The sequence below is a fragment of the Lithobates pipiens genome, unplaced genomic scaffold (genome assembly GCF_037356315.1).
Source record: "Lithobates pipiens isolate NorthernLeopardFrog02 unplaced genomic scaffold, aLitPip1_a1.2 Scaffold_16, whole genome shotgun sequence".
NCBI lineage: Eukaryota > Metazoa > Chordata > Amphibia > Anura > Ranidae > Lithobates > Lithobates pipiens.
This window is the reverse complement of record NW_027507748.1, coordinates 317,682,981-317,755,069: the sequence shown is the minus strand read 5'-3', so window position 1 is coordinate 317,755,069 and position 72,089 is coordinate 317,682,981. Positions and strand designations below refer to the sequence as shown.

At 45.4% G+C, this 72,089-nt stretch overlaps 1 protein-coding gene across 4 annotated transcripts; it reads right to left on the bottom strand.

Annotated features, from left to right (window-relative positions):
* Positions 1-13,725: 13,725 nt before the first annotated feature.
* Positions 13,726-58,518, bottom strand: TMEM183A (transmembrane protein 183A). Of its 4 annotated transcripts, none has more exons than XM_077481665.1 (9): positions 58,253-58,518; positions 55,693-55,782; positions 53,487-53,645; positions 39,262-39,424; positions 34,537-34,717; positions 30,651-30,731; positions 23,194-23,310; positions 20,368-20,452; positions 19,547-19,717 (listed from the first exon to the last, which is right to left on the bottom strand). In XM_077481665.1, the coding sequence occupies exons 1-9, from the start codon at positions 58,329-58,331 to the stop codon at positions 19,695-19,697; spliced, it is 978 nt and encodes a 325-aa protein (XP_077337791.1). In that variant the 5' UTR covers positions 58,332-58,518; the 3' UTR covers positions 19,547-19,694. The 4 variants fall into 4 exon arrangements, with proteins under 4 accessions (XP_077337788.1, XP_077337787.1, XP_077337791.1 ...); XM_077481663.1 differs by having other exon boundaries at positions 23,194-23,349; positions 58,253-58,516; XM_077481662.1 differs by lacking the exon at positions 20,368-20,452 and having other exon boundaries at positions 13,726-19,717; positions 58,253-58,516.
* Positions 58,519-72,089: the final 13,571 nt, after the last annotated feature.

Genomic DNA, 72,089 nt, shown 5'->3' with positions numbered 1-72,089 from the left:
GAGCCTCGCTCTGTCACATATCCCCCCCCTTTGTTTCGATCCGGAGGGAGGAACACCAGCACCCATCATGATGGTTGGGACACCTCTGTGCTGGCTGTCAGCCACGTAGGCCCAACCCTTTTTCCAGGTGCGCTTCCAGGAACATCCCCCCCTGGATCTTAACAGGTTCCTATATTGTCCTATACTCAGCCTTCCTCTTCTTTTGGGGTCCCTGGGCTTATTCACTTTTCTTGGGGGAACTCTGCCTTCCTTGAGCCCTCCTTTCAACTTACAAATACCCATTTTACCCTTCACCATCGGTATTTCAGGTTCAAAACAGTTTTTCTTGGTACCCACTGCAACCAAATCATTGTTTACAGAACGAACTTTAACAGATCCCAGCTTTCCATATCATCAGTGCTTTCCAATTCAGTGTTTGTTAGAAGAAGACCTGAGGAGGGACTACGTCCGACGGGACCATAGCACAGCTCCACCTCACCCGTTGTCAAACACTCCATGGGTACCTGTTCTAACAAACTACCCTGACCCAAGCATAAACCATTTTTTCCAGGTGTACACATTACATTGTTACGGCAACCAACATTAACACTTTCTCCCATAGTGTCTCCGGGCACCTTAACTTGTACCCCTGGGCCAGTGACAGAAAGCATCTCTGCTACTGCTGAGTCCATTCTGGGCCCTTCCTTCTCATGAGGCCTAGCAGGTAAGGCAGTATCTGCGCCCTCTACTGACCACTGCTCCGCCGCACCTCGGACCACACCAGCAGAGATTTTTCTAGTCACCGCCCCAGACGGAGAGACCTCTGATATCTCAAGCAGTTCTCTCGCGTGCCTTCCATACCAATCAATAACTAGAAGTACGCTCACAGAGAATCTGGAGATCCTGTGCCAAATGGTTAACCATTGGTCCCACCAATTCCACTGTTGGTCATGGTTTCCCAGCACTGCCTGTACCACCTGGCTCCACCCATTGGTGCTACGCAGCACCACCTGGTCCAACTGCGGCGGAGATACCCCAGTATACAGCAAGTTCATTTTTACCAACTCTAGCATTTCCAGTAAGGTTTCGGTCATCTCTAAACATCCCATGTCTAAACACCAGAACTTTCTAGGGTCTTTTACCCTGTCCAAGACATGGAGGGGCTCAGCGACTGCAGGTTGAGAGGGTGAGACATTTGAAGAGACCTCATCCTCCTTGGAGGTACTCATCATCACGGCCTGTTGCTCCCCTGGAGAGCTGTCAGACACATGTCTCACACTTATCCCTTCTGCACCAGTGTTGGTGAGCCTCTGCGGGTAATTACAAGTCACACTATCACTTTGATACTCAATATCATTTAGCTGTGGAGCTGTGGACAACACATCTGCGATGCCAGTGCCCTGAACTGTTTCTTCAGAGTGGAGGGCAGCAACCTTTGCAGGGACCAAGACGCCCTCAACCACCGGCGGCTCTGCGATCCCCCTGTCTGGCATAGCAGTTGTGTCCACACCCTTGTTACTTAAGCTAGCCTTACCCAGCATGGCTAGCAATTGTTTGGCCCAGCTGTCCCAGTCCATTGTGGTTCCACCATGGGTGTTCCACAGCGTTGCATCACCTGCTGTAGAAAGCCGCACAGAAACTTGGGATTCATTAGCTTTAACTGCACATTCCTCACTTCTATATACATCATTTTGTAACACCACACTTTTATCAACGTTGCATTGGGGTGATGCTTCACCTAAAGCTTGGTGAAGCACACCATTTTGAACACCTTTTTCTGGTGGCACTACAGACACATTCAGCTTTGTACCCTCAACTTTTGCAGGCTGAATTAACCCCTTGCCCACTGGGCTACACGTAGGGTTGTGGGGCTGCGCCCACACTCTCTCACTGTGTGGCTCAGTCATAACATTACAGGAAACACATTTTTCAGCATCATAATCACCAATCACATCACATTGGCCAACACTATTGTCAGCAAGACCATCAACATTCTCATTATGTGTAGACATAACTACTGCTTTTGTGGGTTGTCTATGAGTCACCATAACCTCTGAGCAACTCTTCACAGCACCCGCTCTCTGTAAAGGGGCACTTTTGCCTATTTGGGCAGCTCCATAGCTGACCTGGGAAACTCTCTGCTCCAACACTACAGGCTCCTTGGAAGTTTCCCTGGGCAACCCTGCAGCAGCTGTCACTAGGGAACATGGTACCAGCACTGTTTTGGTCACCCCTAGCTCAATTTTCCCAGCCATCTGCTGGATCATAGCAGGCATATGCAGAGTCCCCATGTCCTTTTCAGTCTTTAGCCCTGCGTCTAGTTGGGCTTTACGCTGCGCCTCCCCACTGCTCTGGGTAGCACAATGCAGAAAGTCTATGTCCATTTGTACTGCGGATCTCACCACTGGACATACTCCCACTTCACTGGGTTCAGCATCATAAACTGAAACAGTCTTACCAGTTCCTGCAGCTGATGTCATAGCCTTCACTTGAGTGCGTTGTCTCACTGGTGTGGTGTCTCCATAGGCTGATTCCCCCATGTGGCCATGGAGCAAAACTGCAGCCTTTCTGGACCCACTGACGCCCCCTGTAGGTAACACAAGATCCTTGTTGATAGGGGTAACTGCAGACTTGCGCTCCAAAGCTGGTTGGCTATAACTCATGCAGGATTCAGGCTGATGTACTCTCCTTTCGGGACTGACCCCTTTGCCTAAGCGGCCATGACAGAAAACTTTACGTTTCTCTGGATTTCCAAATCCTAGGTCTTCCGGCGACACTTCTCCCGTCCTGGAGCATTGCTGGCGGCCCGTGATACGATGGAACTCTCCTCTAAGAAGGATTTCCTCTTTAAACTTGCTGTAGTCATCCTGGTCCCCATCCATCAAATGGTAAACCGACCGGAACTCTATCCGCAATAAGGTTTGCAGCAGTTTTGGCCACCGGTCCCTAGGCCATTTTCTCTTTACAGCAACTTTTTCAAATCTTACAAGGAAGTCTCCCACCTCCTCTGTAGGCAGCATGGGTTGCACATAGTCAGAGGCCAAGATCTCAGCCCCTTGCAGTGCGCCCCACTCTTTGCGATTCCGCTTGAACCATTCATTCGCCGTCTCACATGTCACTGGCCCCTTTTTACTGGTCCTACAAGGTGGAGACATCTTCTCAGGCCATGCTGAGCTCACTTCTTGGCATCTCCTCCATGACTGGCTCTCACTCGTTGCCATTGGATACCACTTCTGAGGACAGAGCTGATCACAATCATTAGTAGATGAGCTCCAGAATTCATCAACCTCCCATCCAGCTTGGTTATTCCACAAACATTCCTGTGACAAGGGGCAATGGGCAACAGCATGTCCCCACTCACTACAACTAATGCAGCGCAGAGGCCTCCTTGCGTCATGCTGTGGCACCTTTGGGCTCAGGCTGCCAGGAACAACATCCTCTTTCACTTCTCCTTTAACTCGGGGTGACATGATCAATTTACCCCAGATCACAGCGATGTCAGACTCAGACAAATTCTCTGGTGTGGCTGGGGCATGTGGTGAAATACCCTCTAGCCACAATAGCCGTTCCCTGGCTTTAGCAAGGATTGCTTCCTTTTTTTGCTTTGACCGTCCCATCCTTGCAATCGCATGCACACAGCAGCTTGTAACAGTTCTCAGCAGGGAAAGAAAAAAAAAATCTGATGTTTGATTCTTCCTTCACAGGTACACAACCCGCATGCAACACAGTCCATCAAATAAACGTATACGCAATGCTGTTCGCCTGGCTGCCACACACAGCTAGCAGTAGTTCCTGATGCGACTCACCATGGAGCAAGGACCCGGATTCCACCGTCTACATGCCCGCATTCGAGCACCACTTGTGACATTGGGGTGTTTAGCTCAATTGGTAGATGCATTTTTTAGTCCACATCAGTCAGGCGTGTAAGGTTAAGGGCCTGGTAGCCCACGTTTATTAGAAGAAAACAAAATATTAGTCCATCCAGTAATCCCACGCAGGGGTCCAAGCTTAAATTAAATACAACAGAATCCAAACGAAAATGCTAGCCCACCTGGCTACTCTTCAACAGTAGTGCTGCTATAGGTACTTGCCCCTTCCAACAAACTGCTTGGACGCACACAGCTTCAAACCCTTCGACACACAGCACACGGCTCCTTGGACGCACACAGCTTCAAGTCCTTCACACAGCTTTGGACATGCACAGCTTCAAGCAGCAAGCTGCTCACACACACCACCATCCTACACAAATCCCCTCGTTATATGGGCTGTGTGCAGCTGGGCACACACCCTGCTCGCTAGCCTCAAGACCCGGACACAGGGTTGGAGATCCCGTCCCACCCATAACTCTCAGGGATCTCCAAACTACAGAATCCCATCTGGAGCTAGCAAAACCTGGAGAAAACTGACAGAGCAGTTTTCTCCATTTAAACTCTACACTCTGTAGTCCTGCAGTCCGCAGATATGCAAACTCTGTGTCTCCTTTACCTCTAATTTCATAGGGACAGAGCCTCGCTCTGTCACACTGTTTACCAGTGTCGGTGATGAGCAGTGTTCCCGGGAACACGCCACCACCGACAGGCGCGCGTGCGCGCCGTGTACATTGGGGGTGTAACCATCTGTGATTGCCCGTGACTTCATCACGGCTGATCACGTGGTAAACAGCCATACCCAATGGCTGTTCACCCCCCTCGGTGGCGAGCGGTGTCTCCGTGACACGCCGCCACCGAAGGAACAGGAATGTGCGTGCATTCCCTGTTTAAATAGGAGGACGTCATATGAAGCCCTCTCGCCACAAGAGCTACGCTGCCTGGCCGTCAAATGACGGCCAGCAAGTAGTTAATAAGTGTACCCCTAATTACGCATTTATGAGTTTCCCACTGGGTTAGGTGGGATGTGTCAGGGGTATTGTTGGTTTAATAACAATCTTTAATGTTCTTCTCAATTTGGGCTATATGTGGGGGATCTGTGATTAAGGATGCGTCTTGTCTCCAGGTTTTTGTGTGTTGGACGTAGTTTGAGAGTGTTATTGTAGCTGTGATGGGGTTGTGGTCAGATAGGAACATTGATTCGATGGTTGCTTCAGATAAAAGTGGGAAGTCCCTTTGCGTAATTAAGAGATAGTCAATTCTAGAGTGGCGGTCGTGAGGTGGGGAGTAGTAGTTGTAGTCTCTATCTCTGGGATGTAAAGTAATTGGGTCTTTATTTGTTTAAGATCTTTAAAGCGGGAGTCCACCGGGACTCCGCGTTTTTTGTTTTTTTTTAAAAGCCAGCAGCTACAAATACTGCAGCTGCTGACTTTTAAATAGTGACACTTACCTGTCCAGCGCGCCCGCGATGTCGGCACCCGAAGCCGATCGCTCGCTCGTGCCGCCGCCATCTTGGGTATGGGAATCAGGAAATGGAGCCTTTCGGCTTCATTTCCCAGGTCCCTACTGCGCATGCGCGAGCCGCGCGGCGCAATCCGGACGGTCCCCGCTGCCTCTGGGAGCTGTGTGTTTCCCAGCAGGCAGCGGGGCACTTGCTGAAGGGGGCGGGCGCTTGCGGAAAGGGGCGTAACGTACGCCCCTTTCCGCAGAGGGCTAGCCCGGAAGTGGGTGCAGTTACCTGGATTATCCAGGTAACTGCACCCCCCTCCCCCCTGAAAGGTGCCGATTGTGGCGCCGGAGGGGGGGGGGGATTCCGATGAGCGGAGGTCCATTTTAGGGTGGACCTCCGCTTTAAAGGGAAGGAAAGATGCTCCGGTGGATGTGTCTTCAAGGGGGTTTAAGGCTACATTAAAGTCTCCTCCAAGTAAGAGAATGCCTGAATGGAAGGAGCTAAGGGGCATTGTTATGTCGTGGAAGAAACTCACTTGTCCTGTATTGGGGCTATATATGTTAGCGATTGTAATGGGTTTTTTGAGCCTTTAACCACTTACAGACCGGACCATTTTTCTGGCTTAAGACCAGACCACTTTCTGCGATTTGGCACTGCGTCGTTTTAACTGACAATTGCGCGGTCGTGCGACGTGGCTCCCAAACAAAATTGACATCCTTTTTTTCCCCACAAATAGAGCTTTCTTTTGGTGGTATTTAATCACCCCTGCTGTTTTTATTTATTACGCTATAAACAAAAATAGAGCGACAATTTTGAAAAAAACACATTATTTTTTACATTTTGTTATAATAAATATCCCCCAAAAATATATATACATTTTGTTCCCTCAGTTTAGGCCGATACGTATTCTTTCATAAAAGAAAAATCGCAATAAGCGATTATTGATTGGTTTGCGCAAAAGCGTATTACAAAATAGGGGATAGTTTTATGGCATTTTTATTAATAATTTTTTTTACAAGTAATGGTGGCGATCAGCGATTTTTATTGTGACTGCGACATTATGGCGGACACATCGGACATTTTTGGGACCACTGTCATTTATACAGCAATCACTGCTATACAAATGCAGTGATTCCTGTGTAAAGGACTCTGGCAGTGAAGGGGTTAACCAGTGGGTGGCAGTGTAGGAGTTAAGTGTTCCTAGGGGTGTGTTAATAACTGTTGGGGGCTGGGCTTTCTTTTAGTGAACACTGATATCTGCTCCAATCACATGGAGCAGAGATCAGCGTCACTTGTTGCTAGGCAGAACGGGGAGATGCTGTTTACGGCATCTCCCAGTTCAGCCACCCCGTGAGGCGATCGCGGGTATGCCCGCGGCGATTGAGTCTGCGGGACACGCGACCTGACTCACAGGGGTCACGGTGGCAGGGCGGCATTTAAGATTAGACGTACCTGTACGCCAATATGCCTGCCCGTGCCATTCTGCCGACGTACATCGGCGTGCACCGATCGGGAAGTGGTTAATAAACGCATATCGGCCAATGTCATCCAATTGTGACTCTGGTATTTCTAAGGGGATGTGCTTGGATATTAAAATAGATACCCCTTTTGTCTTAGCTAAGGGATTGGTAGCGTGGAAGTTTGTTGGGAAATCTTTGTTTAGTAGTTCAGGTAAGGGAGAAAGGGGGGGGGGATTAATTAAGGGGAAGATATATGTGGGTGGAAGATGTTCCGACGGCTAGGGTAGGCCCGCTATCCTGCCTTGTAGAGTTGGATTGTTTGGAAACGTTCAGCACAAGTCTGTGTCCTGTGCTGTTGTAGGGTGAGGTTGGGCTGGTGAAGATTGTTTTTAGTAATTTATATTAAGTATGGATGTTTTTCCCCGTGGCTACTTATAGGGCCTCTGAGATCAGAAGCGTATGTGGGAGTTTTATCAATAGAAGGATTAGGGCATTTGTTTGTGTTTTGGTGCGGGTGTGTGGAGGTATTGTGTGGGTGTTTGTGCTTCTAGGCCTTGGGGTATGATTGATGTGTAGTATTTTCTGTGCTAGCCTCAGGGTCGGGTACGGCGAGTGTCTTAGCCTATATCGTTTCAGTTGACGATAGTGCTTTAGGGATATTTCGATGTGTTTTGTGATAGGGTTGTTTATTGCTCCTATCAGTGACATAGTTTGAAAACCTTTTAACATGTAAACATTTGTAAATAGTAAACGTTATTGAAACTTGGTTTAAGCTTGTCCACCTGGTAGGGTTGGATGGTGATTTGCAAGGTACGTCCTATCCACCCTTTATTTGCTCTGAGAGTAGTGGATTATTGTCGGTTGAAAAGAGGCTTATGGTGGTCTGTCCTGCTCATTTATTTAGCGAAATTGAATTGGGCTCACCGTTTGGTGGGGGGACAGGACGTACGTCTTGCAGCACACAAAAATCTAGTTACCATAAACACATATATTAAGCATAATACGATTTTCTGAGCTTGTCTGTCTAGCCACATTGGGTTTTAAACATTGTTCTGGCACCGTTTATACGACTGCTGGTTTCAGGAATTGTATTTTATGGAGGCTTTCTCTGCCTCTGGTGATGCAGTTGTTTATGTTAGAATCTCTACAGTTCTATTACCATGTTATAGGAGAGTCGTTCATGGAAGCAGGTCTTGTGTGCTATAGATTTCACTGGTTGGTTTTGTGGGATATCTGTTTTAAGCGTTTTCTATGTTCATGTCCATTTACTTACAGCATTTGTCTTTGGTAGGGATATCTGAACGATTTCCAAATAAACCTTGTCGGCAGTCTGACAACAAAGCATTTTCTATCAGGTTCATATATTGTTTGACTGTATATGGATTATCTAACCTTGGTTTGGATTTGTTCTTCTAACCGCAGACAATGATATACAGGGTACATCCTATCAGTCTTTTGGCTTGTTTTAAAGGTGGCATGTAGTTGCGGGCTGAGTGATTGTTTAGATAGGCGTTTTTAATATTTTCGATAATTAGAGGGGGAGATATAGTTGGGAGTTGACAGACAGATAGGATGTATGCCCTGTTATAAACAGTAGAGCATGCGTGATATGTCTGCCTATTACTTATAAACAGCTTAGCTGTGTCTGTCTAAGCGAGTATGGCGATATCTCATTGCTGAGCTTATAGTTCTTCTTTTGCTACTGGCTCAAGACACAGCAAGAGGATTTGCATGAGCATGGTGGATTATACGTAGAGATTTGGGTCCTTAACTATTGCGTACATAGTTTGAGGAGTTCGCTTTTAGGATCGTTCTTCAGGTTCCTGTGTAGTGATCGTGTCAGCGCAAAAAAGTACATATCATTTCGGGGGTTGTATGTGGTTGAAGAGGTGCCCATCTCCTAAGGGAGCTACATGTAGTGTTCTTACCTCTGCTCAAAGGGCTGTGTATCAGTTCTGTACCAGGTGGTTATGATCACATAAATTATTTACTCACTGACATCATGGTGGGTGGGTGTCGTGGTAGGCTGTTGTGCAGAGCCTAGTGGCATCTGGAGAAGCTGGTTGCATTGTTCAATCTTTTCTAACTTTCCTATGTGCTGGTGATGCTGGTACACTTCCTTCTCCTGGGGCCCGGTGGTTTACCGGTGGAGGTGAGATGCGGGGGGAAAGTCGGCGTCTTCTGGTTGCAGGTAGGTTTTCCCTATCAGAAGCTTCTGTTGGTTCCTCTTGTTGTCTGGCTTCACTTCATGGGTTGCGATTCCAGTCCTGGATTGCTACTGTTGGGATCCCCAGATTTTCGCGAAATGCGTTGGCTTCCTCTGGGTGACACAGAAGAGAAACTCTGCCGCCTGAGCCCGCTTGTAGGCAGAAGGGGAATTTCCACCTGTATGGGAAGTTCCTGTCTCTTTGTGCGTCCAAGAGCGGGCGCAAGGCTCTGCGCTTTTGTAAGGTGATTTGGGACAGGTCGTTGCATAGTTTGATTTCTGTGCCCCTGTATAGGATGCGTCTCCTGAGTCTTGCTTGTCTCATTATTTCTTCCTTTATTCTGAAGTTAGTTACACATCCAATAATGTCTGTTGGGGGGTCTGTGTATATGCCCCTGGGACGTAGCGCTCGGTGTAGTCGTTCCATGTCCACTGGTGTGTCAGGCGGGCAGCCTAACAGATCATTGAAGAAGTTTGTCACAGCTTGAGGAAAATGGTCAGAATTTATCGATTCAGGGAGTCCCTTGATTCTAATGTTGTGGCAGCGGCCCCTGTTGTCTAAGTCTTCAAAGTGTCTCTGTATATCTCGGATTTGCGTGGAGTGGGTGCTTATAGAGTGATGTGCTGCGTTTATTGCATCCTCATGGCATTCTGTGGTTTCCTCCACCTCTTCTAGGCGCCCTGCTACAGCTTGCATGTCTAATCTCAGTTCGGATATTGCAGCTGACAGGGTGTTTTTTTTATATCTGCAGCCACAGCTCTGAGGTCTTCTATGCTCAGGCTGTGTGTGGCTGGATGCTGGGGCTTACATGGTTGTGTTCCCGGCTGCCTCATGGGGCTGTGACTCACCTCCCTGGCGGCCTGCATGGCCGAGGCTGTCTCCCGCAATCTGGACCTGAATATATACTGCCGGAGAGTTGTGCGCCGGGGTCCCATGGTGAGCGGGATTGGGTGGCAGAGGAGTCCCGGTCCGTTTTGCCCATATCTTCAGTGTTTTCCTCTCCCTCTGTGCGGATGTAGAGGCTGTGGAGTAGTGGAGCTAAGGGCTTAGGCTGCCATCTTCCGCCACGTCCAGGCCACGCCCCCTTCTAATCTTAATAAGGGGCCATTGTTAAACTACCTTCCACAAAAAAGTTTTATCCCAATTGTGGGGTCACCAGTACGGTATTTATAAATTAAAATCATATCCCCTCTCAAGCATCTTTTCTCCAGAGAGAATAAGTTCAGTACTCGCAACATTTCCTCATAATATCCTCCAGGCCCTTTATTAGCTTTGTTGCCCTTCTTTGTACTCGCTCCATTTCCAGTACATCCTTCCTGAGGACTGGTATCCAGAACTGGACAACATACTCTAGGTGCGGCTGCACCAGAGTCTTGTAGAGCGGGAGAACTATTGTTTTATCTCTGGAATTAATCCCCCTTTTAATCCATGCCAATATTATGTTCGCTTTGTTAGCAGCAGCTTGTCATTGCTGAGCCTATCATCTACTAGGATATACTGTAGTCAATGTTATTTAGTCAACTGGTCAGTGGTGATAAAGTTATGGTTGATCAGTGTGCAATTGCCTACACTTTACAGTATATCTGGCAGCAATTTTATTTTTATTTTTATTTTTTAGGCTCAAATACATATGGCATTAGTTAACCCCCTGTCACAATATGTAGCGTACCATGCATATGTGCATTTTCACGCATTGTGATTGTTTCAATGGGCTGCCCTACATGTGACAAAAGCTAAAGCATCTTTTTAAAGGATAATTTCACCTTTCGCTGCAGCCTCCCCTCCCACCCAGAGAGCAAGAAGGCTTCTCTTCTCCAGGCGACCGCTGTCACTGTTTGGGGGAAAAAAAGAATGTGGCCCTGCATGGTAGCCACAATCTGTTGATCGCTGGTGCAATAGTTTCCAGCCTCCAAGTAAAAATAAATGCATTTTTTTTACCTGTAAAAAATATGTGCATTAATAAAACATTTTTGTGAAGTTCTCCTTTAAGCATACTGGGATACGCATCTTGCTACATGTTTTTCATGTGCAAAACTGCGAGTTTGCTTGCCATGAATGGCACCTCAAGCGTGACATTTTTTGACCATTTCACAAGTTTGAATGTAGCACAAATCTTATCTTGTAAATGGTAGTCTGACAAGCTTCACATTCTGCTGACATTTACAAAGTATTTCACAAAGCTTCAAACAGTTTTGAGCATCCTTTGTTTCAAAAGATGAAATATAGATCTCACAGTAGACCTAAATCCTGTCAGTAAAGTCAGATTTTTTTAACATGCTGTACTTTGAAAAGTTGTTTTCAATCTCCATAAACAGAAGCTTTCAGTAAAGGGTCCTGGTTTTATGTTATCGGGTGACACCTCTCCCAAATTGTGCTCCTGTATTTTCATCCCATCACATATGCCTCTTAGGACATACATTGAGTAGATATGGTTCAATATTGTCCCCATCTGGAAACCAATCTAGAAGCTCTGTAACAAACTATGGCTGTTTGGTACTTTTTTTGTGGGCCTCATGGCCTCTGCAGATAGTCTGCGTTTTCCTGATGCCCTGTAATAATAGTAATTTCTAGCAGGCTCATGTAATGTGTCAGTCTAGGTCAGCGTTTCTCAATTCCAGTCCTCATGGCCCACTAACAGGTCATGTTTTCAGGATTTCCCTCAGATGAAACAGCTGGGGTAATTACTAAGGCAGTGAAACTGATCAAATCACCTGTGCAAAATAATGGAAAGCCTGAAAACATGACCTGTTAGTGGGCCATGAGGACTGGAATTGAGAAACACTGGTCTAGGTCTTCCTAAAGCATGTTCCGCATTAGTGACTGAGTCACTGACCATCTTTTGTAGCAAAGCCTGTAGTCCTATAGAAGCCGATTGCTTATCAGAATCCTACCCTACAGCAGGTGCGCATGGTAAATTCCCCTCACATTTTGTGGGCTAACATTTACAAAAAATTGTGTCAGCCCTGCTCAGCTGTCTTTTGGTAAACTAATGAACGCCTCCCCTCATCTACAACATGGAGAGTAAAGACCGGTGTTCTGGCAGATAGTGTCCTGCCATCATATAGTGTCCACCCCGTACTGTGCATGCGCAGTACGGAGCAGACGAAGCTTCGGAAAATCTACGAAGATAAACGGCGCATGCGCCGTGAGTGGAGGGGGTAGTCCCACCATGCAAGCGGACATAGGGTTGGGAAAATTAGAGGGCCGCTCACCTCGCTGCGCTCGGCTCTTTTATATTCCAACTCTATGTCCACTTGGATGGTGGGGATAGAACCTGGACTCACGGCGCAGGCGCCGTTCATCCTCGGCTATTTTCGGAATCTGTGTACTGCGCATGCGCAGTACACAGCAGACACTATCCGATGGGGGACACAATATGATAGGACACCGGTTCACACTGGGACTTGTCAGACGACTTAGCCGCCTGACAAGTTGCGCCCCGTTCTGTACAATGAAATCGTTCTAATCAGAGCAACTCAAGTCGCTCTGACTTAGAAAAAGGTTCCTGTACGATTTTGGGGGAGACTTGCATTGACTTCTATAGAGAAGTCGTTTTGCAAGTCACCGCTGTTGTCGTGTCCAAGTCACCTGAGGCAGTTGCGCTGCAAGTCATGCTGTCTCAGTGTGAACCAGCACTTACTGCCCTGTAGTCAAAGATAAGAAGTGGATAGGCTAAATAGGCTCTTAAAATGCCACACAGTGAACAAGACACAGGATAGCTCTAAACTATTGAAAACTTAAGTTATTGTGTGCATTTTTTGAACACTTATTATAAATGTGTTTAGTACTATATTTACCCCTGCAAAATAAGAAGTTCATGGTTTTTAACCTCCCTGGCGGTATGATTCAGTCTGGAATTAGGTGCTGAAAGCGGTACAATTATTTTGCATGGAATTTTGGAGTCTTATATTGTAGTCCTGTAATTCTTAGGAATAACTCTCTTAAATATGTTCACACCAGAGTCTAGCAGACATCCCGGGTATGATAAAGTTTATAATATAATAAAGAATAATAAAAAATATTCAATAATGTAATCAAATCCCAAAACACTGAAAAAAGGGACACTTTTTGGTTGCTATGGACAATCTCCAAATTCCAGGCAGAAAAAAAAAAAAAAAAAAAAAACAGTATTTATAATATAAAAGTGCATGCAGGGCACTGCACAGACCACTAGGGACAAAGGGGTGTGTAATTTTGTAATACAGTACTGTAATCTGTAAGATTACAGTGCTGTGTATGTTTTGTGTACTTTTACTTTTTTTAATTTGCCGCCGTTCTCCGCTCCCGTGCGCCGTAACGTTGCAGGGAACGGAGCTCGGCGGCATTCGGCACTGTGAGTCGAATGGAGGACAGCTCGATCACACAGCGCGGAGGACATCGCTGGATCCAGGGAACAAGGTAAGCAAGTCTCACTGTGTCCTCCCCTGCATCCAGCGAAGCGATCCCGAGTCTGGCTCGGGGTTACCGCTCCTGCTAGTAAATTCCCAACCTGAGCCAGACTCGGGATTACCGCTAGGGGGGTTAACTGAACCTGTTAAAAGTCTGAGACACTGATGAAAAAAGGATCATGTGAAGGTCAATTAAAAAAAAAAAAAGAAGCAAAACATTCAGAGCAAACCTTCCCTTTTCCCTTAGATCCAGTATATTACATGTGGTTAGAATATTAATTTAAAATCTGCACTTGCTGACAATCCGGTATAGTTTTGAAAGGAAATAACCAGCCAAGATGTTTTTTTTTCAAAAAATGACAGCTCAGTCAAGAATAAAAAAACTATTTTTTATTCTGCATTTATTAGCACACCTTATCCAGCTTTCAAAATGAAACAGTGAATGGAAGTGTTTCTTCTCATGTACATCTATGAAATATTTGATTACTACATTGTTGGTACAAAGATATATACTTCTGAATAAAATAAAAGTTTATATTATATATTTTTAATATTTTTTGGGGGGGAAATCAATACATGACAAAATTATAAATAGGGAATTTTTTATTTTTCTGCATATAAGTTCAAAAAAAAAGAAGAAAAAAAAATGTCCAGTGCCAATTACTACATTCAATACAGAAACACTATAGCCACTGAAGCAATAATGGTATGAAATATGGTGTGTTAGCAGCATATAGAACAGTGTAGCCTAAAAGACCCTAAAAACCACAGAAATAAAAGGGGTATTCTCAAATGCTTAATAAAGCAGTGCAGTAACCAACAGCAACCAAGTTTAATATGTTTTATTCTGTGCATTAACCAATTGATTAAAGCAGGCCATATATATATGATTTTCTTTCCGGCAACTACGTGTTGGTGGAAAGAGAATGGTTTATTCCCCCATCAACACAGTCAGGAATCCCCCCATGGAGCTATTGTGTTCTCCCGGCATACTGGTTGTACCCAAGCCGATCAGCTGAGATTCAAACCATCTTTGTCCAGCTTAAGACAGGTTATGTCAATATTTGTGGAGATTCATTTTAGTTAATAAATTTGTAAATACAAGTGCCAAGCTTGCAGAAACAGGTCTGGAACTTTTGGACAAATCAGAAAAACACACAAACTGCTGCATTTTTTTCTGCACTGAACTGTACTGAAGACAAAATGCATCAAAAACACATATGTCCCTATTTTAAAGTGGATGTAAACCCATTCTCATCCTTTCTAAACTACTGCAACATTGGTTATCTAGAAGGATATACAAGTCTCCTGCATGTATACTTATCTGTCAAATGTCTCCCCTCTGTCTGCTATGAGACCCGAAAAACTGCAGATTTTGTGGGTGGGTCCGTTTTCCAGGGCTCAGTGGGTGGAGTCGTGATGTCGGTAGGCTCCCCACCCACCTCTACACTTCCCTTAACGAGCATTTTCTCCTGTGTATTTCTTACACTGAACTTCTGCTATGATCTCTAACATCCAGTGAAAAGACAGGGAAGTAACCACATGACTTCAGCATGCCCAATTATGCTGAGGTGTGGAACAGCCAATTATGTAAGAGCAGCAGAAGAAAGGAGTGGGAGGGAATTAAAAAATAATGCAGGTCTCTTAGGCTAGTGCACAAGAGTAAATCACCTGTCAATCACAGCAAGGGGGAGGATTTGACAAAGTTTTTCTCTGTTTGTCAAGATTTATCTCACAGAACAATAAAAGAGGATTGCTCAGAGCTGGATTAACTTTTTGTGGAAAGACTGGGCTCAAATGATAGGAAATCTTATACTCTACATTATGACATAAAAAAACAAAAACAAAAAAGGGTTTACATCCACTTTAAAAAAAAAAAAAAAAAAAAAATTTAGAATCCCTTAATCTTAATGCATTCTATGCCATAAGATGATAAACCTTCTGTGTGCAGCAGCCCCCCTAATACTTACCTGAGACCCATCTCGATCCAGCGATGTTACATTTCCTTATTGGCTGAGACAGCAGTGGGGTCCCATTGGCTCCTGCTGCTGTCAAAGTCAGTGAGCCAATCAGAAGAGAGGGAAGGGCCAAACCGTGGCTCCTTGTCAAAATGGAGACACAGAGCAGCGGCACAGGTGCCCCCATAGCAAGCTGCTTGCTATGGGGACATTCGGCAGGAGGGAGGGGCTAGGAGTGCTGGCGAGGGACCCGAGCTTAGGAGGATCTGGGCTGTTCTGTGCAAAACCATTGCACAAAGCAGGCAAGTATAACATCTTTTTTTAAATGACAAACAAGACCCTAAAGTAAATGTAAAGTATCTTTTTAAAATATCAACCAGGTTATACTCACCTCCTATATGCAGTTTTGCAAAGGGCAGCCTGGAGCCTCCTCTTCTCAGGTGCCTCTTTGCTGCTCCTGGCCCCTCCCTCCTGTCAAGTGCCCCCACAGCAAACAGCTTGCCGTGGGGGCACCCGAGCCGAGCTGCAGCTCAGTCTGTCCATTCAGACACGGAGCTGCCATTCAGCATGCCCCCTCTCCCGACTGGCTAACCGACTTTGATTGACAGCTGTGGGAGCCAATGGCGCTGCTGCTGTGTCTCAGCCAATCCCAGAAGGGAGAGAGTCGAGGGACACTTAGACATTGGCAGACAGGGAGGGGACTCAGGAAATTATTAAGGGGCGCTGGGTGGGGCTGCTACACACAGAAGGCTTTTTATCTTAATGCATTAAAGGTAAAAAAACTGCTGCCTTTACAACTCCTTTAATATCACTTTAGGATGGAGGGGGAAAAAAAAACGCACCAGAACGCATCAAAAACACACATGCAGACACATCTGGAATGCATACAGACTGTGTTTTTATGATGTGAACCGGCCGTTAAAATGTAGCTGTAAAGGCATGTATGCTAGTGTAACTAAACCTACTTCTTTTGTTTTCGCTTCTCAGACAAGGAAGACCTCAGGGTGTTAAAGTGGTAGTAAAACCCTTGTAATGATTTATACCTATAGGCAAGCCTATAATAAGGCTTACCTGTGGGATACAGTAAATATCTCCTAAACGTGATGTTACTGGCACTGCACTCTTAGAGGAAGTAAAGGCAAAACAAAAAAACAAAAAAAAACAAGGCAAAGGCATAATGAGTTAGTATGCATAGCATACTAGCTCATTATGAATAACTTACCTGAGAACAAAGCCCCCGAAGCAGTCCTCTGTCTTCATGTCCACCGCTGCCATGGATCCCGGAGTGACTTCCGGGTCTCGCTGCTCGGGCACTGTGATTCGCCGGAGCAGCGATGACGTCACCCACGTGGCATATCGCCGCGATCTGCGGCCTGCCCAGTGCGCCGCTGTCTACGTTGTCTTCGGGTAAATATCTCCTAAACCGTAGAGGTTTAGGAGATATTTCTTGGACATACAGGTAAGCCTTAATCTAGGCTTACCTGTAGGTCAAAGTTGGTTGTAAGGGTTTACAACCACTTTAATGGACAGCGTGCTGTCCCTAGAGAGCCATGCTGGATGCTGTACGCCATACGTGGTAGTGACGTCATCTCGGGTGATCCAGTCAAATGGCCACAGCCTGCAAACCTGGAGGGAAGAGCGGGTGATGATGGAAGCCCCCTGGGGGAGCCATACTAGCACATTATGGTCCTAACTTGCAGGGAGGAGGATTTTATTTTTTTGCGATTTACTATCGGCTTTAAAATAATACACCACTTTCTGTCAGAGACTAAAAAAACAAAAAAACAAAAAAAAAACTTAGTGATGATTTGAAAAGTTATTTAAAGCGGTTCTTCACCCTAAAGGGGAAGTTCCGCTAATCTGATCCCTCCCCCCCTCCGGTGCCACAATCGGCACCTTTCAGGGGGGAGGGGGGTGCAGTTACCTGGATAATCCAGGTAACTGCACCCACTTCCGGCCAGACCGCCGCAGACCCCCCGCCCCCTCGTTGTGTTCTGGGAAACACACAGTTCCCTGAGACACAGCGGAGGACCATAAGAGATGCGCAGCGCGACTCGCGCATGCGCAGTAGGGAACCGGGCAGTGAAGCTGTAATGCTTCACTTCCCGATTCCCTGACAGAGGATGGCGGTGGGGGCAGCAGCGAGACGAGCGATCGCTCGTCACCTGCCGCTGACATCGCTGGACCCTGGGACAGGTAAGTGTGATTTTATTAAAAGTCAGCAGCTGCAATATTAGTAGCTGCTGGCTTTTAATATTTTTATTTTAGGTGCAGAACCGCTTTAAGAGAAATTTTACATCTCACCAAAATAATTCAAAGATGACCTCTATGATGCAGATTTTTCATTATTCAGTGCATTCAAAAAAACTTTTCTAACCCATAAAATGCTAAATTCCAGAGTAACCTGCAACAACTGGGTTTTATTTTGCAGCTTCCTTGCCGACATTGTTCTTTTAAATTCAGACAGAAGTCTATGAAAGTTTGCTAATCTACTGTAATACTGCAGCTTCCTATTTACAAGAAACACAAGTGTGAAGACATTCTTACTGCCAAGACAAAAAATAAAAAAATACCCTGCCGAGGTTAAGACGTCACAGGTTAACAGAAAGATTTTAATCTTTCTTCATTTGCTCAATTTCCTAACAATGAAAGTGTTATTGAACTTAAAATGTATCTAAACTCAAGAACACAAATTGGAAATACTGCAGTGTAACAGTCCTATGATATAGCAGCTACATACATTTTTTCAAAGCCATTTTACTTTATTTTCACATGGTGATCATGTCAGTTATACACTTCTTGTCCACAGGTGAGAATTACCCACTTATCAGCATTGTTAACCTTGGGTCAGGAAGTGCATTAGGACTACAGATCATCATCCTCTTCCCTCATCTACACAACACAGGGGAGTGGTGTTCTGCAGTCAGGTGATCTAGGCAGGGCTGATAACACTGCTTAAAGTGTAAGTAAACTCCCCTATCGTTTTCAGCCAAGGAAGCTGCCATCTTTGCCTCTGTTTAATCTTCAACTGCTATGGTGCTGCACATGTGATTTGTTAGGACACCAGCCATTGGAAGGTTTGATAGTTTGGCTGAGAGCACAGCCAATGTAGTTAGCATTCCCGGCATGCCTTTTTTTTTTTTTTTAACTGTTTAAATCCATGGGTTTACTTCCACTTTAAGATTTCGCTGCAGCAGAGGTAGAGAGCACAGAATGTCACACGCTTGCTGGATTTCTGGCAGGATCAAGGGGTATATTTTTTCATTTACCAAAATGGATAAGAAAAAAAAAAAAAAAAAATGTAATAAGTTGTAAAAAAAAAAATTAACCATCAACATCATAAGTTCACTATTAGGGTTTACATATACTTAAAATGAATGAGCCTAATATTTATAGTAGGCATAATAAAAATATATTTGCTTTAGAAATGACCAGGCTCAGGGGATGAACACATTCATTTCACGAACAATGCTATATCAGCAATAAACTGATATTTTTTTTACAAACAAAATTAGATTTTGCTTAAAAAAAAACAAAAAAAACACAACTTTCAAGTTTACACTTAAACATAACGTTTGTCGTGCTTTGGCACTGAACTGTAAAAATGCCTGTTGCATCACAACCCAAAACTTTTTTTCTTTTATTTTGGATAGAGCAGTGAAGAATTAGCACCTCCAATTATTAACCCTCGTGTTTCTGCTAGGCCAGGAATATGATGGGAAATGTTTTAAAAATACAAAAAACAAAAAAACTCAGTGGTCAAAGTTTACAACTTCTGACATAGTGTTTATTGCTGTCAGTGTCTTCTTGGTCCAAAGACAACGGCTCCCCCCTTTTCTTGCACGGACATTAAGATATGGACAGGAAGTAGGGTTAAATATTCCCAACAGGAGAAGAAAAAAAAAGAAAAGAAAATTGGCTTCAGTTAGGCGTTAAGTAATAAGGAAATTCTGTACTGAAAGTAATATGGGGGCTTCGATTGCTGGCACCTACTAAGAAGATTAGCTGCTTGTCTTCTACTGGCCTCAACACTTCCTGGGTCATTGACCAGAAATCAGCATAACAGTCAAGCATTTTCAAAAGGAGAATTTAGCAATGGCAGCTTGTATAATTTTTTAGTACAGGTTTATTTAACAACCCTGTAATTCACAACATTTTAGTGTTGGTTATTTTCTTTGGTTCTTAGAGTGGCTGCTACCAGAAAGGAGGTCTCAGTTGAGATACTAAGCCTTGGTTGAGAAAGGATATTTAGGATGCCACCAGTCGAGAAGATGGACGCTATGGACAGGATCCAGAACGATTTGTACTCCTTGTTCTCCACGAGGCTTCTTGCCATTCAACAATGGACAGTCTTGGAAGATCAGTCGCACACGATGATGCCTCATGTCAGTACTGACGTTTATTGTGAGCTAAAACAAAAATTTAAATTAGCTTCCAGATCAACACAGGAAAAACTGAGTCATATTTCACGATAATGATAGGTTCATGTGTGCTTTGGAGCTGTAAAAAAAAAAAAAAAAAGAAAAAAAAAAGTGTACATCCTCACACAATCTCTCAAGATTTTTCGGACAGGTAAAGCCTTGGTTCTTATTGAAGTTTGCCTGCCTCTCTCTCTGCCACGTAATCATACTGGTGAGAGAGGCTGCCCCTTATAATGATCAACCAATAAGAATGTGTGTGTTTGGGTGGGTGGAAGGACAAAAGGGGCTTAGCGACAAGCTCCAATACTACCAGAAGCATTGGAGCTTTGCATGTCATGATGGCCTGGCATTTGGCTGTGACAAAGTATTGGAAAGCTGCTGCACATATGCACAGGCACCGTACTGTAGAGTAGATGCCTACACTTTATGTCTGCAACAGTTTGCTCCTCTATCCCTCAGTGGAATAAACACACAAAATATAATATACACCTCAAACCCAAATTTTTTTTTTTTTATAATTTGTTAAAAAGAGAAGTATTGATGGGTTTTACTTCCCCTCTTGCTCGCTGCAAAGCCTGCAAATGAAAAGCATAATGGGCTAGTATGCATCGCATACTAGCCCATTATGTGCCACTTACCTGCAAAAGAGTCCAGCGATGTCCCCTGTGTAGACAGCGTCCATCTTCTGGCCCCTCTTCCTTCCATGACGATTAATGGCACAGGCTAGGGAAGAAATGGCACTTAGTTTTGTTTCTTCCCCATGCATTCACCGTTGGAATTATCGGTGGACTACAAGTGAAATATCTCCTAAACGGTGCACATTTAGGAGATATTTCCACTACCTATAGCTAAGCCGTATTCTAGGCTTACCTACAGGTAGAAGTCCAAAAAGTGGGTTTACAATCACTTTAAAAAGGGACAGTGTAAAAATGAAAAAAATAAAAATGAAAAAAATAAAAATGAAAAAAATAAAAATAAAAAAAATTTAAAGCACCCCCATCCCTCTGTGCTTGTGTGCAGAAGCGAACACATAGGTAAGTTGCGCATGCATATGTAAACTGGATTGGAACCACACATGTGAGGTATTGCCGCAAACGTTAGAGCAAGAGCAATAATTCTAGTGCTTGACCTACTCTAACTCTAAACAGGTAACCTGTAAAAGCATTTAAAGCCTTGCCTATGGAGATTAAGTGTCGTAGTTTGTTGCAATTCCTCAGCCATGCACAATTTTAAAGCATGACATGTTGGTTATTTACTCGACATAACATTTCTCACATTATAGATAAAAAAAACACAATAGTAACCCATTTTTTTTTTTTATTCATTAAAGTGTATTTTTTTCCATGCAAAAAATTGCATTTGCAAATCCACTGCGACATAAAAAATTACAGAGATTGCCATTTTATTCCCTAGGTTCTCTGCTTAAAAAATAAAAATAAAAAAATAAAAACACACACATGTACAATGTTTGGGGGGTTATAAGTAATTTTCAAGAAAAAAAATACAGATTTAAACGTGTAAACAAAAAGTGCCAGAAAAAGCTTGGTTGGCAAGTGTGTAAATTATTGTCTGCAGTCTTGACTCAAATTAACAAAACATACTTGCCTACCTGCTGCAGCATTTCTCCGATGCTGTAGCTGACCCCTGCTGCCTCTAAGCCCAGGAAATGAGTGACCACATGACTGCTCATTGCTCAGTTCTTGGGTCTGCTCTGAGCAGAAAGCAATGATCGTCAGTAACTGCTCCTCTGCTCTGCATCTCCAGCACATACTGGAGCACTGGGCAGAGTAGGTGGCAAGAGTGGTTGGGTCAGGCTCCCAGCGACACACACTGACAGGCTGAGCCAGCCTCCTGTAAGGCATCTAGGTGGATCCAGACACTAAAATTTGGATGGTTCTGTGATGTCAGCCGACAGCAAACTTTAGCCTGATGTCAGCTGATCCTGGGTCACAGAAGTGCACAAGAGCACTCTGGTAACCCACAAGAGAAGTATGGCCAAAAGAGAAATAAGAATGACAGGTTCTCTTTATGAAGAGATCTGGGGTCAAAGACCCCAAATCTCTTCTTCACCTTTTGAAAAAAAAAATAAAAAAAATAAAAGGGGATAATAAAATTTCTTCTAGCCTAGACTGGAAGTGACATGACGTCACCTCAGTCCTCAAAGGCCATATTGCAGATGTCAACTCTTTGATCGCCTATGGGAGCATTCGGCCGCACCGTCGGATCAATTATCGGTTGAACCAGCGGAAACGGTAAGCCTGAGAAACACCAGCAAGCAGGGGGGGGGGGGGGGGGTGTACTAGTGGCTCATGAGCTGCTTGGATAGTTTTCTCGAGAAAGCACCTACAGAAACAAATGGTATCAGGGTTATGGCTGATATCTTCAGCCGCAAACCCAATAAGCCACTTGCAAACTGCAACTTATATACGTATTGCGGTCAGCAAGTGGTTACAAGCCGTAAAACTAAACAAGTCAACCCAGTTCTCTCTAGTGGCATGTGCCATGAAGTAATTTCCAAAGATCCTCAAACACCACAACAAAGTTCCTAGAATGTCAGTCAGTTTCTAACAGTTCAGAATAGAGGTCCTCAAACATTCTAAACAAAGGGCCAGCTCACTGTCTTCAAGACTTTGGAGGGGCTAACTCACCAGTGGGAGTAGAAAAATGCCCAAGTGCCAGTGGGAGAAAACCACACCCCAACTCCATTGTCAGTGGGAGTAAAAATTGCCCTAGGTTTGGTGGTTAGTGAGAGTAAAAAATTACCCAACGCCTAGGAAGGAAGAATGCCACCCTGTTACTGAGGTCTGTGGGAGGAATAATGCCCCATCATTAGTATCAGTGGAAATTTTTTTTTTTTTTTAAATCATACTTACCTAGGTGGGTGCAGCATCTGTCCCCCCCAGCGCCTCTAACACTGAGATTCAAGCAAACACTGCCAATCGCTTGGTTCCCAGAGCTCCCTGAGCAGAGAGCTATTTACTGTCAATCACCAGCTGTCTGCTTCCCACCCACCCCCGCTCCCTGGAGCACTAGGCTGAAGCAGGAGCTGGTAGCTCAGGCTCTCAACGAATCCCAACCATATTGTTGTGAACTTGCCCCAGCCTGGACGGCCTCTGCAATGTCAGCCGATACTGGGCTTCAGCCCGCTGTCTGCTGAAAAAAATGTAACTCCCGACTCCTGTGATCCATGAAAGTACATCCAAACAAGCTTTGGCTGTACTTCTCCTTTAAGATCCGCAAAGTGCACATACAGCATTACCAAAGCATAATTTTCCCCTGTATTGTTAACATCATGAGTCAGTATGACCATGTAATGTGCCTGATGTATCATAAGTCACATTAGAATACTACACAAAGTCAAACAAACAAATGCAAAAACATGTGCAGTGTATGACAAGTTTAGACATGCATACAAGTGCTTGAAGGCAAGACTTTCAGTACAATGAAAGTAATAGAATACTTACATAAGCTAGTGTCATGCCCATGACCACGGGAATGAAGATAAAGTTTAGAGTAGTAATCTGAAGTAGTAAACAGTCTTGGTCAGGGTTATAATGAACTTCTTTGTACTCGGTGGGAGGCTGCAGATAATTAACACAATGATTCTTCTGTTTTAGAGGCTAAATAACAGAAAACAGAAAACCTTTATGTAATCATATGTACTAACTAAATGTAAACTGGTCTTTTTCAGTAAAGCACAAAGGATTTAAAAGCCAGTTGATTTTGAGAGGAAAAACGAAACAAAACAAAAAAAACAAACAAACACCTTCATGAGAGAATGTATAAGCTGCCATTGCTGATCTTTTCAGAATGCTAGTGGCCTGGTTGTCATACTGATGCTCATTTACAGCATGCTTGTGGTTCACAAGTCACGTAGCCAGACATGTCCCAGCAATAAGCATTTTCAGAAAGCATCTAGCAATAAAAGCCACTGTACTTTAATAGCTACAGTGTTAGGCCTCTTGCCAGGGGCAGTCCCCTCTCTCCAGGCCACCTGCTTTATGCAATAGAGTCATGCATAGCCATGGCCACCCCCTATTCATGCATCCGGCCCATTACAGCAGCCAGGTTTTCTATTGAAGCACCTGATTAGAGCAAGAGGCTCTAATGGCTTCAAAACAGGGTGAGCTCGGGACGCAGGGAGTACAACCAGAGCCCACACAGGTGTGTTGCAACAGCAAATGAAGTCGCTGCTGCAACACTGATCCTCCTCCCAGCCAATTGGGAAGCGGGTCTAATACCCATCACCCGACTGGCTGAAAGGGAAGACGATCTATTGGACACCTAGGAGGCGAGGAGACGCACGGCGGAAGTGAGAAGAGTCGCTGGCCGTTGCCTGCCGCCTAGATGGGTTAAGTGTCCGTGGACCGCCAGACAGGGGCGGGGAGGAGAGGGTGTCGTTGGCTGTTTGCCATCGCGACCCCCATCGTCCAGAACCAAACCAGTCAGTCACTGTTTCTTGCACATGATACTACTGTATGGAGCATCCATTTTTTTTTATGTATGTATGTTGCATGCATTTTACGCATATGCTTTAGAGCTGCACGATTCTGGCCAAAAACGAGAATCACTATTTTTTTGCTTAGAATAAAAAGATTACGATTCTCGCAACATAAAATCTTTCACATTATACAAAAAATAAAAGGGGCTAATTTTAATGGTTAGTTTTTTTTTTTTTTTTTATTAAATTCATTAAAGTAATTTTTTCCCAAAAAAATAAAAAAAATTACATTTGAAAGACCGCTGCGCAAATACAGTGTGACATAAAATATTGCAACAACCACCATTTTATTCTCAAGGGTGTCTAAAAAAAAAAAAAAAAAAAATTATATATATATATATATATATATATATTTTTTTTTTCTATCGAACAATGCTTACTATTTAGTCATTATACGCACTGCCAAAATCCCTATTTCCCTTTCTTGTCTCCGATTTCTGTTTATATATGTTTGGGGGTCCTAAATTATTTTCTAGCAAAAAAATTATTTTAACTTGAAACCAACAAATGTAAGAAAAATGTTTAGTGTTTAAGTGCTTGAACTTTTTTCACTTACAAAGTCTATTCTATTGACAAATTGTTACAATGTTTATACTTAAGTTCAACTGATAAAGAATGTTTTGATTCTTGGCAGACTGCTCTTCCTTTCCTTTGATGGTGTGGCTTCAGAAAAGCAGAGGGAGTTCTTTGCATAGAAAGAATTGTGAAACACTCTAGTCAAGATTGCGATAACGATTCTTGACTATTAATTGTGCAGCTCTAATATACATTGGCACATTTTCGCACGCATCCATGCGAGTGTATTCTCGCGTTCACAATATGTTAATGAACATTTGCGCACATGAGGCATAAATTGACCAAAAATTATGATTTTTTTTATCAAAGAATACACTGTGCTTGTTTACACGCCTGTGTGCATAGGCACATTACAATTAATGGGCTGTATTTTAGCTCATAAGCTGTACTGAGCATCGCTATTTTTAGCAGCGCCTTACTGTCGTTTTAGCACCGCTTTTAGGGCTGCTTGCGGGGAGCTTTTAAACCCCCGCTAGCGGCCAAAAAAGGGATTAAAAGCAACCGCAAAGATTTCAATGGACAGGGGCACTTTAGGAGCGGTTTATACACCGCTCCTAAAGCACTTCAAAGATGCTGCTTGCAGGACTTTTTAGCGTCCTGCCAGCATACTGGAGCGACAGGAGAGGTGCTTTACAGGCGCTATTTTTAGTGCTTTAGCACCTGTAAAGCGCCTCAGTGTGAAGCTTTAGTGCGTTTGGCCTTACGTTGTTGGAGGTTGAATGGAAAACAGTTACTACAACACATGTGTTTAGAACAGCTAAAACCTTCATGTGTGGTGGTTCAGAACACCAACTTTGCTTCACAAAATGTCCCCAAAAGACTATTGACCACTGCTGAAGATGCGAGAACGAAGGGGGAACCCAGTTATTTATTTGGCTGCAGTATGCTGCTATACAAACCCAACGGCTGGCAGGCAATACCCAAGACTTCTCTCCTATCCAATAACTTCATCATCATACCTCCCTACTTGGGAAATTCTACTTTATGTCTTCGATCATGCATATGATCAACACAGCTATCATGTGTACCCCAGTTTGTTGGTGAACTAAACAAGCAACCACTTTGAAGAACTGGTTCACAGGACTGAACAAAGTAGCTTAAATGAAGAAACATCAGTTCAGCTCAAGAAACACAAACTAAATACACTGACATGGGCATTCTGAATATGCCAATATACAGAACACCATTTCATGTGGATAAGAGTAATATCCACATGAACTATAACCAGAATAATTCCCCAATTCTTAGTGTTGAAAACAGGACCCCCCCCCCCCCCCCCAAAGTCTATAAAGTACTTGCTACATTCAGGACAAAAGCCCATGGGACTGCACCCATATGTTTTGGGCAGGAACTGGGACCTCAGCGGGTAGTCATGTTAGACCTGCTTAATGCCCATATTATGTATCCTTCTCATTCACCCCTTTTTTCAACCTCCTTCAACCCAAGGGGATGTGTTTTTTTTTTTTATTCCTTTCAGCTCCACTCCTGAACATTCCCATGGTTATTTTCTTCTATCCATGGATGTCATCGCTTTGGTCTTCCACCTCATCCATTTAACCACTTGCTTACTGGGCACTTAAACCCCCCTCAGTCCCAGACCAATTTTCAGCTTTCAGCGCTGATGCACTTTGAGTGACAATTACGCGGTCATACAACACTGTACCCAAATGAAATTTTTATCATTTTTTTCCCACAAATAGAGCTTTCTTTTGGTGGTATTTAGTTACAGCTCGGAGTTTTATTTTTTGCTAAACAAACAAAAAAAGATGCAAAAAAAAAAAAATCATGTTTTAATAGTTTGTTATAAAATTTTGCAAACGGGTCATTTTTCTCCTTCATTGAAGTGCGCTGATTAGGCGGCACTGATAGGCTGCATTGGTGGGCACTGATGGGCTGCATTGGTGGGCACTGATGGGCTGCATTGGTGGGCACTGATAGGCTGCACTGGTGGGCACTGATAGGCATAGTTAAGGCGGCACTAATAGGCACAGATAAGGCGGCACCGATAAGGCGGCACTGATGGGCAAAGATGGGCACAGATAAGATGGCACGGATAAGTGGCACGGATGGGTGGCACGGATGGGCACTGATAGGTACCACAGATAGATGGGACTGATGGGCACTGATAGGTGGCACTGATAGGTGGCTCTGATAGGTGGCACTGCTGGGCACTGATGGGCGGCACTGCTGGGCACTGATGGGCGGCACTGCTGGGCACTGATGGGCGGCACTGGGGTGCAGCACCTGAGGCAGATTTTGGGTGGCACTGCTGGGTGGCACTGTGGGTGGCACTGTGGGCACTGCTGGGTGGCACTGTGGGCACTGCTGGGTGGCACTGTGGGCACTATGGGCACTGCTGGGTGGCACTGACAGGGGGGCACTTACTTTATTTCAGGATGGCACTGCGGGTGGCAGGTGGGCACTGGCAGGGGGCAGGTGTCCTTTTAAATTACTGGCCGTGATCGGGACTGATGTCCCGAACACGGCCGCCGGCGATCGGCTTTTTTTTTTTCTCCTCGCGCTGTCAGCGCGAGGAGGAATACTAGCCGATTACCGGCTCCGTTTTATCACATGATCAGCTGTCATTGGCTGACAGCTGATCACGTGATAAGGGGTCGGGATCGACCCCTTACACGGATCGGTGATCAGGCGAGTCTCACGGACTCGCCGATCACAGAGCGCGCCGCGCGCGCCCCTCAGGGGGCGCGCAGGCCGCTCGTAACCGGGACTACGTCAATAGACGTAGTCCCGAAAATGTGGGTCCGCGCTATTGCCGTCATTTTGCAATAGCGCGGATCCCAAGTGGTTAAAGAAAGATTTGCATTCATTCACAAAATACAACGCATTCTCTAATTGAGACCCGAGATGAGTGGCTGACCTCCTGTGTTCACAACACATCAGGCCAGCCACTCAGCACAGGACCCGGACACTGGGTAGGTATGGTATTGTGCAAGATGGACCAATGTAACTATGTATAAAATATCTAAACCTGCAATTCTTTAAGTCTTTAGACTGCATAGAAGTTAACAATTTTCACAATACAATATTTTAAAAGAAAGCTTTGAGTGCACTGAAAAAAATGCATTACTTTAAAGCCCCATATACACTATCCGATTTTCTTCTGATTTTTGTCTTCAGAGTTACCAAAATTATGTAGTGCAAGGGCCTGCCTGATTGCAAATTGAAACTCCTAAAGGTTTGACCTCATATTATATGGTTTTGGTAAATCTGACGGAAAAAAAAAATAAGCAGAAGATCTGATAGTGTGTATGGGGCTTTACAGTAACAAATAAGTAATGACAAAGGTATTACTGACTCAGTAAGCCCGTAACAGAAATGTAAAATTTGCTACGATCCATAAGGGTTATAAAAAGGTGAGGAAGCTCAGTTATTGACTAACTTTTCAGAGCACTTTAAAGTATCGTTTTGGGAGTCTAAAAAAAAAAAAATCCCAAACCTTTCATACTCACCTATGTAGATGCAGCATTTGTCCTCTGCGGCCTTTACACTGAGAACCAAGCGATCAAAGATTTCGGATCTCTCTTTTCTCGGGTCAAGTCTGAGCACAGAGGGGCGATTGTCAGTTGCCAGCTCTGTGCCTCCAGCGCTCACTGGAATGCTGGACTGGGGAGAGGGCAGGAGGGGAATGCTCAGAGGCTGAGCCAGCTGCTGGTCAGGCACCAGTGAGGATCCTGATCATACTTCTTTAAGGCAGAACTAAACCCACTGATTTAACAGTTTCCCCAAAACAGTTACATCCGAGGCATGCCATGAATAACCACCCACAGCTGCTTGTGTTCTCAAGCAAACTATAAAGCTATCAAATGTCCGGTGTCATGACTGATCATGTGTGCAGCAACATGGCAACCACAAATCCAAAATAGGTCAAGATGGCAGCTTTCTTGGCTGTAAAGGATAGGAGGGTTTATTTCCACTTGAACAGGCACAAAAACACTAATCATATGCAATAACTCTGAATGTTACAGGAGCTGAACCTGTAAAAGTGACTCTTAAGAAGGCCATACATGGGTCGAATGCCAAACAAATTTTCTTTCGAAGATCAAATATTTTGTGCATGGTGAAGATTGCTGGCCACTAAAATTATTTTCTGTAGCAACATGAGGTGAAATTGAAGACTTGGTTGGTCAAATTTCTAAATCGATCGTGGCACCATGCCATTAGATCACAAAACATCCATTTTAGATTTTCAAAAGAAAATGGGTTTGGAACTCGACCCATGTATGGCCAGCTTTATATGGGAAATACTTTGGGGCTGCCAGCAGCAGGCCACCAGGGATTTCTAAACATTTGGCTATTTGCATGTTCCAGGTCTGTGAGTGAACTAAGAAACTGTAACAGTGTCAGAACCAGGTAAACTTGTTCCAGACCAGCATGTAAGACAGCACTAAAGTCAAAGCATCAGCATGACAACCAGGAAAATGGCATTATCAAAATGAGAGTTTAGTAGTGGCTGCCTACATCAATCTGTCATGACAGGTACACTGTGGGAATGTTAAAAAAACAGCTTAAATAAGCACCTGCTACTATTAATACATAAAAGAAAAAAAAATATCCTATTTTACTAAACTACAAATGAATGGCATGCACAAAAAAAAAAAAAAAAAAGTATTTTATCACACATCAAATATTTAAACTGAGAAAATGTACCTTTTTGGGAGAAAAAAAAAAAAAGTTAGGTAAAGGTAATTTTTTAATTTATGGTAGCAAAGCGTCTCAAAATAGTTGGGACAACAAAAAGCTGCAAAGTAAATGGTACTAACAAGGCAGAGCTGGAAGAACATTTTGCAATTAATTAGGTTAATTGGCAACAAGTCAGTAACATGAATGGGTATAAAAAGAGCATCTTAAGCCTCATACACACGGTCGGACTTTGTACAAACTTTTCCGTGGACTTTTGTACAAAGGGCGTGGTCCACAAGTTTGTATTGCATACACACGGTTGGACTTTTTGACAACAAACACGAACGTAATGACGTCACAACGTACTGACGCCACTTCAAAAGAGGACGTTCAATGACTCCAGCGCTACCTTTGGTCAACTTCTGTATTGTAGTATGATCTTTTGCATTGGTTCTGAGCATGCGTGTTTGTACCTTGTACAAAAGTCCGATGCTTTTGCGTACACACGGTCGGACTTTGCTCCATCGGACTTTTGTTGCCAGAAAGTTTGTCCGTTCGCACAGCCAACAAAAGTCAGATGAAAACAGAAAAAGTTTGTCCGATGGAGCGTACACACAGTCGGATGTTGCGCCAAAACAGCTAATTTGCATGTTTGTTGTCAAAAAGTCCGACCTTGTGTACGGGCCTTTAGAGAGTCAGAGTTTCTTACAAGTAGATAGGTAGAAGTTCATCTGTGCAAAGCTGCATCTAAAAATTGTCAAACAATTGCAGAATAACGTTCCTCAATGTAATCATCATCTACAATATCATCAAAAATGAGAAGAATCTGGAAAAATCTCTTTATGGAAGGGATGCCTGTGATCTTTGTGCACTGCATTAAATAACTGCCATGATTCTGTGATGGAAAAGGTGATGTTACGCCGTGGTCAACATGGCCCTGTCCTGACCTTTTGATGTGTTACTGCCATCAATTTCAAAATGGCCTTCCTTTTTGTAAAATGGTAAATTTTCTCAGTTTAAATTTTTTTTATACGATTTATATTTTTTATTGGGAATAAAATCTGGGTTCATGAACTTTGCAAATTTTGTTTATGTCGATTTTACACAGCATCCCAACTTTTTTTTAAATTGGGGTTGTATTAAGCAAAGTACTGCAATTCTACTTTGATGCAAAATAAGATACCATAGTACGTTATTCCATACCGGTTTCTTAAATTTGAAGTAAAAATCCCACAATGACTCAGGCCTGTTTCCAGTTACTTTTCTGCACCAGAAGAGTAAACACTGAAAAAAAAAAAAAAAAATGTCTTAGTACATATTAAAAAGGTACTACTACCTTAAAAGAAAAAATATATTACACAGCAAAATCTACACATTATCTAGCTAATTAAAACATAGAAAAATACAAGAGTAAGGCAAGCCAACAACAGTACATTAACATATGAAAAGCTATTAACATATGAACATCATTATTTAGCTCATTAACATCTAAAAAATTGCTTGTAAACACCTTTTTTTCTTTTCAGTTCCTTTACTTCTCACGCATCTGTCAATTCATTTCTAGCACTTGCTACTGTTTAGGCAGTGGGTGAGCTGAAGGGAAACATTCGCTCTCTCCAGCTCTGAATGACATCTAGAGGAAAATTGGTCCTGGCCAGCAATGCTGTTCCAGTAATGGAGCAAGAAGGCAGAGATGAAAACACTTATGTTGAAGCATGCAGCGACCGGATGACTTTTTCAATTTACATGAATGGGAAAGCAGAGATCAACCCATGTATACTAATCAAATGCGGGGACGTTATGTCACTATATGAATGGGAGGCCATAGATTTGTGGGCTGACAACACCACAAATTCAGCAGTGGGACTGTGGCGTTGTCTGCCCAGTATAGGAAATGAGTCCACATTAGAAGGACTGTCAGGATCAACAGGTAAATACTTGACAATAAAGGGACATTAAAGCAGATCTTCATCCTCTCTTTTTTTTTTTTAAGACACCCTTCACCATAACATACACTGTGCTCTCTGGGATATGCTCTCTGAGAAAGCAAGTCTGAAGATCTGCTTTAAAGTTGTTGTAAACTCTCCCCACAACTTTGTCCCATGTAAATCAGCGTAAAAAAACCCTAATGAACAATGCTTGCAGATATCTCCTTACTTGCTTAGTATTGTTGTAACCCTTTTTGTTCTTTAGAATGACGTCACTGATCATGCCCAGATCTCCCCCGATTTATGGAATGTGCTTGTCTATCTGTTATCAGGACTTCCTACGGCACAACACTGATATCCCAGGAGACTGCAGAATCATTCAGAGCTTCCTCCTACACACCATGTGACATCACATGCAGTGTAAACCTAGCCATTACTTCAATCTTATCAGCCGAAGCTGATAAAACTGACAAAGGCAAACATTAGACAGAAAATAGGCACAAGTAAATACTATGAAATAAAACAAGTCAGCTATGAACAGGGAAGCGGGGTTGCCATAGAAACATTGGATTGAGAAGGAGGCTTGGTTAACAGTACAGGAAGTGCTCAATGTAAGGGCAGAAATACACTCCACTGTGGACTCAAAAAATACTTAAGATGGCGCTGCCTAACCCCTGGAAACAAGTTTCTTTAAACAGTAAGTAATATGCGATTTGGGCTGGATTACAGTGGCTATAGTTTGATAATTACTTATTATAATGAACGAAATGAAAAGAAGCATCAGAGTGGGAGAGTATACTTCCTCTTTAAAGAGGACATATCTAGGATCGTAATATTAAAGCAGCACAAAACAAAGTAGAAAAGGCTTTAAAATAAGCCTATGGAAACCTGTTGCTGCAGGTACTGTGGAGGAATTCATTCTCAAAGTTTGTAACAGAGGTACTGAAATAACAGCACCTCTTCCCTTGTTTTCTCCCTCTACAAAGCTCTTTTACAGCTTGTTAAAAGTACACACACACACACACACAAACTAATATCCATAATCTGGACGAAGCTGCACTTTAAGGGAAGGTTATCGTTTGGTCTCTCTTCTACAATTGTACTGTACAGATGATCTGTTATTCAGAGGAACATGCAACGGTATTGCGGATCAGCCCTGATTCTCTTGTTTTTGGGTCCTGGCCCCCCCCCACAGCAATCCTCTTGCTATGGGGGCTCCCGAGGCACGCTCCTGTGAATGGACATTATCCATGCACACACAGAGCACAGCTAGGCCCGGTACTCACAATTTACTAGGTAAAAAAAATAAAAACAACCAAACACCACCTTCTCTTCTCAGAATTCTATTGTTTGTTGCCAAACCAGGTTCTCCTGTGTACAGGGATCTGGTTTTTGCTTCCAGTGAAAAACCTATACGTCTGTCAAAAACGCAACAGGGTGACTTCAGGAGGTTGACTAACTCACCAGTTATGCAACTCTGTGGCCATGCATGCAACTTCCTCACATTTTAAGTATGGCTTAAGGCTGTCTATGCTAACATTACAGAGTTTTTACAGTAGAAATTCTGTGTACTCCACAAGCTGCTAAAATGCAAAAAAAAAAAAAAAAGTCAAAGGGCAAATCCACTAGGGTTCAGCCTAGATTATGAAGCATGAGAGCCATGGCATGAGCAATGCATGAAACCCTTACCTTAGTCACCCACCCTCCATGCACCACCACATTTTTTGGGCTAGGAAGTGCTTCAGGTAGTACACCAATGCTCTCTTAACATGACACAAAGGTTCATGCAATTATACATACTCCTGGGGGTGCATCTTACTCCATGTATGTTGCACAAAATGGGCATCTTAGATTCCCCCCCCCCCCCACTTGCAGTAAATGCTCCAGGGACCATGGGGACCTGATCCATCTCATTCGGCAGTGCCCCAAATTACACAATTATTGGGTGGGAATATGCAATACGATAAACGCTGAATTTCAGATCTTCATTCTACTTGGTCCCAAACCTTGCCTTTTGGGCATCTTAGATGATTTGTAACTATCTACCCCCATTACAGAAGCTGTAGCTAGAGCCCTCTTCAAGCCCGGAGAGTTGCACTTAGGGATTGGAAGTCTACTGATCTCCCGTCTCATAAGGAATGGGTACAATGTATGGGTAAGACTCTTAGACTGGGGAGAAGCACATCTACAAGCACAGGAGATGCCCCCGCAAATTTGAAAATCTTTGGGGTCATTGGTGATCAACAGGTTACTTATTGGTTGAGTTCTGTCCCCCCCAACAGGAAAACTTTACTACACACTTGTCAGCAGGTGTAGTGAAATGAGGAGACTGATTTTGGGCTTTATCTATGACCACACTGTAATGCTCTTCTGTGATAGAGGCAAGTAGGGATGAGCTCCGGCATGTTCGCACACTCCAACGCGCAGAGCCTGCCAGGAAGTCGGCGCAGCACTGCACTAATCACAGGCAGTGAGACATTGTCCAGATTTCTGCAGCTGCACATCGGAAAATGTCTCACTGCCTGTGATTAGCGCAGCGCCAACTTCCCGGCGGGCTCTGCGCGATGGAGTGTGCAAACACGCCGGAGCTCATCCTTAGAGGCAAGCTAGCCTTGTACCACTGTGCTTGTTATACATGGTAAGAGCGGTTTTCTGAGTATGTTCAAAAGGCTGTCTTGGAATTGTTGTAAATTTTTAGTTGTATGCTTATACTTTATTTTTCATAAAACTTGGAAAAAAATAAATAATGAATGTCTTGGCTAAAGCAACTTTTGGGACCAGTGATCTTCGTATCACCTGCATTATAGCAGCAGATCAAACAGCTCCATGAACAAAAAGAGGGCCGAAATACAAAAATACAGTGACTCTGATATGTTATACAGCACAAAGGACCTCTAGTGGATGAGGACAATGCTACAGCCCATCAATCAGTCCTGCATTGAGGCTGCAACCATTTGTCGTTTTATTACTATTTTTTACAATAACAGCAAATGGAGTTGGTAGAATCGGCTTGAAACAAGGTCACGTGCTGGTATGAGAAGATACATATAGAGGTTTCTCACTTTTACTGCCAATTTGTATTTCATTACGAAATGCTTGCGCAATTGTGTCGTGACACTGCATAATTATATAAAAATGCAAATCAAAAACAAAACACTTACTTTTGAATTCAGTAAAATGCTGGGGGTTGACTCAGGTAATGCTGGATTTTTAGCAACTCTTGAACTAAACGGTTCGTACATGTGGTAAAAGGAACGGATAACACATGCACGTAAAGATCTCAGCCTGTACATACACTCTGGAAGAAGACGAATGGGAAGGTAGGTGCTCGCTCTGTAATGTCTGCAACAAATATTGTGAAATCATGTGACAATTGCATAAAACTAAAATTTAATTTACTTTTATTACCTCACATTCTAAAAGGTAACTAATGCAGGAGATATGGATTTCAAGTCCAACCTAGGTTTCACTACATAAAAAACATTTCCGTTAAAGGGCCGGTTCACACCAGAATGCAGGGCAGAAAACCCCACGTTCAGTGTGCGTCTCCCACACAGTGTGCACTTATGATCATCAGTAGGTGTGTCAATGCAATACTAACACCCCAAATGAGATCCGTCTGCTCTGTGTTTTGTAAAAGTAGTGCTACCCTGTTTCCCTGAAAATAAGACCTAGCGTGATTGTCGGTGATGGCTGCAATAAAAACCCTACACCCCAAATAAGCCCTACCCTGTTTCCCCAAAAATAAGCACTACCCTGAAAATAAGACCTAAAAGGACTTTAACTAGAGCTTATTTGGGGGGGTAGGGCTTATATTGCAGCCATCACTGACAATCACGCTAGGTCTTATTTTCGGGGAAAAAGGGTAGCACTACTTTTGTGACGGTCCAACACAATTTCAGCGCGCTCAAATGAATGGGCTACAAATCACACTGAAATTGGAACGCATGCGAATCACACAGGAACACACAGCATGTTCCCGTGTGATTCCCGGTGCGACTGTGAACCCGCCCTAAAGTACCATTTTGAAAGCATTTCCATGGTATTTCTTTTAAAACACATATAATATGTAAGATAAAGACAACTAGTCTCTCTAATCTAAAGATCAGGCAGTCTCTTTACATGGAAAATAATTTTACTTATCCTTGTTGGCCCGAAAGGTATTTGCTTTGAAAGAAACAATTTTTTTCTAACCTGCATGCACTCAGTGCATGACTTGAGCATTTGCAGGTTTTCCCATTACTTCTTTGCAATGCATTGTTCTGCACTTTGGTGATGGACATTCTTTGTAAAGACAGAGCTTTGCATCCTCATGACAAAGCTGTGCCCTTAATGACTGTTGGGGTAATGGTCAAAAAACAGCAAGAGACATGGGGGGGATACGCAGATCCACAGAATACATGAAGCTGAAGAGCTTAAGGCCTCATAGACGTGAAAGGCTGATAATATGCCCAGTGTAAAAATAGGATTTTTTTGTACTCACCGTAAAATCCTTTTCTCTGTAATTTACCGATGACACAGCTTCTCTCTTTAGACTGTTGGGTTATGCCACCTTCAGGAGAAGACTAGGCATTACATGTTAACGTGATAATAAAAATAGAACTTTTTAGTTCCGCCCAAGGGGCGGTCCCTTAGGTAACAACCCCTCAGCTTGCTACTGCAGCCTCAGTACGTCAACAAGCAGTATAACGTAAAGAAAAATATAAGGGGCGGGTGCTGTGTCAGTCGGTGAATTACAGAGAAAAGGATTTTACGGCGAGTACAAAAAAATATATATATATATATATATATATATATATATATATATATATATATATATATATATATATATATATATATAAAAAGACAGAGAAAGTTGATATTTGTCCCTTAATGGTGCTTAAAACCAATTTCTGGTCTACACCTTGCTGGATCCTGGATACAGAAATGGAGCGCATAATTGGGATCAGAGTCCAAAAGACCCCGGTTCCTCAACACCTGGCTCTCAATAGCCATGCCGTTAAAGCCAGCGATAGTAAGGCAGGATGGAGAATTGGACCTTGAGACAGAAGGTCCTCTTGCAACGGCAGTTGCCAGGAAGCATCTGCCTAGGCAAAATAAAACTGAGGCTGCAGTAGCAAGCTGAGGGGTCGTTACCTAAGGGACTGCCCCTTGGGTGGAACTAGAAAGTTCTCGTTTTATTATCACATGTTAACATGTAATGCCTAGTCCTCTCCTGAAGGAGGCATAACAACCCAATGTTATAATATAACTAGAACTTTCTGTCAAAAGAGAGAAGCTGTGTCAATCGGTGAATATAAGAGAAATATGTGTTTTCCTGCACCCAAGGAGCCGCAGGTGTCATGTACAGGCCAGGGTACAAGCAAATGGCTGTACTCATGTAAATGCTGATTTTGTGCATCAACATTTACCCAAAGGCACATGTACAACTAATTTCCTGGACACAAAACTATTTATGTCGTCTCGGAAACGCATTCTAAAATCAATTAAACACTAAAGGTCTCAAGTCCTGGACTACATATTAGCTTGTCTTCTCTTTATTTGAGCGATTTGATTTTCCGTGCAGAAGTTCAAAATCATACACCAGTCAAAATCTTATAGGATTTAAAATCTGCTCACTTCCTGCAAGCTCAACTTGTGACATCACTGGCTGGCTGGGCTTACAGTACTACAGGACTGAGTGCTGCTGAGTGGGGATAACTCTGTTAATGTGGTCTGGTAGAATGTGGCACTTTTCTATAGTTTAACCACTTGTGTACTGGGACATTTTTTTCATTTTCTGCACACGTTAAAACCTGCAATTTTTTTGCTAGAAGTTACAGTAAACCTCCCAAAAAGTATATATTTTCTCAAATCAGCAATCCTGGAGAATAAAATAGTGGTGGGTGCAATTTATGTTAGATATTTGCACAGGTATTTAATACCTACTGTATTTTCAGGATTAAGATACACTAAAATGAATTTTAGTACACAAATATTCTTGATAAATAGTAGGGATTGGGTTGTATCGAGTAAATAGATACCAAACATGTCAAGTCTTAAAAGTGCATGCCTGTGGAAATCACAAAAAAACTATAGTACAAAAAATGTATAAGTAAAAAGGTTTACCGGTTATACGTTTAGCATTACTTTGGATTTATGGCGTTACAATTATTGCCCTCACTCTGAAGTTTGCAATGAAGCTTCACAAATGATGTTTACATATAAATGCTCACTTTGCTCTGCACCTTTTTTATTGGGTGTGTGCGGGGGTGCTATAAGAATAAATAATGATTTGAAAAAAAAAAAAAAAAAAAAAGTAAAAAAAATAAAAATAAAAAAGTCTTAGTCCGTAGGGTTCAATACTGAGTTGGTCCACCCTTTGCAGCTATAACCGCTTCAACTCTTCTGTGAAGGCTGTCCACAAGGCTTAGGAGTGCGTCTATGGGAACGTATGACCATTCTTCCAGACGCGCATTTGTGAGGTCACACACTGATGTTGGGACGAGAAGGCCTGGCTCACAGTCTTCACTCTAATTCACCCCAGAGGTGTTCCATCGAGTTGAGGCCAGGACTCTGTGCAGGCAAGTCAAGTTCCCCCACCTCAAACTCGCTCACCCATGTCTTTACGGACCTTGCTTTCCTGAATTTCTCTTAAAAATAATAAATAAATACTGTATTTGCCGGCGTATAAGATGACTGGGCGTATAAGACGACCCCCTATTTTGCCAGTGAAAACTTAGGTTTTGGGCTATACTCACCATATAAGACTACCACCCTTCGGAGGCAACACCATTTAAAAAAAAAACATCAGAAACGCAACAACCAAAAAAACACATCAGACTTAACATCAGAAAAAAACTTGTGAACTACAAGTCCCAGAGATCCCACAATTGGCAGGCAGCAACAATGAATCCTCTCCGCCAAAGCACCATAAATCATACCTGTATTTTTGGGTAGATCTGGAGCTGGATGTGCAGTACAGGATGCTTTGTTAATATGTAGATCGCCAGGTACACAGTATATGATGCTGTGTTGGTACAGTAGGGCCAGGAACACCGCAGAATACAGTGTGCATACAATGTGCACCGCTAAGCCAATCATGGTAGGCAATGTATTTTACTAATCTGTTGATTATACAAAGCCTGTTCGGATTGGCAGAGGCTGTGACATCATCAGCCCGCGCCACTCTGACTCATTGTTCTGTATGCTGCTCGGATTGGCAGAGGTTGCTACTCCAATCCGAGCAGGCTTAGCAAGGCTGTATTCATCAACAGAGTGCATCGGCCACCGGGATTGGCTGAGCGGTGCATACTGTATGTATACAGTATTACCGAGCACTCGGCGGGCTGAAATCCATTGCGGCCACTTCATACCCGGCGTATAAGACGACCCCCACTTTTTGGCTGTGTAATTTAGGTGTAAAAGGTAGTCTTATACGCCGGAAAATACGGTAATAAAAAAAAAAAAAAAAAAACATACAAATATTTTTTTTTTAATGACCAGTCCTCCAAAAAGTGATATTTCAGTTATAGGTGGTTGTTTCTTTTAACTAAGGATTGCAGCCAAGAGACCTTCCAGTAATTATTCCTACTTATGAGTGAGCTCTCTTTGGAATTCTGGGCGTTTGCACCCACAATGGCTGTTGTCACTCCTTCTGCATAAAAGTAAAATAAATTATACATACAGGAAGGAGAAGCGTGTAATGGCTGCTGGAAATACAAAGATTAGAGAAGAAATTAGGTGGTCTTGCCACTTAAGTTCTCAGGCATTAAAAAAAATTAACTTTGGGTGGTTTACCTACTTGGCATCTACCAAAATCTGAAATATCAGTCTTGGGGGGACTTGTCCCTTAGGGTGAATAAAATATAAGCTGCATCAATAATATTCTACACTACTTATCACACCTTTTGTACAATCTCATCCAAAAGACAGCAGTGCAAGTAACGGTCCAAGCTTTCTTACAAATAAGAGCAAATGTCAAAACATCTTCAGGTCTTATGTAGTTGGAAAGGACAAGCCAAATGTCAATAGTATAGTCGCCTCCAGTTGTGTCTTCTAAAAATGTTTCTGAAAAACAAAAAAAATACATATTTGTTCATAACAAATTTATTCTAGAACACCACCTTCAGGCTTCACAGCCATTTCCTACTGTGCATGTACGAGTCACGCTGAGCTTTTTGCATGGTCCCCCCCCCATCTTCTGGGAACTGTGCATTTATTTTGGAGCCGGTAAAGCATTGCACCAGTGATCGGCAGATCACCGGTGCCATGCAGGTCTCCTGCAGATCTGTCAGTGTATCTGTGTGCCCATACATCCCGTACAGGCAAGCAGATACACTGACAGAAAGAATCGATGAACCACAACGCTCCACATCCCCATGGTAGTTTATTGAGAACTACAGGCCGACAGCCACAAAAGATGTTGGGGCTTGTAGTTCATTCACACACACAGCTGGCTACTTTGACAGGTGGTGAGGAGGCAATGTGACCGTCTATTTTAACCCAATTTTTGCCAAACAAGTGCTTGAATAGGTCAGGTTTCATGGGCTTTCTGGCTACAGATTGAAATTTGTTGGATAGTTTATGTTGCGGGCAGGAAGCAAAGCATAGCAACTGTGGCATGGAAACACTTCCATTCACTGCCACTGCAGCTTAACCACTTCCCACCCGGCCAATGTATATATACGGCGGGTGGGAGCCGCCTGCTCCTGATAGGACGTTCAGGAACGTCATTCAGGAGCAGCGGGATCGCGCGCGCGCGCCCGCGCAGCGGCGCGATCCCGATGTGCTCGTGTCACCCGGACACGGCACATCTCAGATCGGCAGGAGGGCTCTGTGATTGGCCCTCCTGATCACATGACGGCCGTGTCCAATCACGGCCGTCATGTGATGTAAACAAACAGCCGGTTGCTAGGCAATCGGCTCTCCTCTCCTCACACGGAAGTCACCGCTGAGAAGAGGAGAGCAGAACGCTGCAGCCGGCTGATGATCAGTGAGTATGGGCTGCTTTTCACAGCTTTTTACTCACTGATCATCAGTGTAGTGTAAACACACAACACACCACACAGTGAAAACACAGTCCCCACATATGTCCCCAAAACACACATGTCCCCAAAACATACATGTCCCCAAATAATAAAAACACATGTCCCTAATAATAAAAACATGTCCCCCACATATGTCCCACTAAAATCACATGTCCCAATGATTATCTGCACACATATGTACGTGATCACCTGCACACATATGTACATGATCATTTGCGTACATATGTCCGTGATCACACAAACCAATTATTATACACTTAACGGAATTTTTTTTACCAAAAACATGTAGCAGAATACATTTTGGCTTAAATTTATGACAAAATTTGATTTTATTGGATTTCTTTTCAAATAGAAAAAAGAAAATATTGTTTTTTTCCCAAATTTCCGCTTTTTTTGCGCTTATATCGCAAAAAAAAAAAAAACGGAGTCGTGAATAAATAACACCAAAATAAAGCTCTATTTGTGCGAACAAAAATGATAACAATTTCATTTGGGTACAGTGTAGCATGACCGCGCAATTGTCACTGAAAGCGCTAGAGCGCTGAAAGCTGAAAATTGGGCTGGGAAGGAAGGGGGTGAAAGTGCCCTGTATTGAAGTGGTTAAGCTTGTAGGGCAGTTGGATGCAATAAAAAGTGGCTTACCCACATATTTTTAAACCCCTCCAACTGCTAGTGTAAATGAGGCCTAATAGAAGTACAAAAATTGATCAGTGTCGGCTGTCACCCCTATCCCATTTTACTGAAAAATACATTTGTTATAATCTGTGTACTTCCTGGAAAAGGTTTACCAAAACTTCTTGAGCTTGATATAAGGGGAAATCTCCCCTAATGGCACAGAGATGGCAAAACATTGCTAGAGGTTCTATGCCTTCCCCACTCTGTTCAAAGCTAAAGAAAAAGAAAACCTAGGATGTAGCAAAATAGGTCATGACAGGAAATATCAAAGAGAATGGTGGCAGTTTGCTGGCATTTAAAAGCAAAATGCCTGACAGGACTGCTATCAATATTTGGGAGTTGTTATGGACAGATATCTTTTGACATCGAAAAAAACAATTTAAAAAATAAAATGAAAAAAAATTGTAGCTGCATTGGTTTTAATTTTTCAGGCTATTTTCATTAACCAGTTCACACAGATATACTGCGGCAGAATGGCTCCCCTGGGCAAAATCCTGCATGGGTACATCCGACCCTTTCTCGGCTACCAGAGGGCGAGCGCCCGCTGCACTGCGGGGGGACCCGATACTCGTGGCTGGCAGGCACGATCGCCGTCTGTTCCTACTAAGCCTCCTCCCCTAGTCCATCACATCCCCACCCAGAACACAGAATTAAACCCTTGATCGCCCCCTAGTGTTAACCCCTTCCCTGCCAGTGACATTTACACAGTAATCAGTGCATTTTTATAGCACCGATTGCTGTAATATTGGTTTTTTTTTTTGCAAAAAAAAAAAAATTTGACAAAAGGGGTGTCAAGTGTCCGATCTGTCCGTCGCAGTACCGCTAAAAATCGCAGATCACCGCCATTACTAGAAAATAAATAAAATATGCCATAAATCTTTCCCATATTTTGTAGAAACTAACTTTTGCGCAAACCAATATACACTTATTATGATTTTTTTTTACCAAAAATATGTAGAAGAATATATATTGGCCTAAACTGATGAAGAAATTTGTTTAACCACTTCCATACCGGGCCTATTCTGGCACTTCTCTCCGTCATGTAAACATATTTTTTGTTAGAAAATTACTCAGAACCCCCAAATATATATATATATATACACACACACACACACACATATACACATATATATATATATATATATATATATATATATATATATATATACATATACCGTATATACTCGAGTATAAGCCGAGATTTTCAGCCTCTTTTTTGAGGCTGAAAGTGCCCCCCTCGGCTTATACTCAAGTCATCGCTGTCTGCCCGCTCGATCAGCGTGTCGAGCAGACAGACAGCGGCCATTCTGATTCAAAAGCCGCGCCTCCGGCTCCGCCTTCGCCTGTGATAGGCGGAACACTGAATTACCCAGCAGCCTGTGTTCCGCCTATCACGGACGTCGTATCATCCTCGTACTACGGACGAGGATGATACGACGTCTGTGATAGGCGGAACACAGGCTGCTGGGAAATTCAGTGTTCCGCCTATCACAGGCGAAGGAGGAGGCGCGGCTTTTGAATTTTACAATGGCCGCCGACGAAGAGGGCACGGGACGGAGGCAAGGCAAGGCACGGCACGGGACGGAGGCTCGGGACAAAGGCTCGGGACACAGGTAGGCTGGACACACACACACACACACACACACACACACACACACAGATGGATGGATGGATGGATACACACACACACACAGGGATGGATGGAGACACACACACACAGGGATGGATGGATGGATGGATGGAGACACACACACACAGGGATGGATGGATGGATGGATGGAGACACACACACACACAGGGATGGATGGATGGATGGACACACACAGGGATGGATGGACGGACACACAGGGATGGACAGGCATGTCTCACCCTCGGCTTATACACGAGTCAATAAGTTTGCCAGTTTTTTTGGGGGTAAATTGGGGGCCTCGGCTTATATTCGGGTCGGCCTATACTCGAGTATATACGGTACATATATACACACACACACATACATACATACATACATACATACATACATACATATACATATACACACACACACACACATATTATATATATATATATATATATATATATATATATATATATATATATATATATAAATAACAGTCCAAGTCCTGTAAATATCAGTACTAAAGCAGCGCTAAAAAGATGAAATGCATCAGAGTGTGGCTTACACGACGTTCACCGGAAGTGACAGCTGCGTTCCACCGCTAACCAGACCCAGGAAGTGACACGCATTGTAGGCCCTTTTTACACACACACACACATTTTTTTTTTTAGCAGACACCCTAGGGCAGTGATGGCGAACCTTGGCACCCCAGATGTTTTGGAACTACATTTCCCATGATGCTCGACTACACTGCAGAGTGCATGAGCATCATGGGAAATGTAGTTCCAAAACATCTGGGGTGCCAAGGTTCGCCATCACTGCCCTAGGGAATAAAATGGCCACTGCAACTTTTTATCTTTCACGGTATTTGCATAATAATTTTTCAAACGCCTTTTTTGGAAGAAAAACTGTTTCATGAACATAAAAAAAAAAAAAAAAAAAAACCCACACAGTAAAAGTTAACCCAATTTTTTTTTGTATAATGTGAAAGATGATGTTACGCAGAGTTAATAGATACCCAAACCAGTCACGCTTTAAAATTGCGCACACTTGTGGAATGGCGCCAAACTTCAGTACTTAAAAATCTCCATAGGCGACGCTTTGAAATTTTTTTACAGGTTACCAGTTTAGAGTTACCAGAGGAGGTCTAGTGCTAGAATTGATGCACAAGCTCTAAGGCTGCATTCACACCTCAGCGTAGCATTTTTAGCGGCGTTTTGTCACGCGTTTGCATACAGCGTTTTGCGGCGTTTAACTTCGCGTTTTTTTCAGCCAATAGGAAAAATATTCATCTCTTTTTTCCATCTGCTTCTGCTTTTCATCTGTCATTTCCTTATGTAAATTATATTTTCTCTTGAGCAGATACAGCAACAAAACGCCCATAGAAACGCTCGTTGTCGCGCTAAACAATTGAATCAAGCGTTTCTATGGGAATAAAAAACGCCCAAATCAGCCCGATTTGCGCGACAAAAAAGGGCCCGGAACTTGTTTGAGCTTCAGGCGTAGGGCTTCAGGCGACTTGGAGTGGAGATGTGGACCATCTCCATTGAGAATAATGGATTTTTTTCCCCTCCAGCGTTTTGTAGCTTCAGGCTTCAAGCTACAAAACGCTCAGGTGTGAATGGGGTCTAATGCACGTGGCGATACCTCACATGTGTAGTTTGAATGGCATTTACATATGCGATCAGCCATAACATTGTGACTAATGACAGGTAAAGTGAATAAAATGGAAAGTCTAATTACAAAGCCTCTTGTGGAATGGTCCCAGTCTGCAGTGGTCAAGACCTACCAAAAGTGGTCCAAGGAAGGAAAACTGGCCGACAGGGTCATGAGCGGCCAAGGCTCAGTAATGCATGTGGGGAATGGAGGCTGGCTCAAGTACCATGATCCAATAGAAGTGCTACTGTAACTCAAATTGATAAAGTTAATGCTGGTTCCGGTAGAAAGGTGTCAGAGCACATCATTTTAGGTGTATAGGATGGCACAGTTGCAGACCAGTCAAGGTGGCCATGCTGACCTATGTCCATAAATCACCTACAATAGGCACGTGATCATCAAAACAGAACCCCCAAGCAATGGAAGAAGGTGGCCTGGTCTGATAATTTCAAGAATCGTTTGAGGAACAAAACAAGTTTGAGGCGTTGACCTCCAAATTCTCCAGATCCAAGTCCAATTGAACATCTATAGAATGTGCTAGAAAAACCAAGTCTGATCCACGGAGGAACCGCCTAGGAACTTACAATACTTAAAGGATCTGCTACTGACGGCTTGGTGCCAGATACCACAGCATACCTTCCTAGGTCTAGTGGAGTACATGCCCTGAAGGGTCAAGATGTTTTGGTAGCAAAAAAGGGGGACCTACTCAAAAGGTACCAGTTACTTACCGGTAACTGTATTTCTGGGAAATCTTCCAGGACGGCACACCTGAGAGATGAGAGGCTCCTCCCTACAGGAAACACAATCAATCGACAGCTGTTTTAAGTCCCCACCCTTCCCCTTGATCCTCAGTTTGTAGAGAAGTAACTCCTGAACCAGGTTCACAAGGGAAATCATTCCTCATAGGTACTCACCTTCTAGTGTTCTAGAATTTTCCCTCCTCCAACGGGCGGGAAGTAGGCCTGCCGTCCTGGAAGATTTCCCAGAAATACAGTTACCGGTAAGTAACTGGTACCTTTCTCAAGTCATCTTCCAGGACGGCACACCTGAGAGGATAAACAAGTACCTCAGGCCTACCTTAGGGTGGGGCCACTGCAAGACCCTCTTGGCGAACCTTGGTTCTGCAGTGAGCTTTACCTCCACTCCATACGCTCATATGCTTGATGAAGGCATCTTAGCTGGATCATGCGGCTGATCTGCAGGTCTGCTCCACAGATGTTCCTGCCTTTTCCGCTTCGGGTGCAGTATCTAGGCGAAATGGGCTCTTAAAAATGGAATCAGAAAACATGTTAAACTTGTAGGTTAGCAATGTTGCCTATCTCACACATCTAACAATCATGGCCTATTGTGCCTGTAGGTGCTACTAAAAAGATAAATAAGAGACCTGTGTAAGACAAGGACACTACATTAATCAATAAGAGGGCCTGTCTTAACACCCTGTTGAGGGAAATAAAACTGCAACTGTTCCTTTTTATCTTTATGTCAGCAAAAGACTAAAGGGAAGCCTACTTAAGGGAAATAGATTAACAGAAGCTTGAACCCTGGGTTTAAGGCATGCCCAATCTATGTCCTTACTTACGCCTGAGAGCCTTCTTCAGGAGATTAAAGTCCCTAGCAGGACGATGGGAGGGGTAGGAGTTACATTAGCAACATATTATGCCCCCAATATACAACAAGACCTCTTTGTTAAAGAGATACTTGATAAACTTATGGAATTTGAAGAAGGACAGTTGATTATGGGGGGAGACCTTAATATCCCATTAATCCCCAGTGAAGACACCTCATCAGGGACATCGTCAGTGACACCTAAAACAAGAAAGAGGATAGCTCAGGCATTAACAGAAACAAAACTGGCAGATATATGGCGATTATTACACCCCAAGGAAAGAGATTACTCTTTTTTCTCCAATCCGCATAGAGTGTACTCACGAATAGATATGTTTTTTATTCCGCATAAACAATTACCCTCAGTTAAGGAAGCCACTATTGGCCTAATTACTTGGTCAGATCATGCTCCTTTTTTAAAATATAACTTAACGGGGAAAAAACATTTAACCTCTAGGATGTGGAAACTTAATGAGAGCCTCCTTCAGGATCCCTTAGTCCTGGAGGATATTAGAAAGGAGATAAAATTCTTCTTTCAGGAGAACGAAGGCCCAGAAAGTTCCTCGGGTACAATCTGGGAAACACACAAGGCAGTAATCAGAGGAGTATTAATTAAGCATGGAGCAAGGATTAAGAAGGAAAGAGAAACTAAGTTAACAGAATTATTAGTAAAAATGCAACATCTAGAAGCACAACATAAACACGCCCAGAACTTAGAAGTTGAACAAGAATTAATAAGTATACGTAGGCAAGTTACAGATTTACTACAGTACAGAGCTAAAATGGCAATTCAGATAGGACGTAAGTGTAGCTATGAATCCGGCAATAAATGCGGAAAACAACTAGCGAGAGCATTACGGGAAATACAAACCAAGACACATATACCTATAATTAGAAAAAAAGATGGGGAGGAAGAACGGATGCCAGAACAGATCGCTGGTGTGTTTGGCGATTTCTACTCCTCATTGTATAACCTGAACTTGAGGGCATCAGATCAAGCTAAGATAAATGAATACATAAGTTCAAGTGAAATGCCGACTCTGACGGGTGATGCACGGGAGGAGATGGAATCCCCAATCACACTAGAAGAAGTACAAAACACGATAAAACAGATAAAAAGTGGGAAAGCACCTGGTCCAGATGGACTAACAGCCCAATATTATAAGACGTTTATGCCGGAATTAGGTCCACATATGGTTAAATTGTTTAATGAAATAGGAGACATATCGACTTTCCACTCAGATACACTTAAAGCTACAATCACAGTGATACAGAAGGAAGGTAAAGACCCGAAACAATGTGGAAGCTATAGGCCAATATCCTTACTGAACGCAGATTTGAAAATATTTAGCAAACTACTAGCCTTGAGGATACAACAGTATTTGCCCTCTTTGATTCATCAAGATCAAGTGGGATTTGTCCCAACAAGAGAATCAAGGGACAATACTATTAAGGCCTTAAACCTAATACATACAGTTAACTCTACCGAGACTCCCTGTATATTTCTGGGAACAGATGCAGAAAAAGCTTTTGATCGGGTGGGGTGGGGGTTTATGTTCTCGGTACTCCGACATATAAAGCTAGGAGGGAAAATGATGGGCTGGATAACAAGCTTGTATGGAAAACCTACAGCTCAAGTAAGAGTAAATGGAGTGGTATCTACACCTTTCCCAATAACAAATGGGACCAGACAGGGATGTCCATTGTCCCCTTTGTTATTTGCGTTGACCCTCGAACCACTTTTATGCAGAGTAAGGCTCAACAGGGATATCCAAGGAATAATTATAGGAGATACCCATAATAAAGTTGCCGCATATGCAGATGATATGCTTTTTACAGTGACGAACCCGATAATCTCGCTCCCAAATTTATGTAAGGAAATCGAGACATACAGTACACTATCCTACTTTAAAATAAACTGCTCCAAGTCAGAGAAGAATAGGGGGGAAAATAGTAAGAGGGGTAGATGAGTAAAAAGGAGATAACAATACAACTCTAATCTGATTGGGAACAGTACCAACCTAGGATCAGACATGGGGTATGTGGGACTGAGAGAGAAGTTTCTATGTTACTGTCCCGATATGTTATATATATTGCCACCAACCTTGCGTGTTCTCTTTGTGGTTTTATATATTACACTATAAGGGGAGTAAGAAGCGAATGGAATGAAACGAACTGTTATGCTATTTCTGTTTATTATGTATGAATATGGAAACTCGATATATGACTCTTAGATTGTTTATGTAAAACTCTGTTTTTGCTTACCTATGGAAAGGGAAAAAATAAATAAATAAAGAAATTGGAAAAAATAAAGTCCCTAGCAGGAGTAGACTACCCATATTGCTACGTCTAGTTTTGCTAAAAGGGCGAAATGAAGGCCATGCACCGAGCCGAAACCTATTCGATCGGGTATACATCTTTATACTCCATCCTCAGGCCCTAATACTCCTCTGAACAGAACTCTTCAAGTTCTTACTAAACAGGGCGATTCATTATCCCCTTCCTCCAGGGTCCCATAACCCTACAGGGCTTCAAGCCTAGGAAATGGTTCTGGCATCCCTGAACGCAAGTGGTCAAGGTTTTCTGACATGTGGCATCTGCAGCCCGAACCCCTGGCCCCTCCATGGAAAAGAAGGCTGAAATACAAAAAAGGTGATACATGTATTATTAATATCACAAATAAAATGATCATAGATTGTGGGCACGGCACAATAGATTTAGACAGAAAGGACACAAGCATAGACAACAATGTTGTGTGCCTGAGTGTGACTAGCTAAACCAATATATCAAATATGGGAAGAGACCCAAATCTGAACCTCAATGTAGACAAACAGTCCTCACAGTCTGGCTTTCTGATGTGCTGCCAAGACGTAAAAACATTAAGACTCAAGCAAACCCTAAATGCTGCGCAGCTAGCTAGGTCATAACTGATATATAAATACAGAAAGGACAGGAACCCCCTTTACTGTTGTGTTTTACCTATGTACAGAAAAACAAGGCTATAAATATAAAGACAGAAAGACCCAAACTTCTATGTTGTGTATTTCTGACAAACCACCAAATACAGTTATAAGATCAATATGAACACCAACTCCCGTGTTGTGCATTTCTGCTATGCCACAGGGTAAAATATGGAACACAAGACAATCCTTTCTGTCATGCACTTCTGTAGTGTAGTTCAGATAGAACCAACACTGAGAAAGGACACAAGCAACCTGCAGCTTTGTGTTTTTCTGAAACAGAATGCACCAACAAGCTTTAATCTTGAGTATTTCTGCTGTGCAACAACATAAAAAGCAGACACTGAGGAAAAAGACAGACAGCCTTTACAGCTGCAATCTTTCTGGTCTGCTGCAAAATAAAACAATAACGCCATGATGAGTATTCCTGCTGTGTAGCAAAACCTCAATCAGAAGGGACAGATAAGTTTAGGGTTCCCACACCCGTGCGACCCAACCTGCGACTTGGGACTGCAAGACACATGAGAAGTCATATACTATGGCTTCCAATGGGTACCATTTGTGTCTGTGCGACACCAGCAGTCCCTGATTCCTGGATCCACAGACCTCAAGATTACACAGGTCGCAGGGAAAAAAAAAACAAATAGCAATTTTCAGGTCGAACAAGTAAGGGGTCCCCAATGCTGTGACTCCCTGGAGGATTGCAGCCAACAAACCCCTGCTGTGTATCCCTAAGATGCAGAAAGGTAGATCCATGAGAAACACTGCTCACTGCTGTGCCTGATATAAAAACGATAAGGCAGTAAATATAGGACATACAGGACACAAACATTCAATCTTTGTGTATATCTGATGTGTAGCAATATACCAATACTGAGCAGAGATGCCACCATCCTCAATGTGTCTCTCCGCTGAGCAGCAAAAACAAAAATCAGAAAAAGACAAGCAATCTTCACTGCTGTGTCCTTTCTGATATGCAGCCAATAAGGCAGTATATGCAAGACATAAAGGACAGACAACCTTCAATCTTGTATATGTCTGATGTGCAACAATATAACAATTCTGAATAAAGATAGCACATCCATATTGAAGCGATTTGGCTTTGCGACTCAACATGTCAAATCGCATGGCTAAAATCAGCACAACACCACTTTGTGGTGCTACATGGATTACCAAAGGCAGTATATGTACTACACCTGGCAGGGGGTTCAATTTGTATTTCTGCTATGTAGCCCAACAAATTCGAACCATCAATTTTCACTGCTGCCTTTCTGATAAGGCAGTAATACAGGACACAAAACCTCACAGACCTTAATGCTGTATATATCTGATGTGCAACAATAAAACACTATGAATAGAGATAGCACATCCATATTGAAATGATTTGTCATGCGACTCAACATGTCAAATCGCATGTTTAAACTCGGCAGCCATTGCCGTTAATAGCACTGTCTGAATCAGCACAACGCCACGCAAATCAGGACCATCAGACTTCACTGCTGCCTTTCTGATAAGTAACAAGGCAGTAAAACAGGACACAAAGCCCCACAGACAGACCTCAATCTTGTGTATGTCTGATGTGCAGCAATAGAACCATTATGAGCAGAGATGTCACCAGACTCAATGATGTGCATTTCTGCTGTGCAGCACAAAACCAGAAAGTACAGATCACCTTCACTGTTGTATTTTTCTGATCTGTAGCCAAACAAAGCAGTACCTTTAGTATATAAAGGACAGCAAACAAGCTTCAGTGCATTTCTGATGTACAGCAATATAGCCCTTATAAGCAGAGATGTCACAAATCTCAACGTGTATTTCTGCTGTGCCACAAAAACATCCCAGCAAGGACAAACTTTCACTACTGATCTACTGGTGTGCAGCCAATGAGGAGTCATGGTCTATCCCTTTATGAAATAACCAACAGGCAATTTATTTCATAGGCATAGCCTGGGCTGTAGATACTAAACCTTCACCACCAGCGAAGGAACAAATCCTAAAATGGTTGGACACCCTACTATTAGTAGTAGTTGTCCTACCTTACCTCCATAGACTGAGCAAACACTAGCCAGCACATATCCAGGTGGTGCTGATTAGCAACTAAATTCTCAATGAGCCCAGCCCTAGAGACCGATTTAAGACAGCCTCTAGAAGAGGTGGTTACCAGTTTAGCCTGGGGGGTGTAAATGGCTATTTGCAGGCTTCAAACAAGCAATTATGTAGCTCTTGCGTAGGTTTGCACAGAAAATCCTCAATTAAAAGGATGTAGGAAGCGATCTATGGTGAATCGCCTTTAGATCTGCCACTGAGTGGATTGTAGCCCAAACCAATAAAAAAAGTTTCTTCTTACCTCCTACACTATAATATAACCACAGTGTAAAAGGTGGAGTGGGAGGTTGGAGCTTATGAAAGTTAACTATAGCAAGCAACCCCCAAAAGGAGGATCTGTCACAAGGGAACGCCTACTGTGCCACACAGTAGCTTGGTCTCTGCCCATCCTTGAATGTTAGGTCAGCTTTTAAACATTGTGAAGCAACTTCAGATTCCTAGCAGCTGGGTTAATAGGGCCGGTAACCTAGTGCACCTGCTGACCAGGGGAGCTTCTGAATCCACCAAACACTGCCCAATTAATAACTTGTTCAGTGGTATACCTGGCCTGTAAGTAACTTTGTATCTACCAGGTCCCCTCTGTATGCTATATTCATCCCTACTAATGTACCACAACTGGGCATGTAGGGAGAGGCTGGCAACCTACTGCTGCGATAACCACAGTGTCTCTGCTGTAAGAGGCAGCTGTGGCTGGTGGTTTTAGCAGTGGCGTCTGCGCTATTTGTATCCCGACCCCAGGTTCTGCACTGCACCAGTCAGTATATACACAGGGAAGGGGGAGCAATGGCCTACCTACCTCTTTCTCATCTGAGGTGGTTTAGGCACACTCGTTCCTCTGCACCACCTGTCCACCATACAGCTTCTCTGATGTAAGAGGGAGCTGCAGCTGGTGTTTTTAGCAGAAGCTTAAGGGTTATTTGAATCCAGACCCCAGGTGAGATCTCAAATGCCCAGAAACCCTCTGGCTGGAATTGGGGATTTTGCAGCTAAATTCCCACAGCAAAAAGGAAAGTACTCACCGTTGTCGTCTTCCTCTTTTTGCCACAGCCAGCAGGCTTGCTTTTCCATCCTTATGGTCCACACGCAAGGAGGATAGCCGCCAAAGTGCCCCCCCCCCCCCCAACTGCTGTCCCCATAGGGAGGTGCCAGGTTAGGCTGTGTCCTGCACTGTACCAGTCAGTCTATATACATGGGGGGGGCAATGCCTTCCATTCCTCATTCCCATCTGAGGTGGTTAAGGCAGACATCCACCGTAGTAAACTGGTGCCTCCTCGCTCTAGAGAAAGGAGGATGTGGGCGCCTGCTCCTACTGACTCTCAGCCTTCCCTCCTGGGTAAGAACGCCGCCGCCATTTTCCCGAAGTTTGAAAATGACGCGGGTGCTTGTTGCCACGCCCTCTCCGGCGGCCCACGCGAGCTACTGGGGACCCAGGAGTCGGGGACATGATCCCCCTGGAAAGAACCGATGGCCAGCACCCCCGTCTGAACAGCCACCTGTACAGGTAAGGAGGGGAGACAGGATAATGGCCCCTGAAGTTCTGGGTACACCACTGTACCCAGGGTCCTTCAGCTCTCAGGGGGGGCTCTTCCAATTTCTGCTGCCCCCCCTGAGGAAAAGATAGGGGAACCCCCCAGGAAGGACAAGAATATCCTACCAGACCCAGAGGCTTCCCAAGCTTGTGGTCCGGCTCCCAGGGGGAGACCACCAGCCCCAGGCTTCGGGTCATTTGGGAAAAAAAACAGTTTCGCTGTGTAGGGAGAAACACAATCAAAAACTGAGGATCAAGGGGAAGGGTGGGGACTTAAAACAGCTGTCGATTGATTGCGTTTCCTGTAGGGAGGAGCCTCTCATCTCTCAGGTGTGCCGTCCTGGAAGATGACTTGAGAAAAATAGGTGTGTGGTCAGAAAGCTATGGCTAATCCATTTAAATGGAAGATTTGGAGGCCAAGTAAACACCTTGAACCATTTTTGCTGTATGGTAGGGCATCTTATCCTGCTGAAAGAGACCACTGCCATCAGGGAATATGGTTTCTATGAAAGGGTGTACTTGGTCAACAAAAATGTTTAGGTAGGTGGTTTCCCAGCAGAACATTGCCCAAAGCATCACACCATCCTCAGAGGTGCCATCCTCTTTCCCACATGATGTAAAAGAAAATGTGATTCACCAGACCAGGCAACCTTCTTCCATTGCTCCATGCTCCAGTTCTGAGGCAGGTGATTTCTGCACAGGTCTGCACGTGCACCTTGACTTGTCTGAGAATACCTAACCCCATACACAAAATGCAATTGCCCATTTTTTCTAGTTTTAAAATGTAAACTTCAGGGACAACATGTTTACTGGCTAATATATACCACTTACTTTCAGATGCAGCAATGTAATGAGATAATTAGCATTATTCATGTAACCTGCCAGTGGTCAAAAAGTTATGGCTGATCACAGTGTAAAGAATAGTGAACTTCCTTACCTTTATGTTTTTTACTTTTCTTTTTTCTACAAGTATCATTTAGATTTTCACTATCCTCCAGTTCATCGCTGCTCCCATAGGGTTGTCCATTCTCTGATAATATAGATAACCCATCTTCAGTAGGCACTTGAGAAGCTTCAAGACCACAAAGTGCTTTCACTATTGCAGGAAGAGTAAAAAGAGAAAGGGTCACTTTGCTATAGCATGATAAAAATCATTCTTAAGACCCTAGGATAGAACATAAAAAACAACCATTGGTGAGATAATTACAGGGGCAGACATCACCTGCAATTTTACGCTCACCATACACTATTCAATCTATATAATCTTTAGATCTACCATAAACTAGGACTGGATATAGAATCACTGGATAAATAGGTGTGTCCTCTTATTATAAAGTTTTGGTAAATATAAAAAGGAGATTATAAAGATTGTATATAGCGCAAGGCCACCTTTACAATTGGTGACCTTTAAACTGCCTGACCTAGCATCAACAGATTCAGATACTTACGCTAGTTGTATATATTTAGTTTATTTTGCATACAATAGCAAATGATTTGATTCTCTGTCGGGTGTTTAAAAAGAACACTTAAAATTGTCACAGATTTGAATGCCTGGAACTTGTCAATCTCCTAGCCATACCTAGTCCTGCATATTGCTTTCTGGATTGTAACACCCCTTAATAGACAGTATAAAATGGCTGCTTTAACCTGCAATTCCCATTTATCCAAAGCGCTGGTGAAATGTATAATTAATTTGACGAGGTTTGTGTAACACATAGTAACTTAAAGTGGAACTTTGGTCAGAAAATTAAGTCCTGCTAGGTCACTTCAGATGGCCCCTTTGCATGTATGCCTTTGTAAACCATTTAAAATCCAACAATACACAGGCTATCTCAAGCTCTGCACATGCTCAGTTGCTCTCTTTCTAGGCACTGCCGAATTTGTATAGGCTGATCTGCTGACAGGTTTAAAGTAGAATTAAACCTCCTATCCTTAAGGCCCCTTTTACACTGACGGACCCATCGGGTCTGCCTGTCAGTTCTTCATTGTCCCCTATAGAGTGGCGTATATCAGAGGACATGTGTCCGCTGACAAACGACATCCTTTCCCTTATCTGTCCAGTGAATCAAATGACAGCTGGATGGAAACGGACAGGCAGTCCATTTCCATTCGACCGTCCCATAGAAAATGAGCTGTGACCATGTCCGCTTTGCATAGCGGAGTGGACATGGACCAGTCATCCGCCTGCTCAGCGGACAGATCCCTCGCTGAGCAGGCGGATCCGCATTGTCTGCAAGGGGCCTAACAGCCAAGGAACCTGCTTCCGTTTGATCTGCAACCACCATGGTGCTGCACATGTGATCATTTATGACACCAGCCATTTGATGTCTAGGCAGTTTGGTTGAGGACACAAGCAAAATGTGACAGTTAGCAATGCCAGCATTGCAGGAATGTAACCGTTTTTGGAACCTTTTAATTAACGGGTTTAGCTCTGCTTTATGATTTACTGCTGTTCAATTGGCTCTGGGCCCCTCTGTCTCTGCTTTAAATTGGTACTTGTTTAGACCCTCATATAGCAGCTTTTAGTCGTACTTTAATTGCAATGTGCAGGCACCGGGGAGATTTCTTGTCACTTACCATGTGATCACCAATTAGGACATGAGCAGCAACAAACACCTAACAAAAGAGACTAACGTTTGCCGAAATAAAATAGCTTTGGCCCAAGATATATTTTAAGGCTGGGTTCACACTGCTGCGGGGGGAGATCCGGATGTGATTCGCACCCGCACTGCAGTGCAAATCACATCCGATCTCCGTAGCGATGCGAGTTCAGCCATACAGATAGTATGGCTGAATTCGCATCGCTCCCGCAGCAAAATCGCACGGGACCCTTTTTTTGGTCCGCAACAGAATCGGATCGCATGGGGGTTCACACCATGCGATCCGATTCCTGTGCGAGTCTGCAGATCGCACTGCGATATGCGGACGGATCTGGGGGTGTCATTAACATATCATTGACACTCCCAGCCGTCCGCATAGGGCAGTGTGAACTGCCGGCGGGAGGTGTGCGATGCGGGAAAACGCCGCGGATTTGCGGCGTTCCCGCATCGCTGTGGTGTGAACCCGGCCTTAGGATCAATAGAACCTGCCATTGTGTAATCAATATCAGAACAACTCGTCTCAATCACCTGACATGCACTCACCTTCTTTTTGAACAGCATTGGCCACCGCCTTTTTTATTCTTCCAGACTTCACAACTGCTGGATCTGAATTTGCATAATCTGCCACAGTAACTGAAAACAAACAAGTCCATTCACATCAATGTCAATTTTTCTCAGCAGTGGAAACACAGATAAACCTGTAGCATACATACTATTTGTTGCATAAGTCAACCATATTTACAAATACGTAGTAGGATATAACCAAATGCATCTATAGAAATAGGGAAGAGTAACAATTCTATACAAAATAAATAAGCACAATTTAAAAAGGAATGCACAGAACATTCTCCATATGACACTGCAGTGTTAACTTCCTACTGTGCCTGTATTTTAGGAACATCTAAAAAAAAAAAAAAATGCAAGCCATAGTGTGGAGACTGGTGTCCTCGATACAACTTTACAAGGAGCCCACCATGATAGCCCATTCTTATGAGGGGCTCCTTAGCAAGAAACATGCACATGTATGAAGAACAGTGCTGTGTTTTATAAATGCAACTTTTTTTTTTTTTTTTAAAGCAGTGGTATGACAGAGATAAGGCGGTTCTTTTGTTTTATGAATCGGCCCCAAAGTGTTAGGTAAGTGCCAATCGATCTTGCTACCCTCACATATGTAAAAGAACCAAAACCTGCCACGTTCTTACAGAGTCAACATTACCAACAACATAACCAAGATTTCTTGATAATCTAAAACATTACTGCCAGCTCAGATGTTCATTGACTGTCAGGAGTATTGTAGGGAAAGGACCATTTGCTTCTTGCGTTTAAGTGGCTTACTATATCTACACCCTCATTAGGTTCCCCAATAGCCTTTTCCAATTTGAAGTCCCTTGTTAACTGTCCCCTTATGTTAGTCTTGTGCCTTTGTGTGTCCCCGTTAGCCCGGTCCACTGTCAGCCTGGTTCCCCTCACCTGTCCACTGTCAGCCCGGTGTCAATCTGAAGATATTTGGTGTGCTGGCAAATATCCACATTGTTGTTCCCTGTCGGTCCAGGCCCCCCGTGTTCCCCGTTAGTCTCGTCCGCCCTCCAAGAGCCCCCGTTAGTCTTGTCGGTCTTGTCCGTCACCCACCACGAGCCCGCCCCCCGTTACGGTCTTGTCCGTCACCCACCACGAGCCCGCCCCCCCGTTACGGTCTTGTCCGTCACCCACCACGAGCCCGCCCCCCCCGTTACGGTCTTGTCCGTCACCCACCACGAGCCCGCCCCCCCCCGTTACGGTCTTGTCCGTCACCCACCACGAGCCCGCCCCCCCCCGTTACGGTCTTGTCCGTCACCCACCACGAGCCCGCCCCCCCCCCGTTACGGTCTTGTCCGTCACCCACCACGAGCCCGCCCCCCCCGTTACGGTCTTGTCCGTCACCCACCACGAGCCCGCCCCCCCCCGTTACGGTCTTGTCCGTCACCCACCACGAGCCCGCCCCCCCCGTTACGGTCTTGTCCGTCACCCACCACGAGCCCGCCCCCCCCCGTTACGGTCTTGTCCGTCACCCACCACGAGCCCGCCCCCCCCGTTACGGTCTTGTCCGTCACCCACCACGAGCCCGCCCCCCCCGTTACGGTCTTGTCCGTCACCCACCACGAGCCCGCCCCCCCGTTACGGTCTTGTCCGTCACCCACCACGAGCCCGCCCCCCCGTTACGGTCTTGTCCGTCACCCACCACGAGCCCGCCCCCCCCGTTACGGTCTTGTCCGTCACCCACCACGAGCCCGCCCCCCCGTTACGGTCTTGTCCGTCACCCACCACGAGCCCGCCCCCCCGTTACGGTCTTGTCCGTCACCCACCACGAGCCCGCCCCCCCGTTACGGTCTTGTCCGTCACCCACCACGAGCCCGCCCCCCCGTTACGGTCTTGTCCGTCACCCACCACGAGCCCGCCCCCCCGTTACGGTCTTGTCCGTCACCCACCACGAGCCCGCCCCCCCCCCGTTACGGTCTTGTCCGTCACCCACCACGAGCCCGCCCCCCCCCCGTTACGGTCTTGTCCGTCACCCACCACGAGCCCGCCCCCCCCCCGTTACGGTCTTGTCCGTCACCCACCACGAGCCCGCCCCCCCCGTTTCGGTCTTGTCCGTCACCCACCACGAGCCCGCCCCCCCCGTTACGGTCTTGTCCGTCACCCACCACGAGCCCGCCCCCCCCGTTACGGTCTTGTCCGTCACCCACCACGAGCCCCTCCCCGTTACGGTCTTGTCAGTCACCCACCACGAGCCCCTCCCCGTTACGGTCTTGTCAGTCACCCACCACGAGCCCCTCCCCGTTAAGTCTTGCCAGTCACCCACCACGAGCCCCACCGTTAGTCTTGCCATCCGCCCCCCCTTGAACCCCCATTAGTCTTGTCCCTCCCCCACATGAACCCCCATTAGTCTTGTCCCTCCCCCACATGAACCCCCATTAGTCTTGTGCTCCTGAGTCCCTATAGTCCTCTGGTAGTCTCTCCCCCCCCCCATTGAGTTCAGGAGGTCCCCTGGCCAGTTATGATCCAGGATGGTCCATATAATTAGAGCCGGGCTCAGGTGTCAGGTCCACGTGCTCCTCCCCCTCACCTCTGTGGGCGCTCACATCATCGGCCCGATACTTCAACCGTTTTCTGTTCCCTTTCCTGGGCATCCCTTTCCTAGGCATGGCTGCAGCTTGACAAGTGAGGAGGTCACAGGAGCTGTGGGTGAGGGGGTGCCGGTCCGGGCCATGACTACAGACCCTTGACCGGGCAAAGGAATGGAGGAGAAGGTAACAAAATTATGCCGGGATCTTCGGCCATCATGGAACTACGTCACCCCAGCACGGCATGACGAGCCTGACCTGGAAGAGCTCTCACTTCCGCCAACTACTGCAACCCGCATTGGATGGCAACACTACAACTACACAGCACTCACCTGATGGGGGCGTGTTCACTACCGCCATGTCCCATAGAAACTGTCAAGGGGTGTGTCTTCTTGTAGTACTGACGTGACCAAAGGAGTGCTGGGGAACATGAGAGGAGCGGCTATGTGCTTCTAGAATGGGCTGCTGCTGCCATCACATACAATTTGGTAGGCGTGGGGTGGACGCATATGATAGCCATACAGTATATATAATGATGTGATTAGACGAGTCTTCAAAGAAATGGACGATATGATCACAGACACCTCCCAACGTTTGAACTTGAGAATGAGGGACATTTCAGGGAGATACATGACCTGTGGCACGCTAAGCAAAAAGTGGGTGTGGCCAAACATTATAGTGATTGGGGGAGGGTGCATGGAAGGCAGAAAGAAAGAAGCACTATGGTACATGGAAGCAGGGCAGCTGTCAAAGATTGTGGGGTCACTGACACAGCTTTAACCCTGGGCCCCCCTGCCTGACCACCAACATTCCCCAGGGCCCACGCACTGACCATCTCACCAAGCCCTTCAGTGCCTCAGCCCCCTCACACCTGTACGCTCTCAGCCCCCTCACACCTGTACGCTCTCAGCCCCCCTCACACCTGTACGCTCTCAGCCCCCCTCACACCTGTACGCTCTCAGCCCCCTCACACCTGTATGCTCTCAGCCCCCTCACACCTGTACGCTCTCAGCCCCCCTCACACCTGTACACTCTCAGCCCCCCTCACACCTGTATGCTCTCAGCCCCCCTCACACCTGTACACTCTCAGCCCCCCTCACACCTGTACGCTCTCAGCCCCCCTCACACCTGTACACTCTCAGCCCCCCTCACACCTGTATGCTCTCAGCCCCCCTCACACCTGTACACTCTCAGCCCCCCTCACACCTGTATGCTCTCAGCCCCCCTCACACCTGTACACTCTCAGCCCCCCTCACACCTGTATGCTCTCAGCCCCCTCACACCTGTATGCTCTCAGCCCCCTCACACCTGTATGCTCTCAGCCCCCTCACACCTGTATGCTCTCAGCCCCCCTCACACCTGTACGCTCTCAGCCCCCCCCACACCTATACGCTCTCAGCCCCCCCCACACCTGTACGCACTCAGCCTCCCTCGCACCTTTACGCTCTCAGCCCCCCCCCACACCTGTACGCACTCAGCCCCCCTCACACCTGTACGCTCTCAGCCCCCCCACACCTGTACGCTCTCAGCCCCCTTACACCTGTACGCTCTCAGCCCCCTCACACCTGTACACACTCAGCCCCCCTCACATCTGTACTCTCTCAGCCCCCTCACATCTGTACGCTCTCAGCCCCCTCACACCTTTACGCTCTCAGCCCCCCCCCACACCTGTACGCTCTCAGCCCCCTCACACCTTTACGCTCTCAGCCCCCCCCACACCTGTACGCACTCAGCCCCCCTCACACCTGTACGCTCTCAGCCCCCCCACACCTGTACGCTCTCAGCCCCCCTTACACCTGTACGCTCTGAGCCCCCCTTACACCTGTACGCTCTGAGCCCCCTCACACCTGTACGCTCTGAGCCCCCTCACACCTGTACGCTCTCAGCCCCCTAACACCTGTACGCTCTCAGCCCCCTCACACCTGTACGCTCTCAGCCCCCCTCACACCTGTACGCTCTCAGCCCCCCTCACACCTGTACGCTCTCAGCCCCCTTACACCTGTACGCTCTCAGCCCCCCTTACACCTGTACTCTCTGAGCCCCCCTTACACCTGTACGCTCTCAGCCCCCTCACACCTGTACTCTCTCAGCCCCCCCCACACCTGTACGCACTCAGCCCCCCTCACACCTGTACGCTCTCAGCCCCCCCACACCTGTACGCTCTCAGCCCCCTTACACCTGTACGCTCTGAGCCCCCCTTACACCTGTACGCTCTGAGCCCCCCTTACACCTGTACGCTCTGAGCCCCCTCACACCTGTACGCTCTGAGCCCCCTCACACCTGTACGCTCTGAGCCCCGTAACACCTGTACGCTCTGAGCCCCGTAACACCTGTACGCTCTCAGCCCCGTAACACCTGTACGCTCTCAGCCCCCCTCACACCTGTACGCTCTCAGCCCCCCCACACCTGTACGCTCTGAGCCCCCCCACACCTGTACGCTCTGAGCCCCCCTTACACCTGTACGCTCTGAGCCCCCCTTACACCTGTACGCTCTGAGCCCCCCTTACACCTGTACGCTCTGAGCCCCCCTTACACCTGTATGCTCTCAGCCCCCTCACACCTGTACGCTCTCAGCCCCCTCACACCTGTACGCTCTCAGCCCCCTAACACCTGTATGCTCTCAGCCCCCTCACACCTGTACGCTCTCAGCCCCCCTCACACCTGTACGCTCTCAGCCCCCCTCACACCTGTACGCTCTCAGCCCCCTTACACCTGTACGCTCTCAGCACCCCTTACACCTGTACGCTCTCAGCCCCCCTTACACCTGTACGCTCTCAGCCCCCCTTACACCTGTACGCTCTCAGCCCCCCTTACACCTGTACGCTCTCAGCCCCCCTCACACCTGTACGCTCTCAGCCCCCCCACACCTGTACGCTCTCAGCCCCCTTACACCTGTACGCTCTCAGCCCCCCTTACACCTGTACGCTCTGAGCCCCCCTTACACCTGTACGCTCTGAGCCCCCCTTACACCTGTACGCTCTGAGCCCCCTCACACCTGTACGCTCTGAGCCCCCTCACACCTGTACGCTCTGAGCCCCCTCACACCTGTACGCTCTGAGCCCCCTCACACCTGTACGCTCTGAGCCCCCCTCACACCTGTACGCTCTGAGCCCCCCTCACACCTGTACGCTCTGAGCCCCCCTCACACCTGTACGCTCTGAGCCCCCCTCACACCTGTACGCTCTGAGCCCCCCTCACACCTGTACGCTCTGAGCCCCCCTCACACCTGTACGCTCTGAGCCCCCCTCACACCTGTATGCTCTGAGCCCCCCTCACATCTGTACGCTCTCAGCCCCCCTCACATCTGTACGCTCTCAGCCCCCTCACACCTGTACGCTCTCAGCCCCCTTACACCCCCTTAAACCTGTATGCTCTCAGTCCCCCTCACACCCCCCTTAAACCTGTATGCTCTCAGCCCCCTCACACCTGTATGCTCTCAGCCCCCTCACACCCCCCCACACCTGTATGCTCTCAGCCCCCCTCACACCCCCCTCAAGCCTGTACACTCACACCCCCCTCACACCTGTACGCTCTCAACCCCTCTCACATCTGTAAACTTTCAGCCCCTCTCACACCTGTACGATCTCAGCCCCCCTCACACCTGTATGCTCTCAGCCCTTCTCACACCCCCTCACACCTGTACGCTCTCTGCCCCCCTCACACCCCCCTAAAACCTGTATGCTCCCAGCCCCCTTACACCTGTAGGCTCTCAGCCCACCTCTCACCTGTACGCTCTCAGCCCCCCCCCTCATACCCCTGCAAACCTGTACGCTCTCAGTCCCCCTCACACCTCCCTCACACCTGTATGCTGTCACCCTCTCACATGTCTATATATATGAAACACAAGTACACACAGAGGCATATACACATACACACACACAGGCATGTACACGCACACAGCCACCCCCCCCCCCCCACCCCACTTGTACAATAGCCCTTATTGTAAGGTGGTCCTCATAGTCCCAGTTCTTGTTTCCACATGTGGCTGAGACACAAATAGGAGCTGCATCCAGCATACAGTACACTCAGTATAGGTAGCTCACACCAGGGGTGCACATGCAGGAAATGGCCAGAGGTGGCAGCAAAGAGCCTGATGTGAGCTCAGTGACACAGAGCAGCAGCTGCTGACTCACACTGATACAGAAGCATTCATGGAGCTCCTCTGCACCTGCCCCTGCCTCCTCACATCCCTGCCAGTTGGCCAAGCCCATCCAGATGCTCAAGCCCCTTACAAGTGTATGGGCTGTACCCTCCTGATGGCAGTCCTGCATGGAAGAAAGGAAGGAGGGATCGCTATGGTACATGGAAGGGAGGAAGGTTCCCTATAGTACATGGAAGGCAGAAAGATCACTATGGTACAAGGAAGGTAGGAAAGATTACTATGGTATATGGAAGGCAGGGAGTATCGCTAGGGCATATGGAAGGCAGGAAGGATCACTATAGCACATGGAAGGCAGACAAGATAACTATGGCACATGGAAGGCAGGAAGCATCACTATGGCACATGGAAGGCAGGAAGCATCACTATGGCACATGGAAGGCAGGAAGGATAACTATGGTATATGAAAGGCAGGAAGGATTAGTATGGCACATGGAAGGCAGGAAGAATCACTATGGCGCATGGAAGGCAGGAAGGATCACTATGTTATATGAAAGGCAGGAAGGATCACTATGGCACTTGGAAGGCAGGAATGATCACTGTGGTACATGGAAGGCAGGAAGGATCACTATGGCATATGGAAGGCAGGCAGGATCACTATGGCATATGGAAGGCAGGAAGGATCACTATAGCACATGGAAGGCAGATGAGATCACAATGGCACATGGAAGGCAGGTAGGAAGGATCACTATGGCACATGGAATGCATGAAGGATTAGTATGGTACACAGAAGGCTGGAAGGTCACGTTGGTACATGGAAGGAAATGTCACTATGGCACATGGAAGACAGGAAGGATCACTATGACACATGGAAGGCAGGAAGGATCACTATGGTACACGGAAAGCAGGAAGGATCACTATGGTACATGAAAGTCAGGAAGGATAACTATGGTATATGGAAGTCAGTAAGTATCACTATGGCACATGGAAGGCAGGAAGGATTACTATAGGACATGGAAGGCAGGAAGAATCACTATGACACGTGGGGGCAGAAAGGATCACTATGGTATATGGAAGGCAGGAAGGATCACTATGACACATGGAAGGCAGAAATGATCACTGTGGCACATGGAAGGCAAGAAGGATCACTATATTATGTGGAATAGACTAGAGGATTCGATGAAAGGAAGAGAGAGAGAGGGGAGAGTTTAGTTAGTCACTCACCCAGGGACTCAGGCAGCTACATCAGAAACACTGCTTCAAAATTTCTGTCCACACAACTCCTTCACAGATTTTGCCGGTCTACAAAAATATTTCACACATTATAAATCAATAAATGTGCAATATGAAACTGGCAATAGATAATTCAAGTGCAAATAGGAGAGCAACAAGAGGTTAAAATGATCTGTGGGGCAGCCAGCTAGGAGACAGCCTAAATCCTGCAAAACCTTTAATGAAGGACCTGACCATACCTCAGAGTTCCAGTTAGGACACAGATGTGTGTAAAATTGAAGTATTGTATATGCAAATGTCAAACAGATGCTGAAAAATTGGTCCTTGGGTGTTGGTGGTGCCTTCACACTGTAACCCTATAGAGGTACTCTTGATGGAAGAAAGAATTGGCCTTTCTGTAAAAAATTTAAATCTGATGCACCTGTCAAACAAGTGCAGAAAAATTGTTCCTTCGGTGTTTGTTAATTGTGCCCATAAAATCTATACCAAAACATTACTTCAAGCAATACCCACAAAACTAGGCAGCCTAGACAGTATTGCAGAGATTCAAGATCCCAAAAACATTCAGTGACATCAGCATCAGGGGCTTGATGGCTTCAGCAAATCCAGGACTGATTCATTTTGACAACCGTCAGCTGGTCAACGGAGTCTGTGGACAGAGATGCTCTTTTATCTGTCACAAAACCTCTGGCAGCACTGAATGCCCATTCGAAAAGCATGCTGGATGCTGGATGCAGGGCAGCCCAGCAGCTAAATTGCATATTTCCCAAGGCGTCTTTCAGGACAGCACCTGAGAGATAGTGACTCCTCCCTCCTCATTAGGAAACACCTTCTTCCTCCAAACTTTAAAGGGAGGCACCTCCCTACTACACCTCAGTTCTTGTGTTTCCTCCGGCCCGGAGGGAATATATTTTTGGGAGGGAGTCAAGGTCTCTTGGGTGTTCCTGAGGGACAAGGCTTCCTTCCCTTTTTCTCAAGTCATCTTCCAGGACGGCACACCTGAGAGATGAGAGGCTCCTCCCTACAGGAAACGCAATCAATCGACAGCTGTTTTAAGTCCCCACCCTTCCCCTTGATCCTCAGTTTTTGATTGTGTTTCTCCCTACACAGCGAAACTGTTTGTTTTTTTCCAAATGACCCGAAGCCTGGGGCTGGTGGTCTCCCCCTGGGAGCCGGACCACAAGCCTGGGAAGCCTCTGGGTCTGGTAGGATATTCTTGTCCTTCCTGGGGGGTTCCCCTATCTTTTCCTCAGGGCGGGCAGCAGAAATTGGAAGAGCCCCCCTGAGAGCTGAAGGACCCTGGGTACAGTGGTGTACCCAGAACTTCAGGGGCCATTATCCTGTCTCCCCCTCCTTACCTGTACAGGTGGCTGTTCAGACGGGGGTGCTGGCCATCGGTTCTTTCCAGGGGGATCTTGTCCCCGACTCCTGGGTCCCCGGTAGCTCGCGTGGGCTGCCGGAGAGGGCGTGGCAACAAGCACCCGCGTCATTTTCAAACTTCGGGAAAATGGCAGCGGCGTTCTTACCCAGGAGGGAAGGCTGAGAGTCAGTAGGAGCAGGCGCCCACATCCTCCTTTCTCTAGAGCGAGGAGGCACCAGTTTACTACGGTGGATGTCTGCCTTAACCACCTCAGATATAAAGATGGGAATGAGGAATGGAAGGCATTGCCCCCCCCCCCCCCCATGTATATAGACTGACTGACTGGTACAGTGCAGGACACAGCCTAACCTAGCACCTCCCTATGGGGACAGCAGTTGGGGGGGGGGGCACTTTGGCGGCTATCCTCCTTGCGTGTGGACCATAAGGATGGAAAAGCAAGCCCGCTGGCTGTGGCAAAAAGAGGAAGACGACAACGGTGAGTACTTTACTTTCCTTTTGCCGTGGGAAATTAGCTGCAAAATCCCCAATTCCAGCCAGAGGGTTTCTGGGCATTTGAGATCTCACCTGGGGTCTGGATTCAAATAGCCCTTAAGCTTCTGATAAAAACACCAGCTGCAGCCCCTCTTACATCAGAGAAGCTGTATGGTGGACAGGTGGTGCAGAGGAACGAGTGTGCCTAAACCACCTCAGATGAGAAAGAGGTAGGTAGGCCATTGCTCCCCCTTCCCCGTGTATATACTGACTGGTGCAGTGCAGAACTTGGGGTCGGGATACAAATAGCGCAGACGCCACTGCTAAAACCACCAGCCACAGCTCCCTCTTACAGCAGAGACACTGTGGTTATCGCAGCAGTAGGTTGCCAGCCTCTCCCTACATGCCCAGTTGTGGTGCATTTAGTAGGGATGAATATAGCGTACAGAGGGGACCTGGTAGATACAAAGTTACTTACAGGCCAGGTATACCACTGAACAGGTTATTAATTGGGCAGTGGTTGGTGGATTCAGAAGCTCCCCTGGTCAGCAGGTGCACTAGGTTACCGGCCCTATTAGCCCAGCTGCTAGGAATCTGAAGTTGCTTCACAATGTTTAAAAGCTGACCTAACATTCAAGGATGGGCAGAGACCAAGCTACTGTGTGGCACAGTAGGGGTTCCCTTGTCACAGATCCTCCTTTTGGGGGTTGCCTGCTATAGTTAACTTTCATAAGCTCCAACCTCCCACTCCACCTTTACACTGTGTTTATATTATAGTGTAGGAGGTAAGAAGAAACTTTTTTTATTGGTTTGGGCTACAATCCACTCAGTGGCAGATCTAAAGGCGATTCACCATAGATCGCTCCCTACATCCTTTTAATTGAGGATTTTCTGTGCAAACCTATGCAAGAGCTACATAATTGATTGTTTGAAGCCTGCAAATAGCTATTTACCTCCCAGGCTAAATTGGTAACCACCTCTTCTAGAGAGGTCTTAAATTGGTCTCTAGGGCTGGGCTCATTGAGACTTTAGTTGCTAATCAGCACCACCTGGATATGTGCTGGCTAGTGTTTGCTCAGTCTATGGAGGTAAGGTAGGACAACAACAACTACTACTACTAATAGTAGGGTGTCCAACCATTTTAGGATCTGTTCCTTCTCTGGTGGTGAAGGTTTAGTATCTACAGCCCAGGCTATGCCTATGAAATAAATTGCCTGTTGGTTATTTCATAAAGGGATAGACCATGACTCCTCATTGGCTGCACACCAGTAGACCTCAGTAGTGAAGGTTTGTGCTTGCTGGGATGTTTTTGTGGCACAGCAGAAATACACATTGAGATTTGTGACATCTCTGCTTAATAAGGACTATATTTCTGTACATCAGAAATGCACTGCACTGAAGCTTGTTTTCTGTCCTTTATATACTAAAGGTACTGCTTTGTTTGGCTACAGATCAGAAAAATACAACAGTGAAGGTGGTCTGTACTTTCTGGTTTTGTGTTGCACAGCAGAAATGCACATCATTGAGTCTGGTGACATCTCTGCTCATAATGGTTATATTGCTGCACATCAGACATACACAAGATTGAGGTCTGTCTGTGGGGCTTTGTGTCCTGTTTTACTGCCTTGTTGGTTACTTATCAGAAAGGCAGCAGTGAAGTCTGATGGTCCTGATTTGCGTGGCGCTGTGCTGATTCAGACAGTGCTATTAACAGCAATGGCTGCCGAGTTTAAACATGCGATTTGACATGTTGAGTCGCATGACAAATCATTTCAATATGGATGTGCTATCTCTATTCATAGTGTTTTATTGTTGCACATCAGATTTATACAGCATTAAGGTCTGTGAGGTTTTGTGTCCTGTATTACTGCCTTATCAGAAAGGCAGCAGTGAAAATTGATGGTTCGAATTTGTTGGGCTACATAGTAGAAATACAAATTGAACCCCTGCCAGGTGTAGTACATATACTGCCTTTGGTAATCCATGTAGCACCACAAAGTGGTGTTGTGCTGATTTTAGCCATGCAATTTGACATGTTGAGTCGCAAGGCCAAATCGCTTCAATATGGATGTGCTATCTCTATTCAGAATTGTTATATTGTTGCACATCAGACATATGCAAGATTGAAGGTTGTCTGTCCTTTTATGTCTTGCATATACTGCCTTATTGGCTGCATATCAGAAAGGACACAGCAGTGAAGGTTGCTTGTCTTTTTCTGATTTTGTTTTTGCTGCTCAGCTGAGAGACACATTGAGGATGGTGGCCTCTCTGCTCAGTATTGGTATATTACTACACATCAGACATACACAAAGATTGAATGTTTGTGTCCTGTATGTCCTATATTTACTGCCTTATCGTTTGTATATCAGGCTAAGCAGTGTTTCTCATGGATCTACCTTTCTGCATCTTAGGGATACACAGCAGGGGTTTGTTGGCTGCAATCCTCCAGGGAGTCACAGCATTGGGGACCCCTTACTTGTTCGACCTGAAAATTGCTATTTGTTTTTTTTTTTCCCTGCGACCTGTGTAATCTTGAGGTCTGTAGATCCAGGAATCAGGGACTGCTGGTGTCGCACAGACACAAATGGTACCCATTGGAAGCCATAGTATATGACTTCTCATGCGTCTTGCAGTCCCAAGTCGCAGGTTGGGTCGCACGGGTGTGGGAACCCTAAACTTATCTGTCCCTTCTGATTGAGGTTTTGCTACACAGCAGGAATACTCATCATGACGTTATTGTTTTAAAGGAGTATTAGGGCCTAAGGATGAAGTATAAAGATGTATACCCGATCGAATAGGTTTCGGCTCGGTGCATGGCCTTCATTTTGCCCTTTTAGCAAAACTAGACATAGCAATATGGGTAGTCTACTCCTGCTAGGGACTTTAATCTCCTGAAGAAGGCTCTCAGGCGTAAGTAAGGACATAGATTGGGCGTGCCTTAAACCCAGGGTTCAAGCTTCTGTTAATCTATTTCCCTTAAGTAGGCTTCCCTTTAGTCTTTTGCTGACATAAAGATAAAAAGGAAGCAGTTTTATTTCCCTCAACAGGATAGTGTTAAGACAGGCCCTCTTATTGATTAATGTAGTGTCCTTGTCTTACACGGGTCTCTTATTTATCTTTTTAGTGGTTCTAAGTAGCACCTACAGGCATAATAGGCCATGGTTGTTAGATGTGTGAGATAGGCAACATTGCTAACCTACAAGTTTAACATGTTTTCTGATTCCATTTTTAAGAGGCCATTTCACCTAGATACTGCATCTGAAGCGGAAAAGGCAGGAACATCTGTGGAGCAGACCTGCAGATCAGCCGCATGATCCAGCTAAGATGCCTTCATCAAGCATATGAGAGTATGGAGTGGAGGTAAAGCTCACTGCAGAGCCAAGGTTCGCCAAGAGGGTTTTGCAGTGGCCCCACCCTAAGGTAGGCCTGAGGTACTTGTTTATCCTCTCAGGTGTGCCGTCCTGGAAGATGACTTGAGAAAAGTACCAGTTACTTACCGGTAACTGTCTTTCTGGGAAATCTTCCAGGACGGCAGGCCTACTTCCCGCCCGTTGGAGGAGGGAAAATTCTAGAACACTAGAAGGTGAGTACCTATGAGGAATGATTTCCCTTGTGAACCTGGTTCAGGAGTTACTTCTCTACAAACTGAGGATCAAGGGGAAGGGTGGGGACTTAAAACAGCTGTCGATTGATTGTGTTTCCTGTAGGGAGGAGCCTCTCATCTCTCAGGTGTGCCGTCCTGGAAGATTTCCCAGAAAGACAGTTACCGGTAAGTAACTGGTACTTTTTTCCTCCTTTAGGGACCCGCTGTCCTCCCGACCTACCCAGGCCTCGGCAGCGGTAGCAAGTGGGCTCCTCTTCCCCTCTTAGTGCTCAGAGAGAGCAGAAGATTCAGTGGCCCGCACGTTCGTAGGAGCGGCGGCGCGCGTGCGCCGCCGCCATGTTCTTTCGGCGGTCGCGCCAGAAACGACAAAGCGGGTCACAGGGTCGGCGAAAACGTTCGTTTCCGGCGTGGACGCAGGGGGGGGAGGAGGGAGGACAGGAGCTGGTGCCTATTTCCGCTTCCGGTCCGGTGCAGATGCATTATGGGAGTCCGGAGGCGGCGTGTGAAGCCACAAGTGGAATTCTGCACACCTGCTATGGAAGAATCAGCGTCTGCAGCAGTGGGGACAGGCACAGGCACCAGCAAAGTTCAGGTAGGAGGCAGCGGTTAAAGTCTGCCTTTTTTTTCCCTATTTCCTGGCTTTTGGTCTCTCTTTTTTTCTTTCCCCCCTGGTGGCAAGGGGCCTGTCTGGGCACTAGAGGCTGACTGGTTTCTTCTTAGTGCACCTGTGTGGTGATCCTTATCAAAGCAGAGACTAAGGGTCCCCTGTTTTTTTTCCCTTTTTTTGTCTTTTTCTTCATAGGCTAAAAGCTCTGACCCAAAGAAGAGATGTCCTTCTTGCAGGGCCAAATTGGGAGAAAATTGGAAGAAAACCTTATGCAGTGCCTGCATTACTTCTTTAGTTAAAGAGGAATCAGCCTCTGTATGTGAGGATCTGGTTGCCTCTGTAAAGAAGGAGCTATGCGCCATGATTCAGAATTTTCGTGACTCACTAGCAAACCCGGCTGTTAGCCTTCGGCCGCGTACACACGGGCGGACTGTTCGCCCAACTTAGTCCGCTGAACAGTGTTTCAGCGGACAATCCGCTCGTGTGTGGGCTTCAGCGGACTGTTTCAGCGGACAGTCTGACGAACAAAGTCTTACGGAATTTCCGTAAGACAGTCCGTCCAAACTTGGTTTCAGCGGACAGTCCGCTCGTTTGTAGGCTAGTTCGACAGACTAAGTTTGGCGCATGCTCAGAAAGGATTTACACGGCCGAAGGTTGCATTGCAGTGTATTGGACGTCAAATTTCTCGTCCTGTCATACGTGCCGTTCACGTCATCGCGCACGCTTTCAGCGGACTGTCTGCTCATCGTGTGTGGTCAAGTCCGTTCATGCAAATTTTGAACGGACTGTTTGTCGGATTGTCTGACGAACTTAGTTGGGCGAACAGTCCGCCCGTGTGTACGCGGCCTTCCACTTCAGAGTCCTCCCAGGGGTCGTTCTCTATCCCAGTGTTGGAATCTCTGCCTGAAGACCCTTCAGATAGGGAAAAGCAGTCCGTTAAAGATTCGGAAGAGGAGTTGGAGGAGACTGAGGTGGTCCCCTCTAAATTCAAACTGTCCCTTGAAGAGGTAGATGGGCTCCTTAAAGCTATTCATGCTACGCTTGGCTTAAGTGAGGAAAGAAAGGAATTTTCACTCCATGACCGCATGTATGCTGGGTTGGAGGAGCCTAAGGGCCGAACGTTCCCAATTCATCCGGTCATCTCTGAGGCCATTAGGAAAGAATGGCAAGATCCAGAGAAAAATACCCTTTTCTCCAAAGCCCACAAGAGGCGTTTTCCTTTCGAGGAGGACCCTGCAGCAGTGGGGAACAAGGTGCCCAGGCTGGATGCCGCCTTCTCCCAGGTCTCAAGGTCCACGGATCTGTCTTTCGAAGACATGGGAGTTTTGAAGGATCCGATGGACAAACACATGGATCTTTTACTCAAGAGATCATGGCAATCAGTTATGAGCAATTTAAAGCCAGCAATGGCCACAACATGTGTAGCCAGAAATTTGGAATACTGGGTCAACCAGCTAAAGTCACATATAGCGGCAGATGCCCCCAAACAGGAAATCTTATATTCTTTTCCTACCCTGACTGCGGCAGTTGCTTATATTGCAGACGCCTCAGCTGAGGCAATTAAGATGTCAGCCAGGTCAGTAGCTTTAACCACTTCAATACAGGGCACTTAAACACCTTCCTGCCCAGACCAATTTTGAGCTTTCAGCGCTGTCGCACTTTGAATGACAATTGCGTGGTCATGCTACACTGTACCCAAATGAAATTTTTATCATTTTTTTCCCACAAATAGAGCTTTCTTTTGGTGGTATTTGATCACCTCTACGGTTTTTATTTTTTGCGCTACAAATAAAAAAAAACTGAAAATTTTGAAAAAAAATATGTTTTTTTTGTTTCAGTTTCAAAACTTTGTAAATAAGTATGTTTTCTCCTTCACTGATGGGCACTGATGGGGCTACACTGATGGGCACTGATAAGGCGGCACTGATGGGCACCAATGTGGCACCAATGAAGTGACACTGATGAGGTGGCATTGATGGACACTGATATGTGGCACTGATATGTGGCACTGATAGGCGGCACTGATAGGTGGCACTGATAGGCGGCACTGATAGGCGGCACTGATAGGCGGCACTGATGGGCGACACGGATGGGCGACACGGACGGACACTGATAGGTGGCACAAATTGGCACTGATAGCTGGCACGGATTGGCATGGATGGGCGGCACAGATGGGCATGGATAGGCGGCACAGATGGGCATGGATAGGCGGCACAGATGGGCATGGGTGGGCACTGATAGGCGGCATAGGTGGGCACTCATAGGCGGCACAGGTGGGCACTCATAGGCGGCACTGGTGTTATACTATAGTAATGGATGCCAATCAGTGCCAAACAATAATTCATGCCAATCAGTGATGCCCATTGTGGGCACTGATTGGCATCCGTTATGGGCACTGATTGGCATCCATTGTGCTGACTGGCATCCCTGGTGGTCTAGGGAGG

Bases quoted from the DNA above. Each gene is read 5' to 3' on its own strand.
- TMEM183A (XM_077481661.1), bottom strand. From the start codon at position 58,331: ATGCCTAGGAAAGGGATGCCCAGGAAAGGGAACAGAAAACGGTTGAAG. The intron at 55,783-58,252 runs GTGAGGGGGAGG...GTTTGTTTTCAG, and splicing joins TGATGTGAGCGCCCACAGAG to TTACTGTGGCAGATTATGCA. The intron at 34,718-39,261 runs GTGTGATAAGTA...TATTTGTTGCAG, and splicing joins TGGATGAGATTGTACAAAAG to ACATTACAGAGCGAGCACCT.